This window comes from Colius striatus, chromosome 1 (assembly GCF_028858725.1).
Source record: "Colius striatus isolate bColStr4 chromosome 1, bColStr4.1.hap1, whole genome shotgun sequence".
Taxonomy (NCBI): domain Eukaryota; kingdom Metazoa; phylum Chordata; class Aves; order Coliiformes; family Coliidae; genus Colius; species Colius striatus.
In genome coordinates, this window is record NC_084759.1 from 144466819 (window position 1) to 144538907 (window position 72089).

The window sequence follows — 72089 nt, forward strand, 5'->3', positions numbered from 1 at the left end:
AGGGATTTCCAAAACTGGTAGTTATGACTTGATTTTAAAAAGCTGGCTTTAATAAATGTATCCTAAAGGGCAGAGAAGATTTATTAGGCAGGTTTCTTTGTGAACTTGATAGACATACAGCTCAGAAATGAAGAGCTCAAGGGTTAAAAATTCCCAAATGTAAATTCCAAGTTAAACAAAAACTCATACTTCTGTTTTGTTAGTTTCATCTATACTTAAGAAAAAAAAGTGTTGTCACATTTCAACGTTTTTAGGAGTATTTTTGGAATGCTGACAGTAATGCAGCTTTGCATAGACCATGCCTACCCAATCCACTATTGAAAAGACTCCACAAATAATTTGGGTTTGTGTAACATCACATGGTATTTAACTTGTTCATTCTCAAATTCTTACTTGATTCTTGAATCTCAATGAATGCTTCATAGAAGCTAACTTTACCAAAAGTCTTCTTCAGTCACTCCAAAGAAAAATCTGGATCTTCAAAGGCTCTGTATTTAAAAATCTGTTGGAGTTGGGACAGGCAACAAACTCTTGTCAATCTCACTTCTTTGGAGCAAATAAATTCTCTTCACCCTTTTCCTTGAGAAGCAGTATTAGAGAAAAGAGAAATTATTTTGAAAAGCTATGAAATAACTTAAAATGGGAAGCTGGTTGGTCATCTGAACTGGAAATGCACTACTCTGTGAGATATATAACACAGAAACAAGGAGAACTGATGCTTTTTTATAGAGGTGTGGTGTGAAAGATATATGTTGGAGAAGGTAAAAAAGCACCTGAGTGAGAGTGAGTGTTCTCACAAGTTCAGCAGAAAAGCTTAGGCTGTGATTCCTGCATTTTAAAATTCCAAAGGGGAGAGTAACTGAGCAGTTTAATCATGATGGGCATGTTAAGCAAAATTGGTGCATGTGCAAATCAGCGCACTTGCAATGCTCCCAACTACCACCTTTAGAACATGACAAGAGCTAAAGATTTATGTTTGTACTGCCACAGACTTAAAGCTTTTAATATAATCTGTTTTGTACAATTATAACCAGCATTGTGATCAACTGAACTGCATATAAGCAGCCCAGAAAATGGAGTTCATGCAGGATATTTTGTTCTAAGAATACATATGACTGTCATTTGAGTTAAACAATGGATTCTATTACCTACAAGTGTAGCAGCAGGAGGGCTTTTATTCAACTTTCAGAATGACATAGGAGGCAATACTGGGAGAAAATAATATTTCTCTTTCCTTATATGAACCAATGTGTTTTAGTAAGATAAAAGTGCACTTATTTAAAAATTCACTTTCTGCCTCCATACGCATAACAACTTTTCCATTGGGAGATTCTCATATATTCCATGGAAAGTATAGATTCTTCTAGAGGAATGGCAGTTTTGTTCTCTGGAAGACAGGAGATCTGGATTCAGTTCTGATTCCCAATTTTACCTGCATCACTTTTAATGTTCTGATAATAGGGTGTACTGGCTGAGATAACAGTGCTTTTCTCTGTGTATATGAACATATAATAATTTGTGAAATTGTGTCACATTTAGTTTTCATTGGGCAATGAACAGTGTGGCATTTTACTGGAGCCATTTTTCTCTTCTGAAGTCAATATGATTTAATTTTTTCAATGGAATTCTGAGGTGAACTGGAAAGGGAGGCAACAGCCACCAAAATTTTCTCCAACCCATAAGGTTGTCTGAAATACATGGGAGTCTGGAAACAACATATCATGAGGCATCATGAGCCCTTTCAGTTGCAGGACCAGGTGCAATAGAAGGATAGGGGTAAAGCCTGTCACTGTGCAGCACAATCTGAGCCCCGCACTGGGGCCTGGCTGGAGATGTGACACTGCAGAAGGAGGACAGACCTGTACTACCAGCCTGACAACTCTCCTCATGCAGCCTGCACTGGGGTGATGAGGAGAAGTGACCACATTGCCCTAGAGAATAACCATTTCTTGCTTCTTGATTGTGGCACAAGTAATACAAATAAATCTCTCAGAACGTTGTTTGTTCTCCTTTCTTCTCTTCTTCATAAAACTGCTCCAGGTGTGTACAATAGGTGTAAACTAAGTCACTGCATTGGAGAACAAAATCACATGTAATATCTTAGCAGAAATTTTGGGCTTGGATGAGTGGATAGTGAGGTGGATTGAGAGCTGACTGAATGATAGAGCCCAGAGAGTGGTGACCAATGGCACAGAATCGAGTTGGAGGCCTGTGGCCAGTGGAGTTTAGCAGGGGTCAATTTTGGGGCCAGTCTTGTTCAATATCCTCATCAATGACCTGGATGAGAGGACAGAGTGTACCCTCAGCAAGTTGGCTGATGACACCAAACTGGGAGGACTGGCTGATTCCCCAGAAGGCTGTGCTGCCATTCAGTGGGATCTCGACCAGCTTGAGAGTTGGGAAGAGAGGAACCTCATGAGATTCAACAAGGACAAGTGCAGAGTCCTGCATCTGGGAAGGAACAACTCCATGCACCAGTACAGGCTGGGGGTTGAACTGCTGAAGAGCAGCTCTGCAGACAAAGACCTGGGAGTTCTGACTGATAACAAGCTAAACATGAGCTAGCAATGTGCCCTCGTGGCCAAGAAGGCCAATGGCATCCTGGGATGCATCAAGTGTGTGGCCAGCAGGTCAAAGGAGGTTCTTTTCCCTCTTTACTCTGCTCTGGTGACGCCTCATTTGGAATCCTGTGTCCAGTTCTGGGCTCCTCATTTCAAGAGGGACAGAGAACTTCTGGAGAGAGTCCTTTGCAGGGCCACCAAGATGATCAGGGGACTGGAACATCTTCCTTATGAGGAAAGGCTGCGGGAACTGGGGCTGTTTAGTCTAGAAAAGAGGAGACTGAGGCGGGATCTCATTAATATTTACAAGTATCTAAATGGTGGGAGTCAGGAGGTTGGGACATCCCTTTTTTTTGATGTTATCTGGCAACGGGACAAGGGGTAATGGGATGAAGGTGGAACACAAAAATTTCCATTTAAACATAAGGAAAAACTATTTCACTGTGAGGGTGAGGGAGCAGTGGAACAGGCTTCCTGAGGAGATTGTGGAGTTTCCTTCCTTGGAGGTCTTCAAGACCTTCCTGGACACGTTCTTGTGTGACCTGATCTAGGTGGACCTGCAGGAGGATTGGACTAGATGATCTCTAAAGGCCCCTTCCAACCTCTTACAGTCCAGGAGGTTCCTTTAGGGCATCAATGACAACTTCTTGATGCAAATGGTGAATGTGTCAACTAGGAAAGGAGCTCTGCTGGATCTTGTAAGCTGGATTAATGTTCAGCCCAATACTGCTCATCTAATTTAACGTCAGGAGAATTCCAAAAGTCTGCCAAAGGACAATTGCTTCTATTTTGAACTTAGATACTATTTTTCTTCCGACAATATTCTGCAGTGCTTCAGAGGTGCTATGCTAGGGTTTTTTCACATTTTTTACTAGATGGAATTAGGCAGCTGGAACAATGAAAAAAGATCACATCCATCTTAAACTGATACTTGTAGCTTAGGTTTCCTCTTTAAACAGTATTGTCCTGCTAAGCACCAACAAAGTATATTAAATGCTTGAACCCTATTACCCTGGATCTTCATTGCTTCAGAATGTGTTGTCATTAGCACTAATTCAGCTTAACATAAATTAAGCCCAGTCCAGCTTTTTTTGCTTCTCATGGTAGTAAAGTTCTTGTCTGTTTGATCTAAATGATTAAGCAGCTAGGAACAAGGCAATTGGCAATTAGGCTTATGTCTCTTAAGTGAAATACTTCAATAATCTTAAATACTTTGTCTTACTTTAAATAATTAACCTATTATTTAAACTACAGTCTAATGTCTTTGAAGACAGAAGTAAACAGTATCATAGCAGGAAACGGAAGATAATGTGAAATGCTATACACAAAGTACTAGTTAATAATGGATCTGGTTGATTTGTTTTCATTCAAAGATATTCTGTCTTCAACCCAGCACTGCTGGGGATAAATATGTCCTCCCTTTTCATGGTGTAGAGTTTCAAACTAACAAATTCATGAGAAGAAAACATTTTGTAATGATACCTGTAGGCAGGGATGCTCAACCTGGAATCAAAAGTTTAAGAAGGCTGCTCTTCTCACCTATGGAAATTGAATCATGAACTGATTTTTCTGTTTTAGAGTTGATCTTAAAGGCCTCAAGACAATGCGAATAGGCTGTAGGTGCACAAGGAATTTTGGCATGGAGAATCACAGAATTGTAGAATGGTAGGGGTTGAAGGGACCTTTAGAGATCATCCAGTTGAACTCTTCTGCAGAAGCAAGTCCACCTAGATCAGCTCACACAGGAAAGCATCCAGGTGGGGTTTGGAGACCTCCAAGGAAGAAGACTCTACATTCTCCCTGGGCAACTTGTGCCGTGGCTCACCCACTGTCACAGGTAAAATAGTTTTTCCTTATGTTCAAATGGAACTTTTTGTGTTTCACCTTCATCCCATTACCCCTTGTTCTGGGCAGAGTAGAGGGGAAGCAGAACCTCCCTCGACCTGCTGGCCACACTCTTTTTGATGCATCCTAGGATGCCATTGGCCTTCTTGGCCACAAGGACATATTGCTGGCTCATGTTTAGTTTACTAACAACCAGGACTCCCAGGTCTTTCTCTGCAGAGCTACTCTTCAGCAGGTCAACCCCCAGGCTGTACCTATACAGCTTGGAATGCCCAGCTCCTCCCCATATGCAGGACTCTGCACTTGCATAGGAAAATCTGATCTCCAAATTTATAACCTACTGATCTCTATTTACTTTTGAACAGTTTGCTTTTGTAAGAAAGACAAAAAAGAGAACAATTTTAATCACTTTATTTCTTGTTCAAAATACATATGAAACAATTAGAATAAAATTATTTCAAATAACTTCTTTTCTTGTATTTTGAATATAAAATTATCACAAACTGTACACTTCATAACATCTTTTGAGGTTTCATTGTTACATATTTTTTTAGAACTGACAAATAGATTCACACTTTCTAGATAATACATAGTAAAAATACTGAAATGTGTTACAACTCTCAAAAGCTAGTGCAAAAAACCCCGTTTACTATCAGTAGTACAATTTTATGCTGTCAAGTTTCACAAATGGCCATTTAGCACGTACAAAAAGCCAGTAACATAAATTCAGAAAGTTTTGTTTTCTCGTCTCTATAACGCAGAAGCCAAGGATATTGACTTGAACATTGGCTAGGTATCAAATCACAGACTTCATTGAAAAAGTCACACCATGAACACTGAGTAAAATGTACTAAAACAGTCAGGTATTTAATATTAGATCTTGGTCAGCCAACACCACATAGCAAGAAGAGACAAAATCTTAGAACTCTGCAGTTCTTTGTAAGCTACATAGACTTGGCAACATTTCTGATCTAATCATAAAGACTTTACAGGTAGGGAGTTCGGTTAGAGCTTGGGCCAGTTAAGGCCTAATCCATAACCTCACATTGTCACAGCCAAGATGTTTATTCTTGCAGGCATTGTATTGGCTGTTTTCTTTTACTATTCCAAAATAATAACTGTTTAAATATTGAGTGAGGTGTTGTTTTCAGCTGTTCATGTTTCTTATGGCCAGGAACTCCAATTTAACTTCCTACCTTTTGAAGCATACACTCTGGAGAATGCCTTCTCCACAAACAAGTGTATACTAGAAAAACATAATGTTCTGTGCTGAACAAAAGATGTGGCTAATTTCTATATTCTGCTCCCCTTGCTTTATTTTTCATGAGGAGTGCACTGAAGGCAGTCAGCTTGAATGCATTGAAGACTACAAGCTCTCAAGAAGAAAGGCAAAGCTTTTAGAAACTTGCCTTGTAGTGGCCAGAGGAACATCTGGCTGGACCACAGAGGAGCAAGCACTGCAGTCATGCTACCTAAGCTCATAAGGATTCGGAAGAGCAGGACAATGAAGTAATGCCATTTGGCTTTGCCCACTCTCATCTTGGCTAGCAAAGCTATGCTAGCGTGGAGGGTGCTAAGATGTTCTTTTAGCATAGACTAGCTGCGAGACTCCCCACATCCCTCCATTCCTAGCCAGCAAAGTGTCCGAGCAGCTGCTCTGCTTGGAGTGCATGCCTGAGCTATCCTGACTTCAACACAACTCGATTACCAGGTCATATTTAAAAATATTTCACATTTTTCTGAACAAAGGCCCTCATTATCTCCACCAGAAAAAGAGAAAGCACAAGTTGGAAGCTCATCTCCAAATTAGGATGCCAACAGTGCCTGCTTATAGCGTAGAGAACTAGCCATATCCCAAACTTAGACATGTGCATTTAAGTCCAAAGTATCCTAATGAGACTACTCACCTAAACAGTAAATAATAGAAATAATTTAGATTTATACTTGGAAGAAAAAAAACCAGGAAATAACATGGAATATATATATACACTTTTTCCTTCTCTTCAGAAATAGTTTTCTATTTAACAAAAGTAAATGGAGTTCAATACTTTTCCTAAGAAATATAGAGTGAAAAGATTTGATGTGCAACAGGACTACTTAAATGTTTTATATTAAAGGTTCAGTTTATAGAGACATCCTCTAAACTTCACTGGAAAGATGGCATCATGTGAAAAAATGTAGGCCACTATTAAAAACGAAAAATCCAATAAAAAGCCATCTGACCTCCATGCACGACTATATAAAGACCAGACATTTTTATTTACCAAATTAGGCAGCTGAGGCTTACTGGTATTAATAAAACCAGCATTTGCAATAATAGTTCATACCCTAGAGAGTGCATCTCTTAATACAGTCCGAATTGTCAGCAAACCACAAACACCCATGGTAGACAGAACTATGGACTGGGGTCATTTAATAAGATGCTATGATACATCATCACATACAACCTGATGCAAAGCCAATTGAAATCAATAGCAGTACTTCTGCTTGATTTCAGAGGTGGAATGGTCAAGCACACAGTGTTGTGCTTTGAAATTGAATGACATATTAAAAAGACCCACAATGTAATTTTGCTGGATATATTTAATGGTCTATTGCCATGGTATTAATTCATTTAAATTCACACAAGAACAATTGTCATATAAAGTCACAAGTGATAGGACTAAAAGTAATTTCATTTTGAAAGCGTGTTATAATTCTTGTATTTCGGAAATAAGGTAATGAATAGATTTTAGTAAACTTTTGTAGTATTACAAACTATGTAACCATAGAATCCTAGAATGGTAGGGGCTGGAAGGGACCTTTAGAGATCATCTGTATTGTTAAAACTATACCTTAATGGGCTGAATGGTATAATTTTTTTTTTGGGTGTGCTATATTATTTCAATAAATATTGAAGCTATGTTAAATAAATTTACCATTTTGTGTTTTTCTTTTCATAGTCCAAAAAAGAGAGGTGAAGTATTCTATTAAAAAAAAAAAAAAAATCTCAGAAAAAAGCAAACTGTCTTCTCACCAGTATATTTGTATTTTGCTGTCACAGATATTTTTGCTAAGAGGCTTTTTATCTTTTTTTTTTTTTGCATCAATATTATTTTCAGTGCATGAAGTAGATTAGCACTTTAGTACCCTTTTTTTCCCTGCTAGATATCAAATGATAACATTTTGTCTTAAGAAAAAATTAATTTTTAACAGTAGTAGAATAAAAAAGGCAAAATATTCTAAAAGATGCCTTGGAATATTTGAATGAAATCTCATCACAGATTGCTCATTATCAAATCTCTTTAGGTACAATTGCTTTTTGACTTCATAGGCTGCCCTGTTTCTTGAGGCCACGCAGAATCATATCCAAGATTTTAGGGGTTAATCCTCAGAGCTTCTCTGAAATCTAGCTATGACCTACAATTGTTTTACTGCTACCTGCAAGTAGCTAAAGTGCAATGGTGCCAGGTTCCCTTTCAGAACACAGAAAAGGTCTAGCTGTGTAGTTTTGCTTTCTGGCTAGGATAAAACTATACTTTTTTGTTAGTGGTTTTGATTCTCTGGCCCAAAGGTACCTTGATAGACTAAGAATTGAAAAGATTTAAGTAAATTAATGAAGTTTTTGTGCTATAAGGATAATTAAGATCATTAAACACACTATATAAAGCTGGAAAGAAAGAAATGTTGTGTAAAGTGTTTTTTAGAGAGTTAATAAAATTTCCTTTTTAATTTTCTGCAGTAGCCAACTCTCCATTTACACAAAGAAGACAGTCACACCCATCTACACATATCCATTTGCCAAAAATAATTACAGCTGACATGTCTTCTTCAGCTATGCAGTCATTTCCGTCATAACTACCATTACGCTATTAAGCGTCAGAAACCTGCAGTGAGGAAAGCAATGGTCCTCTATTGATCACTGATTTTCAGTGAGAGGAAGCCACTCACAAGGTGAAACAATCACAGTACATCCAGTACTATGTCACAATTTAGGACAAAGGAATAAGAATTCAGTACTCAGCTGAACCTCCATGAATAGGAAGAACAAAAAGAGAGGTGATTTGTCTGGAAAATCATTTCCAGAACCCTATTCACAAAGACCTATGTGATATCAAGAGAGAAATACACCATAATTATGACTTATATTTTGTGAGTCATTGGAGAATTAGCACCTGCAATAGTCTAATGACTCTTTCACCATTGTGTGACATTATTTTAGGCTTGACTTGAAATCCAGTACCTTGTGTATCACAGCAGCATTTTCAGCAGTGTTTCCTATTGATAATTCTAGTACCAACTGCCAGAAACTTTGAAAATGTGAACAGGTGACATTATATAAAAATGATTTTTCACCTAGCGGAGATTTTCCAACCTATGCCAGATATGAATAAACTAGAGGCCATTACAACATATGGAGAGAAATGTGTCTGAGAACATACCAGCAGTGTGCCTTTTTTTGACTCAGTTATGCTGTGAGAGAAAAAACAGAGAGGTAAGATGTGCCATGAGCAATTACCAGTACACTTTACACTGTGGAGCCTCAGGGATCAGGATCTATAGGATAGAGGGCTGCCTTTATTTTAAAAACAGCCCCAAGTTCTGCAACATAGTTCCCACTACCTCTGTGAATTTGTAAATGGCTATATAAGATGTAGGGGAATTACATCAAAAATACCTTTTTTTTTCCAAGTGTTTGTTACACATAAATTTTTTACTATTGAAAATATTCTAAATTCATGTCCTTGTTATATTTTTCCACTTTTTAAAACTTTTTTTTTCTTAGAGAGCTCTTTATATGCTCAATAGGCTTTTCCCCTCCTTTTTTCTCTCATGTTCATGACTCAGATGTAACAAAAGATTTTAATTATTTTCTTTTTCAGTCATCTTCACTTCTGATGCAATTATCAGTCTTAAGTCATAGTACACTTTAAAAAACAGCTCCACCCTTTGCCCCTCTCCTTTTGCAAACTGTATTTATGGAAACGTATCTGCTTCACAAAACCAGCTAACAGCCCACAACCTCTTCTCCCTTGAAATTAACAAAGAAACCATCACAAAAAACGAGATTTCTTTCTGGTGGGGTTAATCTTAAGTACCTAAAATGCCTGTTTGTTATGTTGACAAGCACTTCTTAGAACATCTCTGATATTATGAATCACACAAGGAGCAGGCAATTAGGAATTCTGTACCTGCAGAAAACCATTTCCTTTTATCCCTAAGAAGTCTCAAGATAGCAGGTGTGTAATCCACACCATTATTCTATACAGGAAAGCAACTTTAGGCATGTTCTAAAGCTTTCTTGATTTTTACGGAAAGTTTTGATTTCCCCCCACCAGTTTTCCTAATGGGTAGATGCACAGATAAATTTCCTTCACTTTCAGGGTTTGAATTTCTAAGGTATGAAAAGATCTCAAACTATTTTAAAAAATCAATTTCTCCAAAACATCTCTATGCTTGTATTTTGAGGGAGAGGAAAACTGTATACAGAGTAGGTTGGTCTCATGAAAACATGTTGCTGGCACTCTTGTACATGTGCTGTATAATAAATGAGGGGTAAAGCTCTCTACATGCTCTGAAGTTGCATGCAATAGCTGTATTCTCACTGTTTCCTTGGTCTGTCTTCATTTCTCTTTTCCTATCAGGCTTCCTGACTTCACCTTTCCAGGGGACTGGCAGGATTTCACAATTCTGCTATAACTAAACTGGGCTCTGGAACACTGTCTGTGTCTGTAGTAATTATGTTAACCCAGACAGTCTGAATGGATTATGACTGGAATGTGGTCATGGATGGCTATGTCCTTTTTAGGAAAGACAGGGCAAGGTAGTGGAGTTGATCTTTATGTGAAAGAGCAGCTGGAATGTACTGAATTCTGTCCAGATGAGGATGAGGGGCAAGTTGAGAGTTTGTGGTTTAGAATTAAGGGGCAGGTTAGCATGTGTGACACTGTTGTGGGTGTTTGTTACAGGCCACCTGATCAGGATGGGGAAGTTGATGAGGCCTTCTACAGGCAGCTGGGAGCAGCCTCAAAATTGCAGGCCCTGGTTCTCATGGGAAATTTCAACTAGTCAGACACCTGCTGGATGACCTACACAGCTAGCCACTTACAGTCCAGGAGGTTCCTTCAGTTCATCGATGATAACTTCCTGATGCAAATAGTGGATGTGCCAACTAGAAGAGGAGCTCTACTGGATCTTGCACTCACAAACAAGGAGGGTCTGATGAAGCATTAAAGGTTGAGGGCAGCCTTAGCTGCACTGACCACAAGATGGTGGAGTTCAGGATCTTACGTAATAGGAACAGAATATCAGGATCGTAACCCTGGACTTTAGAAGGGCCAACCTCGGCGTTTTCAAGCAATTACTCATGGACATCTCATGGGCCGGGTGTTAGAGGATAAAGGGGCACAAGATAGTTGGTCTCTGTTCAAAGATCACTTTTTCCAGACTCAGCATCAGCATCCCAGCGGGTAGGAAATTAAGCAAGGGAGCGAGGAGACTCGCATGGTTAAACAGGGAACTGTTGGTCAAACTCAAGTGGAAGAAGAGAGTCTATAGATCATGGAAGGAAGGAATGGCCACTTGGGATGAATATAAGACTACTGTCAGAGGCTGTAGGGAGGTAATTAGGAAAGCTAAAGCCTCGTTGGAGTTGTGTCTTGCAAGGGAGGTCAAGGACAACAAGAAGGGCTTCTTCAAATACATTGCAGATTAATGCACAGGCAATGTGGACCCACTGTTGAATGAGGTGAGTACCCTGGTAACAGAGGCAGAGGAGAAGACAGTTACTGAATGCCACCTTTGCCTCTGTCTATACTGCTAGAAACTGTCCTTAAGAGCCCAGAGGAAGTCAGGATAAAGGAGGAGTTTTGTTTAGTTGATGACGACTGGGTTAAGGATCAATTGAGCAGTCTAGATGTACACAAATCCATGGACCCTGATGAGATGCATCTGCAGGTGCTGAGGGAGCTGGTGGAAATCATTCCCAAACTACTCTCCATCATCTTCAGTAAGCCATGGAGAACAGAAGTGTCTGAGGACTGGAAGAGAGTAAATGTCACTCCAGTCTTCAAAAAGGGTAAGAAGGAGGAGCCGGGTAACTACAGACTCGTCAGCATCATCTCCATCCCTGGAAAGGTGATGGAACAACTTATCCTGAGTGCTGTCTCCAGGCCTTTAGAGGACAAGAGGGTCATTAGGAGCAGTCAACATGGTTTTACCAAAGGGAAGTCACGTTTGATCAACCTGATAGCCTTTTATAAAGATGTATCAAGGTGTATAGATGGTGGTAATGCAGTGGATGTGGTTTATCTTGATTTCAGTAAAGCATCTGACACCAGCTCCCATAGCATCCTCACAGCAAAACTGAGAAAGTATGGGCTGGATGATCAGGTAGTGAAAGTGGATTGTTAACTGGTTGAAAGGGAGAAGGTAGAGAGTGGTGATCAATGGCGTAGGGTCTAGTTGGAGGCCTGTATCTAGTGGAGTCCCTCATGGGTTGGTGCAGGGACCAGTACTGTTCAATATATTTATTAATCACCTTGGTGAGGGAACAAAGGGCACTGTCAGCAAGTTTGTGGATGATACTAAACTGAGGGGAGAGACTGAGACACCAGAAGCCTGTGCTGTCATTGAACGAGACCTGGACAGGTTGGAGAGTTGAGCAGGGAGAAAATGTAATGAAATTCAACAAGGGCAAGTACAGAGTCTTGAATCTGGAAAAGAAAAACCCCATGTACCAGTACAGGTTGGGGAATGAACACTTAGACAGTAGCATAAGGGAAAGAGACCTGAGGGTGGACAGTAGGATGATCATGAGCCAAACACGTGCCCTTATGGCCAAGAAGATCAGTGGCATCCTGGGGTGTATTAGAAGGGATATGGACAGTAGGTAGAGAGAGGTTCTCCTCCCCCTCTACTCTGCCCTCAAGGGAGTGGAGCATCTGCTTTATGATGAAAGGCTGAGGGAGCTGGGACTCTTTCTCTTGGACAAGAGGAGACTGAGGGGTGACCTCATTAATGTTTACAAATATGTAAAGAATGGGTCTCAGGAGGATGGAGCCAGGCTGTTCTCAATGATGTCCAATGATAGGAAAAGGGCAATGATTACAAGCTGAATCACAAGAGGTTCCAAAGAAATAACAAAGAAAAATTTCTTCACTGTGAGGGTCACGGGGCACTGGAACATGCTGCCCAGATGGGTTGTGGAGTCTCCTTCTCTGGGGACATTCAAAACTCACCTGGACAAGTTCCTGTGTAACCTACTCTAGGTGGTCCTTCTCTAGCAGGGGAGTCGATGGGAGTAGATAATCTTTCCCTTACAAACCTTAAAGTGATATGATTCTGTGATTTGCAACTTTTCTTTCAGGGAGTCTGTGAATACTCCACTAAAAATGGAATGCTATTTAAATACTTAAGCTTAAGTATCTAAACTTAAATTTTTAAAGAAGTGGATTTCAAAGTAGCAGTTTATATGCCCATCTGTCCCGCTTCAAGCTTTCCCATCCTTTAATGAGAGTGTAACCCAGCCTAACTTCTTTGTAAACTATAGCAACAGCATGCATCCCAGCCTGCTATTTTTTCTATTCTGAAACAGATCTCTTGATCTTTCCTATGCCTTTTTCTTTTTCCCATGACAGTTGGGTTTTCACCATTTTAGATGAGATTTATTTTTCAGACTGGCTGCAGCATTGATAGAATCTCTTGGGCCACCAGGATGGACATTAACATTTTGTAAATCTCACTTCTAAGAGGCACTCCCTTGTCAAATATTTTCTGCCTGTTGTTCTTTTTTTCCCCTAAAGCCTACTTATTCAGCTCACCTAATTCAAGACCGACAGCCAACTCAACATATTGTATTCATAAATTATTACAGAGCAACTCCATTTTCATCACAGCAGCTACGTGACTTCCTGCAGATCCAACTTTCAGAGCACACTGTCTTGAATTATGTAACAGTGAGATGTTACGTCTTTCCCACGGGAGAGAGATTTGGTACTCTGATATAGCCTCTATAACCTGTATTTATATTTATTAGTTATATTTTGACAATGTTGATTCTGAGGGTTTTCCATAGTGCTAACATAGCCCACCAACACAGGGTTAGCAATAGAGTGCTGTATGAAACGTCCTCTTTTGGATTAGTAAGGCATCAATGCTTGAAGTGAACAGTTCTCAGGATGGTACATTTGATTTTTCCTGTTCTGCACATATAACATGCTTTGTCCCATGTAACATAGGAGTCATAGTCTATACTTTGCATGAAAAATTTTACATAGAAATACCAGAGTTATTCTCTTCTCTGAGCCAGTAAAGAAGAGGTTTCCCAGCAACAGCCATATTAGAGAGGTACTATCAGGTAAACCATAAAATCACAGCCCTGAGCACTTGCTGTCATTAAGCATCCCCTAGCACTCAGAACGAGATTGAAGGTGTTAGTTCCATTTTCCTGGCCAGATTCTCCTGTGACATTTAAATCCCACTTGCAGCTTCACTTTCTCTTAGAGTTCCAGCTCTTGGTTTCCTGCATGCTGTTAAAAACCTGCCAGTTTCCAGCTGGGGCTAAGGAAAAGGGGAATTGTGTTAGAGATATTTATTCATTTGGATGTGTTAAAAAAAATAAAAAAGAAGACACTTTTTAAAGTTAAGGTGTTATTTGCCTTGGAAATGGCAAACGACTGATCAGCACCTCAATTAACTCCTATGTCTAATCTCCTATGTCTAATGCTGAATCTTCTTCAGGAATGCCCCTCTTTCTTCCAGCTTTACAGTACAGAAAGAAAGGACAAGTGATATGAATACTGTAATGACTATCAGTTTTGAAAGGAGGCTTTTCATTTCAAAGTTTTTTCAGTTGCATTGAATAGCTCTGCATTTACTGCCACATTTTCCTTTGTCTTTCTTAGGTCTGCGGTCTGTTCTGTGGCATGATTTAGCTGTTTTCTGAAATCAGAGAGTTCAGTTTAGACTGGCAAGCCTCAGAAGCTAAGTGAAAGTGAATCTTAAGCAAATAGTTAAACTGAATCTCTGTTGTTGTGTGAATGAGAAAATTTTTCATCAAAATATGTAATGCTCCTGTTATATATACGATATTAACCCATATTTTGCATGGTCTAACAGATATTATGTGACCTTTGTCTAAATGCCACTTCACTGCCTAAAATAATGAGTCATATTTTAAAACCTATAGAATTTTCAAGCATATTCCTTTCTAGAAGTAAAGTCATACGAACTTTTCAGGTCAAGGAACTATCATTCAGTATGGATTTGTCCAGTATATAACAGGAATTGAAACATATTTCTGATTAGATGTAGGTGTTCTGTTGTAGTAGAAATGCATAATAATAATGATTAGAACATTTTGCAAGTGCAAATACTTCTATGTGCAAACCTAGGGGTTTTTTTCACATTCTAATAAGGTGTTTTTCAAATTTTGCAGGCACAGTTATGGATCTCTAAAACTGACATTTTCAGAAGAAAAACTATCACTGAGTTCTAAGAAACCTACTCTTCTTTTAAATGTTTATACACTTTAAAAATATAGTTTAATGATTTCAGATGTGTAAAGGTTTTTAAATTAATGGATGTAATAAAAAGTTATTCCATATAAAAGTTTATAAGGTACATGGAGTGAATTGATGAAAAAGATATGGCAAACTAATCTTGGAACCAGACTATTATATATTTAATGTGCATCATCATGTTTAAACCTTTCAAAAGGATTACATTAAAGTCAATTTAAAAAAATTAGAAATGGGAGAAATGGATGGATAAACCATATTTTTTTAAAATTAAAGTTTTCTTAATATTACTCCAAAATGCATCCATAGAAATATATTGGGAATTAATTGCTTTTTACCTTGGAAAAATATCAACCCAATTAAAACATCTCATGTTTGCTCAAAATTGTCTTAAAAATATTGAATGTGGTTGTTATGTTTTAAGAAGAATGTATTGTTTTTTTACTTAAACATATTAAAAATTCCATATTGAAGAACAAAATTTTGCAAGAGAACTTTTCTCCCGATTACTAAGTTTTGTTTTATATTTTTGGTTCTGCCCATCTTTTCTGTCCCTGAACAACATACATATTCCTGAGATATGCATATTGCTCTTTTACTGCTTGCTAGAAGCAATAAACCAGACTGCATTACTGATTTCTGAATGTCTAATGATTATAAAGGACTGCTGAGAAGGGAAGTTACTTCCTTGACAGCTCTTGGTGGAATGAAAATGAGCTATGTAGCCATCCTACTCCTTTTGGTCAAGACCCCACATGTTTCATATTATTAATTTTAAGGCCAAGAGTCAGCTTTCAGCACTGCAGACAGAAGTAGGGTCAGTTCTCTATTGCTTGAGTAGAAGCTCAATGTAGACAAATGTCAATGTAGACAAAAGGGGAAAGAGGCAGTTATCTGCTGGGAGAGGGAAGGAATGAGACGTATGGACTATAGTATACAATAGTGATCTAAAGTGGAGATCATGGAGTTACATCTTACTGAGCATATGCTAACCCGTGCTACTGTTTGTAGTGCCACTAGAATCCTAAATCTACCTGTGGTTTAGGGTCCTGCTTAATATTTTGCATAGAACTAATAATAATTACATGGTAGCTCAGAGCAAATCTAATGGTCCCTGAAAACTTATTTAGTGTGGAGAAGGGAAACAATTGCTTGAAAACAATATTTACTCGAAAGACTAGGGTTGCTTATAAGATACCTTTGTATATGGGTTTTTTTCACTTTACAGTGCATTATTAAAAATAAATACAAAAATTTAACAGCTCCCCTGGAACCACTTAATCCATCATGTACTTTCTCCGTACAGTTCCGCAGTGTCCTGTTGTGAAAGTACAAAAACACTCTGCAGTGCAAAATACAATTCTTATTAAGTACCGCTACTGTTTTCAGTAAATCATTTCAATAAAAAGAGCTCAAGCTTTTAGGAATGCAAGTTTTTCAAGCTGTTGTAAAATTACCACAATATATTTTTCACCAACCATTTGCCAGATTTGATTTTGCTCAAATTAGGCTAATGTTTGTGATATATCAGAAATGTAGATAAACAACATAAAACCCAAATAAGATGGGAGAAGGGATTTTACAACTTCTCCAAATTTACATTTTAAAAATTTCTTAACAAAGATATACATAAAGCAACATATTTATTGACTAAAATTGTCCTAACTTTTACAAGGTCCTTCTGTGAATGTGCTCAGAGAGTAATTTGTTAACCAGGCTCTAATGCTAATGGGCTGATTAAACAAAATATGCATCCTGTCTTGTGAGATAACTAAGAAGGCAATGAAAAAGGAAAAAAAAAATCATATTTTGCATTAATTCTATGAATCACTGATAAGGGACGACAAATAGTTAATTAGTGGATCATTTTTAAAATTAGATGTCCTGATAATTTTACAGCCTGATTTTTCCTAGATGCAGAGCACCCATAAATCAAGTTTAGACACAGAAGTAATTCACTACTATTATAAAAAATACCAAAAATAACACATCAAGAGGGCACAAACAGAGCTATTATTCCTTTGGTGTTCAACAGTAATTTAAATTTAAGAAAACAAATCTTGAAATACCACTTATCATGAAACTTACAAGATACCCATAGAGAACAATGAAATAGGTAAAAAGATGTTGCTCATTGCTGAACACTTATGCTACATTTGGTTGTGAAATTCTTAGCTTTTTGGATATTAGGTGCAAAAAAGTGCAAAGAATATTTAGTTAAATGTTACAGTACCACATTACAAAAAGTATTTTCTAGGCCACAAAGGCCACCGCTGATATAATTTATATTAAGATAAATTTATACACAAAATAGCTTCTCAATCTCCACATATATATATATATATATATATATATATATATATGTTTCTATATTAACCTTGTAAAAATAATGATGAAAATTATCTAGGCCACAGAATCTCATGATAAGAAGAATGATGGGAAGAAAAAACCTCACAGAGGAGAGCTTTTTCTCCTATTAAAAAAATTAATCTCCTAGAGCTAAAAAAGGAATGAAATTCTGCAAGGCTGCTCTGTATTTATGATGATGAAAATACAATCTTGATCAGGGAGAATCAGTGTTCAGTATTACCAACCCTCTCTGGGTAAAGCTCTTTCTATCTAGAAGACATGAAAAGAAACCTGAATAGACATTAAAAAACTTGGGCTGGAGCCTTTATTTACTTATTTTAAAAATGGTAAGGAATGTCTGAAAGATCTATTCATCTATTTATTTTCTTGCTTGCTGTGTTTGTTGGCACAGAAGGCAAGGTATAAAACCTGAATCCTTTTTTGCCTTAGAAACACACGTAATGCTAAGACCAGCATTCCTGACTTTCCTGGAACAGATAAGACACTTCAAGACATGTTTGACTACCTTAGAGATTGGTTAGTGGAATAGAGGAACTGGAACTTCAAAAACATATTCTGTGTCAACCAGGACAAACTAACCAAGCCAAAACAGTTCTTTAGAAATCTAAATTGCCTTTTCTCTTCATAACTAGATTAGTTCTCACAAATTCTTACATTATTGTAAACCAATCTTCCATGGGCATTTTTTGCATGTATGACACTTTCCTTCTATAAAACTGCTGTTTTGAAAATACTGTCTTCTTAGATTTCTTTACATATTACAAAGATACAAAAAGAGCTACCACTTCCACTTTTTTTCTAGTTAAAGTTCAGCTTTCAGCATCTCAGTCCAAATCACGCAGTCTTTGTCATGCTTTTCATAGAAAATAAATTTAAAAAAAAACCCAAAACAACCCAGAAAAAAAGAAAAAATCCAATTGAGGCAAACTGCAGTGTTAGAAAGAGGTAAATTCACAAAATAATATGTAGTTCTCTTCCAGATTTTAAAGTAGATAATTTCATTCAACACTTTTTTTTGCATCATTGCCACTGAGTACTCTAATAAATGAATTTACAAGTTTATAAAATTGTTACAATTCGTCTCTCTATATATTAACACAAAACATACCTCAAATTCATATTTATTATATAGTTTTAGAGGCATCCAGCCAGGGACCAAAAACTATTCCACGTGAGCCATACACTTAGTCAAAATAACTTCAAAGAAATCTGTCACCAGAAAAATGTTGTGTGTAACTGCAGTTTTTAGTGAATTTTTTCCAACAGCTGAAATACATTAAATCAATTCCTTTACTTCAGAGCATTTTCTCATTTACAGCTTGCCCTGTACAAAGACCAAGGATTGCCTGCTGCCAGCACCAAATGGGCTACTTCGAAGGGGCTGGATGCACCTCATCTGACATATGCATCACATACATCTCTACAGAGCTGCATCAACTTCCACACAACTCATTGCAGACACATGCACTGTTTGGTGCCATACACAGACATCCAATCTAGCTCTTCGCCAGCTGGTGAGTAGCTGAAGCAAAACAGCTGCTGAGTACAGCTACCTGCCTGGGTGCATGTGCCTGGTTGTTTTGCTGCTCAGGCTAACGAGCATCTTGATCGCTGGAAGATTGTAACTGCATAGATCTAGTTGTGAGACCCGTTCCATAAAAGGCTGAACTAAAACCCAGTGAAGTTGATAGTGTCCTTCTCATTGGCTTCAATAAGCTTTTGCTCAGCCCTTCCTCCTTGACCAAGGAATGAATCGATTTTCCAAACACTCAAAACATGACAACAGTTGTTTCTTTTTTTTTTTTCATGCAACATTCAGTTTGAAGTGTTATCTTAAGAAGTCGTACAGGATTTAGTGCAATATAGAAGACATTTATTACATGAACTATATATGATTACTTGCTTTCTCTCAAAAGAATTAGGCATTATAAGCTGCAATGGTTTGGAACTGCTTAAGGGATTTTTTTTTTTGATTTGTCTATGCAAAGATATATGCCATATCAAAACACTGCTTGGATATGACACGGGATACATGTCAATGAGAAAACAGGTGACTGAATTTGTATGAGGAAGGGTTATATTTGGCTCGAGTCAATTTCATTCATACTTTAAGGAATTATTATAAACTGTAATATAAGACTTAGAATACGAAAAATGTATTTTAATTAAAAAATATGGATACAGTTCATCTGCGGAAGCCAAACCTTCTGTTTATGTAGATGTAAGCTACAAGGGAGCTTTGGACACTGAGCACAATGATTCCACTCTTGTTTCCTAGGGTGTAAGCGGTGGTTTCGGTGATGAACAAGATCCCTGGCTATCAAAACTGGTTGCTCGGCCAGGTAACTGCAAGAAAAATGTTAGTTTTATAAATGTCATCATATCTGTCTGTGCATCACATCCATTTCAGGAGGTGGGAGACTCACTCAAAGAAGAAACCAAACCATAACTAGACCCTTTCTGGATCAAAGCCTGTGGCAGAACTAATAATGGAAAGAAAATTTCTCAGGTGACCTTATAAAAATTTTATGTCATCAATCAGGGGTGTTACCTCTGCCTCCACACTTATATAATCCAGGGAGAGCATGAACCTCTGAAAAAAACTAAGAGGCTTCTCTGATGCATTGACTCACTTTTCTTGCCCTCACACCCTTTAGGTGTTTTATTAAAACCTTGCTGCTGGGCTTTTTCTGCCTGTCACTGGACATGTTTTGTAGTTACATGCTACACAACGGGGAAACCAATGTAGGGCCCATGATGCCTCAGACAGCAACTTGTTTTTCTACAGTAATTGCTTTTGGGAAGGTCTAAACAGTGTGTTTTCTTTGTCTCAAAATAGGGCCTTCTTGAAGCTTCAGTATGAATCTTTACAAAGTCAAAGTTGTGATTATTTTGCATGCAAAAAACCACTATGATGTGGCTAGAGTAGATTGAAGAGGGAGTTCAAACCCAAGGACTTGTAGGCATAACCACCCATGCATTTGAATAAGCTTCCAATAAATGTATTTGAGTAACTCTGGATGTAGCTGCTGGTATGTTGCCTCAATTTAGCCTAATTAAAAGGCTAGTGTCAGATTAACGTTTTAACAACATATCTGTTCATGCTGAAGATTTTTTAATAGGAAATGATTGCTTTTGAAACAATTGCAAAGGATCTCTTCTAAGTGGAAGTAAGCTCCTTATCATAATCTCTGGAATTTTTAACTGTCTTAATTTAACCTAACAAGGCTGTCAGTGCATCATGGAAACTTTTGAAATGGCATATTTAAGTAATCAATGAATCCATGCAGCTAGATTTAGGTTGTGCTAATGATCTTATAGCTGCTCCATAGATGCTTTGCTGATTTTCATGATTCTCACAAGCACATAAGTGTGAGAGAGACAAAAATAGTCAATGTACTGAGAAGGAGAAATTTTTGCTACTTCTTACCTCTACTAGTGGATGCCAGTGAGTTATTGGTTTACGTGGGTAAGCCAACATTTCATTCCAGTGATCTCTTCCAAGACCTTCAGCATCAATTCCTGTCCGACATACCCCAATGACTTCATTGTGCCCTACTCTGAGAATTGCAAAGAGGCAGAATTTCTTTTAATAAAACCAGCTTTAATAATATTTGATGTATTATTCTGTTTACCAGTTTAGTGCAGCACAGGATACACAACAAAAGTTTTCATATTGCTTATTACAGATATTAGTTTTAGTGTTAGTATAGTAATATTAAGTTCTGTAATAGTAGCATCCAAAACCTCCAGCCACTACCAGAGTGCTCCTAGCAGCTATAAAAATAACAATGAAGACTTAACCCTTGCCATTATAAGGTTACAAACCAAAAGACACAAGGGTAGAAAAAGACTGCAATATACAAAATTACTTAGAAGGAAAGCATGCTTAAATTTTGTGAGAGATAAAGGTGGAGGAAAAAGTGAATACATTTCCTGCTGCAAATCCTTCAGACATCATTTCACATTGTATTTCTCAGTTCTAATTGTTGAGGTCAAGAAGCATAGATGTAATGGTCTGTACCTTAATACTTCATGATCCTGGCAATGCCATAGACTTGTTGAGAGACTCTAGAAAGTTATTTTCTGTACCATGGCTATGTATACCTTAGAAAAATGTTTTCTAATCTCCTTTTAGCAAAAGATTTGAAAGGAGCAGATGAAGAGGAATGAAAATGTGCAATTTGCTGTTGTCTTCTCACCCTAAAGGCACCACAGTTTGCCTTTCACATCTGACTGAGAAAGTCTTCCTGACAGAAGTTGGAAGGCAACCAGAAATCCCATGTCAAGGAAAAACAATCTGAAGGTTCGTGTTACCAAATTGGATTTTCACTGTTTATTTGAATTGGAATCTCCACAGCTCATTACTAATAGGACTTGAATAAAATTACTTGGATTCGGCATGATTCTGTCACTTATTGTCTAGTTTAACCTGCAGTCCTTGAGCCACTCTAAGCAGAAGTTGCTTCCTGACAGTTCTCAGTGGGGACACAGATAACTGAGGCGCAGATTTGTTATCAGGGCAGTCTGAACCTAAAAGCTACAAAGCTTCTTTACCGAGTCAATCAAAGAATTAATTATGACTTAATTCAATGAGATAATTACAATCCAATGATTTTTTAGTCATCCAAATTTTCTTTGACTTCAACTACCTGCCATTTAAACATAAATCAGATGTCTTTTATAAACTGAGACATGCCTGATTTATAAAGCTTTCAGATAGTCCATCCACCAAATGAGGACAGAAATGTGTGCCAAGACTAGTGGCCCATAAGAAGACTGAGCTATGTATCGTCTCATCACAGTTATTTATGATCTAGATAAAATGGCCTGAGCTCTAAAAAGGGTAGAAGCTTTAAACCTCTTCAGGAAAACAGCCCAAATGCTTCATCTTTTGTGACACTGAACCTACTTGAATGTTCAAGGAGATAGAAAGCTGTCACTTGCAATTATCAGCTCATGGAAGACTAATGGTAAGAAGGCAAACTCTGCTTACCGGTCATAATCCATCACTGCAATGGAGAGGCTGACCTGGTCCACATTCTCTGGAGGAATATCAAAGATGATAGCCTCATTATAAGTGGGATTGAGCGTGTTCTTCTTTGTGGTCGTTTTCCGCTTTTTCAGTCTTCGGCCCTCACACATCAGTGACACTTTGACATATGGATCTGAGCAACAGATAATCAGTTGTGTGCATTTGACTCACTCAAATGTGTAGCATAAGAATATTTTTTTTTTTTTAAATATGAATGGTATATTGATAAGACAACAAATTACAAATATTTTAGTGACCGTAGCAAACACTAATTTCAATATGGTCTCAGTGAAAAGGAAAGGTATAGGCATTGTTAACAGACATACTGACAGTCAGACCAAAGATATCCAGTAGATTTGAACGATGTCTCTACCTGTTCTCCTGCTACTTCCATTTCACAGCCATGTGAAACACACAAAATACAAGGAGTTCCCATTTGCCTCCTTTCTGAATAGATTCTGCGTTATCTAAAACCAAAAGTAGATTCACCTGATGCGCCAGTTATATCCATTGCTTTGAGATTCCTACATTTGATGACTGTTAATGTCATTCTCCCAGCAGTAGGCAAATAACAAAGAGAAAACATGATCTCACCCAAATCTATGCTTTCCTGAAAAAGAAAAGCAGTAATTAGAAATCCAACCATATTGACAATGATTCAATTCAAATCATGCAAAAATTTATAATTTCTTTTATAATATGGAGAGACCTCTGTTGCTGCCTTAGATGCTTTTGAAGAGGTCACTAATAATTTCCAGAAAATTATTTATATAAAACACAGAGTACCAGCAGAGTAACAATCATAGGCAGGATCTAGAATTACTAAACTGATAAATTAAAACAAAAGCAGAGCCAAACTTTCTAGATTCCTGATATGTTTGTGTTGAATTCACACAAAAAACAAAGTGCTGAGTGTAGAATGTCAAGTTCTGCTCATGAAGACTGAGACTCCATCATCTCAAATAGAAAGAAATCTATTGGTATTTTCAGATCACATACATTTACATGCCTTTTAGCCATTGAAATTAATATATGATATTTAATTCTGCACACGTATACGTGCACAAAAAGTTATCTTAAGTTCTTTCAAAAGCTGAATGTGCTTGTTGCTAGCTTTATTGCTTTTACTGTGTTATGAGGGTTTGTTCTGTTCTAGAAAATGAAATAAGTAGCACCTAGAGTTTTCCTGGATCAACAGCAACTTTTTGGAGGATAGTACATTAGGAAAGGTGGCTAAGGTTCAGATGGATCTTAATAATCCTCAAAAAGAGGTAGTTTCTACATTGAGACTGTGCTGTGAAATCATGCAATACAATGTTGCTACACAGTTCAGATGCTATAACACTTCAGAAATGTAATCTAAGGAATTGAGATTCCATCGGTTCTTACTTTTTCTTTTCACACAGTTATATAATCATCCTAACACCAAAAGCGTTTAATTGTTGGGATGTTAGTTATACTCAGATTGTTCCTGTTCTTCTAAGATTTTAAATACACTCCAAAAAAAGCCCAAAGATAAGTGCATATTAAGAATAACCGATGATTTAAAAATATGAGCTTGCAAGAAGCATGTAAGGAAGTCAGTTCTGCAAGGCAGCCACTCTCAAACAAGTTCATGTGATCTCAGAAGACTTTCTCAACTACTACTATGAAACTTATCTCAGCTTCAATATTTTCTCTGTCAAACCTACAGCTACCCTGAGTGTACAAATTTGAGAACTACTGGATTTATGGTACAGCTGCTCTAGCATCAAAAGGCAAACATGATGTATTTTTAAATGATATATACTAAAATAATGATTGCTCTGTGGATGACAAATACATTGGTTATAGTTGTAACACAGACCAAGGCTTCTTGTTCACATTTTTCAGCTGCTTATATGAACGATTTTATTGACTTCCTTTGGGTTAATACACTGTCTAAATTGAAACAGGTACTTCATATCTTTCTCGAGTAAAGATGGACTTAATCACACGCTTTAGGGATTTTGTGTTTTTTATGTTTTCTCTGCATTGTAGACTTCATATTGAAGAATTCAGTTTTAGAATACCTTTAAAATCCCTCTTGTACTGTTAATAAAATATTGATTTTTGTGTAGGTTGGTCAATTCACATGTTCAGTCATTTTGCTGGGATTCTGTTCTGAGAATTAATAGATTGGTAAGTATGTGAACATGGACTGTGGGCAAATTTTGTGCTTGTCAGGATTTCAGATTTCTCAGGATTTCAAAATTATTTAGCTCATTCAGTCCATACAGGATGAATACAAATATTTGACATGTCCTTAGCCCATCCCCTTACTTTGCCACACAGTATACAGAATTTTGTGCCACAAAGTACATTAACAAACTCACTTTTCTACTTCATGAAATATAAATAAAACTTGAACAAATGAAGTGTAGTTCTTTTCACTCATTTGCTGAAGTGGCAAGTGGTCTCTGTTATATTTTACAGCTTTTTGTCATATCTGAAATCTCTTTGAAGCACAGCTTCTTTACTAGCATTACTTTTTGAACTCAGACTGATTGTTCCTTATATCCATACATCAGAGATCTCATTCTTTTTTTAAAAAGAAAATATAGTTCCTCCACAGTCAGTGCTTCAAAGTTTAAAAGCCTCTGTTGAGAAAGGTGATGGCCAGGTTGGATCATAAAACACAGTGATCAACTCATTAAAAAGACTAATTTGTCCCTTAGAAAGACGACTTTTGTAGATGAATGGAGATAGGAATACAAAGTTGAGTATTCATTCAAAGTTTTGGGTGAGCTCAAATGATAAACTAGGATACAGATATGACTATTTACCATTACTTAAATACTTTAAAAGAAGCATTGCCCAAAATACTTGCAAAACTCCATATGGTGGCTACTCTACCATACTTTTTTGAAGGCAGAGAAAAATATCAGTGCCTAACAAAACAGCAAACATTTGAGGCTTATGCTTAGTCCCTTTTCTTTCCTTTCTGTACACTGTGTACTGACGTTACACCAAAAAAGAGCTTGAATAATTCCCTGTAATCAGACCTGGTGTTTTTGACCACGCAATGAATAAACAAGATGCCTTAATGCAAAAGGGAATGGGTAATCTTTTTGCTACATACAGTAGATTATCCAAAGGGCAGATGCATTGAAGTTACTAGAACTCTGTAACTCAAGTACTGATTACTCAGTTTGAAGTGGAAGGGATGATATTAGGATAATGAAAAGATTACTATTCCATTGTTTATGTAGGCCTTTTCTGACACCTATGACCTACACCCAGAAAAAATTGTGTCTTGTGGTGCCCAGAAATGTCTGATTTTCTTCTGGTGGAACAATACTCATGTTGCTCTATGCACTATTTCAATAGAAAATTCCACAGTAGATGAGGACAGATAGTATTTCGAATAAGCATTCTTGTCACTCGTTTCGAATAAGCATTATGAGTCACTCGTTGTAAGATAAAACACTAGAAATAAAACTAGTAGGTACCCTGCACTAGTCCATAGACACCATTTAACTGTTCTTCTGGCTGCCATGGATTGCCACCACAAACTAATTCTCATGATCCTCGAATGGAGTTAAAATACAAATTCTTTCAAAATTCTTTAAACAATTCTGATGATTTTATCTTTTAGATGTTTTTTTTTACTAGTTGTGGCACCTGATGTTTGCTGATGGTTTTGCAGACAGCGTCATTTTGGTTAGAAAGGAGTAGAAAGTCCTAGTACTTAGTTTCTGCTCTGAGTATCTGCAGAGATTGGTAGTCTTTCTTCATAGTTGAATGAAATGACTGTGTTTTGTTAGAGCCTCTCCAAGTCACAAGGTAACTGGGGATTAAGATATTAAAATGTATAATTAAAATAAATATTCTTTGGAAAATCATCACACAGAGTGAAGCCCAAAACTTACAAATCTCTAAATGTTCTTTTGAAGGATTAACATTAAAGTTACACAAATAAATACATACTATAGTATCAGAGACTGGATCATGAGTAAAATGTCTGGGATATGACCATTCACACCCTCTACTCTTCCTAATTTGTTAACTTGAGCCCTAGAGGTTCATGAATTTGGAGCTGAAAACACAAGCTTGGACCTAGATAATGAACAAAGTAAAGCTCAGCTTTTAAAATTCTCCTGGCAGTCTCTGCCTACTACATTGATTGTCATGAGTGGCATTTCTAAATGCCCTGGATCCTTAGGTTCTATTGATTTTAACTGAGATTTAAAAGTAGGATATAATTCATTTCAGAATTCCAGTGGCCTAGAAAATTCTGATTTTTATCACTAGATGACTAAATTCCCACAAGTCATCTGACAGGAACGCTTCTATACGAGTAAATCTAAGGAAGCCTGGGTATAGACTGTACTGAACAATTATGGCTTTACAGTCTACCTTAAACTAAACAGAACTCAGCAGACACAGATCTTGACCCAGTGGTTGCCACTCATGTAAATTTTTAACTACACAAATTATCTTATAGGCATCAGAGTCACCCAGAATTGCAGATTACTTATATAACTGCCATGAAGTTTTATCTCTTTCCGAGGCCTATTTTGAGTTTTCCTTTTTTTCCTTAAACTAAACTTAGATTTCAATTAACAGTTAGCATTACAGATGCTCATAATGATTCCCCCCAACCGACTTCCAAAAGCTAGCATTGAGCACAGCTGCACTAATGCAAATGGATGCATTTGTTGGTACTGCATATCTCTTCTTCATTTATTTCCCTTTTGTGTACACAAGTGATCATACAGAACTAAGAAACTAGAACGGTGGTAAGTGCTATACCAGCTTCAGTTATTTTTATGGCTCCCTGTTTACCTCTCTATTCAATCCATTTCCTGCTACGGCGATGCTATGCAAAATAAACCAAAGAGAACACTGATCTCCAATATGTATGTCAGCTAGTCAGGTTTTTTCTAGCTACAGAATACAGATTCTTCAAATACCATAATTCTTATCCCACACTAACAACCATCCCTGAATATATCTGTTAATATTTTTTTCCATTTGGTTACCAAGGATCTGTGCATATTCCCTGCTTTATGGGCTCTTGGGAAATCAGTCTAGCGGTTGGCAAAGTAAGATTAAAAAAAGTCTTTTATTCTATCAGATCCAATGGACATCAGTGTTCTCAGTTTAACATGCCTGTAAAAATAGCAGCATTTCTATAGAGGCTATGCTCCCTACTCACAGTATAGATAAACAGGGTAAAGATGTGAGGAGAAGTTTAAAGTCTGTGCAGGGAATCATCAATGAACCTGATCAAATTTTTAGAACAGTTGTTGTTGGAAAAGTCTTTGCTGTGTTTAATTTTTTCCAGCTGTCTCCATTAAATTCACTAGAAGAGACAATTTTTAGCTAGGTACCTCCACAAATTCAGTGAGAAAGTTACATAGAGATTCTTCTATGTTCAGGATAGTATCTTCTAACATATCACCATCCATAATCTTGAACTGAATGAGAAAAATTATTTATTGACTATACTGAAAAGTGTAAGTATAAGAAATTCCATAATTTCCTTGTGTAAGAACTTAGAATCATGGAATCATAGAATGGTACGGTTGGAATGGACCCTTAGAGATCATCTAGTCCAATCCCCCTGCAGAAGCAGGTCCATCTACATAGGTCACATAGGAATGTGGCCAGGTGGGTCTTGAATACCTCCAAGGAAAGAGGCTCCACATCCTCCTTGGGCAGCCTGTGCCAGTGCTCTGTCATTCTCACAGTAAAATACATCTGAGCACTGAGAACTTTTTGTGTTCCACCTTCATCCCATTACCCCTTGTCCTGTTGCTAGGTACCATAAAAAAAAAAGGGATGCTCCCAACCTCCTGAAACCCACCATTTAGATATTTGTAAATATTAATGAGATCCCCCCTCTGTCTCCTCTTCTCCAGACTAAACAGCCCCAGTTCCTGCAGCCTTTCCTCATAAGGAAGATGCTCCAGTCCCCTGATCATCTTGGTGGCCCTGCACTGGACTCTCTCCAGAATTTCCCTGTCCCTCTTGAGCTGAGGAGTCCAGAACTGGACACAGGACTCCAGATGAGGCCTCACCAGGGCAGAGTAGAAGGGGAGGAGAACCCCCCTTGACCTGCTGGCCACACTCTTCTTGATGCATCCCAAGATGCCATCGGCCTTCTTGGCCACGAGGGCACATTTCTGGCTCATGGTTAGTTTGTTATCAACCAGGACTCCCAGGTCTCTTTCCACAGAGCTGCTGTCCAGCAGTTTGACTCCCAGCCTGTACTGGTGCATGTGATTGTTCCTTCCCAGATGCAGGACTCTGCACTTGTCCTTGTTGAGCCTCATGAGGTTCCTCTCTTCCCAATTCTCAAGCCAGTCGAGATCCCGCTGAATGGCAGCATAGGCTTCCATAGTCTCCCTGCCATATTCCAAGATTGTAACTGGTTTCCTATATTAGCAAGAGTGAAAAGTTTGTATGGACCTGATAGGTGAAATACGGTGACATTTTTGCACCATTTTTTTGATCACAAATTAACAATGGGCCAATTTTTGGCTGACATTTGTGTCTTCTTTTTCCCTAATTTTACATGTTTTGCAATTCAAACAGTCTAAAAGAGCAACTTACTATGGATTCTTACGGCAAGCTATGCAAGTGTAACTGGAACTAAAAGTTTTACATGCTTGTAGTTTTACTAGTGTGTCATTAATTTCCATGGCTAAAATAATAAGTATTTGTGTAATTAATACGGTATTAAAAATGAAATTCCCTCAAAAACTTCCTTTTTGTTGCTTTCATTGTAATTTATATTATCAGAATCCACAGAAAGTAATAATTTTTGTTCTTAATCTCAATTTTAATAATCAAACCCACTTTGCTATTAACTGTAATTTAAATGATGTTTTAAGGATTTCATGTGAGAGTAGAATAGCTAAAATACTAAGAGTGGCATGAATTTATTTAGTACTTGATTCCTATACAAGGGATTTGCATGGGTTTTTCCTCTTCCTTTTCCTGTTTTGTTTCAAGTATGCATCTGTACTAACTAATAATAATTTTCTAGATATCAAAGAAGTTATTTGGACATTGACATTCTTAGATTTTAGCTGCTTCCTTCAGTCACACTGAAAATTGCTTTTATGTATAGTATGCAGATTTAAATAAAAAAACATTGCCAGAACTAGACCTCTGAATTACTTGAGTATTGCATGAAGAAAATTCCCCCAAAGGATAGATTTCTCTCTCTCCTTTTCTGTTTAGAAACATAGTATATATATATATATATATATATATGTATATGCACTATGTGTTATATATACATACATATATATCTATATACACACTATGTGTTTTTTTAATATATATATATATATATATATATATTCATTCTTCCCAATAAAAAATACTGTCCTCAAGCTTCAAGAATCAGGGGATAAAATAACGCGCAATGACAAATGTTGAGAGTTGGATGGAAAGAAAAGAAGGGGAAAATACATCCTCTCAGACAGCTAACTAAGAATGTATTAAGATAGTTATGATTTTGATGTTTAGATTAGAAGTTAAAAGAAAGATAGGAAATGGCAGTACAAAAATCTAACATTCTGCTGCCTCATCTATGCCTTTAGAGTATGCTATCACAGAAATTGTCAAAAGTTACACAAAGCTCGAACTGAAGAGTTAATTCTATGACTTCTCAAGGGGATTTTACTTTGGAAACTTTGTCCCCACAGCTAATATCTATTTTCCTCTCCTGCTACTCTTTGCATATCAAATCCATCTTTTTCTTCCTCCCAGCACCACTTATTGATTGAACTGTTGCTCTGAGAAATGAATCAATGAGGTTTCTGTTTGTTCTTGCCTCTGTGGAAGACAGTATGGAAGCAGTGGGGCTTGTTGCTCTATAATGACTACATCTTCTGCTTGTGGAGGCCTAATGTTTGTTTTTGCCTGACATCTTGATTGCTCTGGGTAAGCGCAGCTGTTAATTGCGGTCCTGATTGTATAGAGAAGACTCTCTGAGACAGTACGTTGGATCCAGCAGGCTGGATGCTCTCAATAGCACCCCAGGAAGTCTCCTGGGTGCTTCTTTTGTCACTCCCTCTGCACATAAACATCTGTCTTGTGCACCAGGGTGGTAGTTTCATCTTGCTGGGCAGCAAGGAAGCCTATTCCTGCTTCAGAACAGTTGACAGGAGAGGTACTTACTTCTGTGAGTTAACTGTGGCATCTATCAGTACACAAATGAACAAAAATGTATGTGGATTCCAAAATTAAGATGCTCTTCCGAAGCAGCAATGTGGACTGCAACAAGACTACTTGGAGTGAGAAAATCACGTAACACTTACGGCACAGCAGTTCAATCAAGCTGTGCACCTTAGCATAGCTATCACAGTACTGCCTGGATGTAGAGATAATAACTTTCCTCGAGGAAACCATATTCTTTGTTCATCTAATGTTTCTTAAAGTAGACTGAAAGTAGCAGTTTGACTCTGGTAAGGCAGAATAGTCACATAATTTGTTGTTTCAAATTGAGAGAAATAGTCAATAACAGAAACTTCCACTGCTTCCAGTTACTAGACAGAAATCCACCCTTTCTCCATCATCTTTTCTAGTTATCATTCAGACAAAATCGAAATGAAAAAAAACCTCAACAAGCTTCCTGTACAGACTGACTTAGAATGTCCTTTCATCTACTCAGTAGCAGGTGATCACATGAATCATTTATGTTACTGTCTGAGTAGAAATTACAAGTGCTAGCTTGTACTTTTAGTACTTGTACTAAAACAGGCCTTTACCCCTTGACATCTGTTTAACATTGTGTGAAAGCGTTTATGTACATTTCAAAAACACTAATAGTCCCATTCTGATGAGGATGGCCAACTGGAGGGCATAGTCAACTGCTGGTGATAAAACAATTCCTGATAATGCTGCTCTGTGAACACTAAGAAACAGGACAATCCTTATAATGTAGCCTCAAAGTCCCACTACCACAAGACACATCTTTGTGAGCTCTGTACCACTACTGCCTTACTACAAATAAGGTCTAGCATGCCATTTTTTGTCCACTTAGACAATTAGTGAACTATGGAGGAAACTAAACAAAGATAATGACTGCAATTGGTCTGGGAGAATTGCTGATGTGGGGTTCATTCTTGTGTGATCAAGAAGTCAGAAGAATCTCTTTCCACAACAGAGTCCAACAGCTAGTAGGACTACCTGTGTGACATCCTAGCCTGTGAGGTGTTTGAGATAAACAAATTGAGACAAATGTTATCATATGGTTTATTAAAAAAAAAGTATTTAAGCACTTTTGTCTTCTCCAGCAACACTATTCACTTATGTTCCAAGTACTTTAGAAACAGCAGTCGGGTAGCACGGGTATCACATGAAGCCTGTCTCCTTACAAAACCTTCTTTTATATCTCACTTTCCAAAAGAGAAAACTGCAGCACTGAAATGCCTGGTGTTGGAAAACTAAATAATAATCAAGTTCCATCTAAGTGAGATAACTCAAGAGGCTACAAATATATGACAGCTCCATGACTAACATTCCCAGGAGACTACTACTGTGCTGGAAATGGCTCTAATCTGAATTCTGAGCCCTGTTTGTTTGGGGTTTTTTTCCCCAGTTGCGTAGTTTCCTATAATTGGTTACACTAACAGAATTCATGGAATACTTTTAGGAAAAAATATTTCTGACAGTCACTTGCCAGCTTTGTAGGCAATAATGTTAAAGGCAGAGATTTCCAAAGCAATCAGTCATTTTAAAAAGTATAACAGGAAGTTAATAAACTTTTACATCCAGAAAGTGTTAGATGACAGCAGGTGGTCTTTTTTGCCTAAATAGTTTTACAACACTGAATATCTGTACTTAAGTGCTTGTTAGCAATTTCAATAAATGACTTTTTTTTTAAAGTACGTGGCATATTTTGATAGTAACAAAACCTCATAAATGTATTCAAAACTCACAAAACTCACTTCGCAAAACCAGAAGTTAGATATGCTGACTAAACAATTAATTTGACATTATTTGTTTGCCTATGATGTTATGAATTAATTTCCTAAAGTGTATTAAGAATTGCAGTATTACAATATCCTGAACAACCTTCACAGGTAGTTCAAAGCTGACTCTTGAGTATTTCTCTTTTTTAATTAATCAAACGAACAGGAGTAAGTGATGGATTATTTATTAAAAATTCAATTACTCGTGTATAAGGAAAATTTGGGGATATTAATAGCATCAGATACCTAGGACAGTTCCACAACTGTTTTAACAGGAAATTTACTTTGATAATTTAACATTAAGATATGAAAATGCTTTAGCACTTACAACAAGCACATGCTACATTTTATACAGTAGCTGTAGGTTTTCAATATAACATACAACAGAGAAAAAAATGATATGATGAAAATTAAAGGAACAAAATACAAACTACAAAAGATGAATAAATATCAACAGTTGAAAGCCATATGAATAAAATGAGCGTGCGTGGGAGGCCAATCCTGCACTTCGATAAAATAGATTCAAGTTGCTATTCTAAGCAAAAAAAAAAGAAACAAACAAACATTCAAACTACATTCTCACAGAGTCATTTGTTTTATGGCCAAAAGCACTCCGTGCAACTATCCAGTCTGATTTTCCCCTAGCTATGTATTTCCTGTACCATATAAAAACTCCTTATGGATGTGCAAAAAATCTTTTAAATAATTATGTTAATTACTGACAGACAATCTTTGCAAAGCAGAGAATCTCCTGATCTCCTGTGGTAAAATGTTGCAGTTCATTTCCTTGGTAAATCTGTCTAGGTGTTCAAGACTGCAGAGCCTTGTGCCATAATAATAGCTTCTTTTCAAGTAGGTAATAGGAATGATTCTTACCCTCTGCCTTCTGAATAACAAAGTTCTTGACTACAGAAGAGATACAAAAGACTCAAAACTGAGGAGAGGCTACTTCTGCTGTCTATCACTTCTACGATTTTCTAGCATCTATCATTTAGGAACAGCATGAGCAAACCACTGGATTTAGGAAGCATGTCTGAGCAAAAGGCTGAGAAACTTCACAGAACCAGAACATACAACAAAACAAAGCAGTGGTGAAGGAGGAAAAAGCATAAGAGGAATGTATTTGTATATGGCTGGTTCCTATGCTCTAATATATAAATAAGGACTTTCCCATTGAAACATCCAGGGTTTTTTTTTTAAGGATTGTTAATGAATCAAAGCATACTTGCCTGGAGCACCGTTATTTTTCACTAATTGTGGTATCAGATGGATCTTTTTTATTGAGGCTTAATTCAAGTCCAATTAACAAGCATTTTTTTATTATTTAATTGCTAGCTAGTGACAATGGTAAACTTTAGGTGGGGTGCTTATTACTATAATTCCTCATTGATTAACATCTTATGCACTGTTTATTCCTGTGCAGGATTGGCTCCCTCATCTTACAGGTTCTGAAATGGCAGAACAAGAAACCTTTATTACTAACCAATTTTAATCTACATGAAACAGTTGAATTGAAACACAAGACAGAACATTGTACATATAGTAACAGGACATCTTATAGGTTTCATTTTGCCAGGAAAAATCAATTTAATCGGTTTTGTATACAATTTTATGAGACTAATGTAAGGCTTGTGTCACCCAATACTAGAAGATATCTCAATTTTCTGTGTTTACTGTTAATGATTTAAGTGCAGACAACTTACACACACAAGTACTGTAAACTACACTGACTGAAAGGCTGAAATCCAAAAACTTCATACTCTCTCTTAAACTTCATACATATATTTCACAGTAAAACACCACGAGAGAGAATTAAGCAATATAACTGCATTAATCCTTAGTGAAGAAGAAACTTGACTGAGAATTCAGCACCAAGATTAGCAATCATTTTTATACAGATGTATATTAGTTTCTTCCCCAACTGCATAATTCGGTATGGCATTTCAATCTATGATGAACAGTCTAGGGATTTTAATTTACTGAAACCATTTGAGTTATCAGCTAAAAATCTCAAAATCACACCTGTTGCAAAGGACTGGTGAACCTTTAAATCCTTACTAAAGTATTAAAGATAATATTAAAGCCAGAAGAAAATTTGAAAATTGTTACTGGGCTATTACTCCAAGTCCTAAACACAGATTTAATTTTAAGCTTGAGAGCACAGTTCTTAAATTTACCTGAAATCTGACCTTGATCAAACCAAGCATACATAGATGCAGTTTTTTCTGGAGATATGCTGAAGGCTGTTCTGTGGTAGACCCAGAAGCTAAAATAAATTATTTAATGAATTCATATTTGAAAACTATCTCCACTATGCTCTGCTCCCTAATATTTCTCCTTTCTTAGAAAACACAGGCTCATGCTCAGACTGGTGAGGAAATGACCAATCCTCTTTGACCTTTTAGTCATGCAGACCTAGACTACCCTGTCTAGTAGCTATGAACAGCACAAAAACATTTGAGAAAAGAGGTATGGGAAGTCTACAGCTCTGTTGAAAGTATGGTATGATGCTTCTATCACTGAAGTACTGTCTAATACTGCTCTATCCTCTGTCCATTCCCTACTACAGAAGTCCAGTCCATGCTTAAACACAGGCACAACTCAGATTATTCTGTGAAAATTTCTATATAAATAGCATAGTAGTTAAAAAACAACAAAAAAAACCCACCCCAAAACAAACCAAAATAAAAGCCATGTACCAGTTAATTCCCCACCCCTCGAAATTCCAGCCAAAGAAGATGAGTTTGAATTTCAGGGTTAATAAAGACAATGTTTGGAGACTTATGGTTTTCCTGCAGGTAGCCTGACATTCATCCTCTCAGACAGGCACAAGCCTCCTTTTCTTGCTTGCAATAACAAACAAATAATTTTTGCTTTCTCACTCTATTTCCTTGTCCCTCTTGAGTTTTGCTAGTAACCCGCAGCAACATAGATACATCTCTGGGGACCACAAGCACAGGGTAGCCAGAAAAAAACATGTTAGTCTTAAGCATTTTTAGCCTCTCTCTCTCCTTTCACAAAATTTCCATCCTATGAAAATCTGCTAATAAGAGAAGGATGGGCTCTGTTCCTTAATAGATGGTCATTTTGAAGAACAAGCTATTTTGTTAGCAGGTATTTTGCTGTTGCGCTTGTTAATCAGTGACTTTCATGATGTACTATTTAATTAATAAACCTAATTATAATTTATATTTGCACAGTGAGCCATAAGAGTGATGGCAAGTTCCCAGAAGATTTTTTAGTAATTAAATTTTGTGCCTTCCTAAGCACCTTATTCTCTATGCTGAAAGGAAAATATTGACAGCTTTTATTTTTTTTTACTTCCAGACTCTGATAGTAAACAGGATGCTCTGCCACAAACTACAAAAGAGAAATGAAAATTTCATGTTAATGTTTTTTGGAACACATTACTTACTGTGGTGGCACAGTGGATGTCTTTCCATACATTGGCTTCCCTGGAGAGATCTGAGACTTCAAAAAGGTTATCAAGAATAACTTCCCCAATCATGTCATGTCTAGAAAATCTGTCAAAATCATAAACACTGAAATGCAATTTCCTGTTGCTGAGTTGATCATAGGCTACAGGAAACTGAAAGGTTTCATCAAAGACAGGGTTTAGTGTCTTTCTGTGAACTCGTGTCTGAAACTTCTTTTTCCTATCTGGAAGCAGATAAATCTTAACGTAGGGATCGGATGTTCCTGTGAAGTCTTTAGCAGGCAGATCTAAGGCCTTGACAATTGTGACAGCCAGAAGTTCATTTTCATAATCATACCGGAGAGTGAAGTTAAGTTTTCCGCATGTTTTCACATCTTCTTGTTGCTCATCAGAATCCACAGACTTCTGTTTGTAGAGTTCAGGTTTTATTCTCCCAATGCTGGTTGTCGTCTCTCCCCTTTGCAAAATCGGATCTGTGCCCATGTTAAAATCAACACTGGACACTTGCATCTGCCTTGGCAAGTGCCTCCTGAAAGAATTATGCCTGTGCACATACACACACACACACAAAACGAGTCATGGTTATCTCTGGGAAAAGACCTGGCTATTACTAAGTAGAAAATACAAGAAGACCAAATTAGTAAGAGTTTCTCTCTTTAAAATAATTTTAAAATAATCCCCCCCTCCCAAATGTTTTGCAAATGTTAAAGCATTCTTGAAGAGGAAATAATCATTCAGAATGAACCTCCTGGCCTAAGAGACAAGCAGAGTCCTGGAAATACATATATTTATAGCTTTGTCTTCAGGCTATGCACAGAACAAGTTGACAGTTCCAACATTGCTTGCTCCCCCTGCACTAGGGCCTGAGTAAAGTCAGGTACTTCTTGGGTTTTGGAGGCACTCCATGGTGGTTTTCCAATTAACTATTTACCACAATTCACATTGATCACTGTAAAAGGCACTTGAATAGGTCATGCAGAGCTACATGTGAAGGTTTTCAGCACAGTGCTGTGCTATTGTACATTTTATATATATGCCTGGTATTTGCTACACTGAGGTACAGGCTGACTTCTCCACACTGGAGACATTTTGTTCTGGCTGCAATACATTTCAAAGCTTTGGTCAACATTTTTCTGCAATAGTATTTTTTTCCTTCTATTCTTCTGCTGCTGCGTAGTGTATTAGAAAGCTAATTCCTTTACTCCTAGCAAGAAACAATATGTTTAAATCCTTGTAATTCCAAATAAACTGTTGCATACGCATGTGTATTTATGGTCTTATCTTGACTCATGAACATCAATGAAAATTTGTGCCTTTCTTACCAAAAGTGAAATCAGATCCCTGGTATGCCATACAGACTTACAGTAGTATGAAAAATACAACAGTCAAAAAGCTTCATAGAATAAGTAATCAGCAAATGCCATTATGACTACATTGTCCAGTTTATTTGTTGGACATTTTCACATGTCTTTGGTACTTCACTATCCCAACATTCTGTACCTCACTACCTCCTCCTGTGAGCATATTTAGTTGCCATTAAAATACAATTTAATTGTCAGAATTTCCTCTGCTTTTTGCACTCAATTCCTTATTAATGCCAAATGCAGACATGCCTTATTGCTTGGTTTCCCTGTGGAGCTGTGTTCTGAAAACAAGAGGTGTCACAGCTGTGTGTTTCTTTAAATCAGAAATGCAAATTGTCCATTTGAAAGTAAGCAGGACCCATCTCATAGATATTATTTGTGCTGTAAGTGAAGTGGCTGCAGAAGGCATAGAGAACAAAACTACCATGGCTCAGCTGAGCAGAGATACTAGAGGATAATCTGCAGCCATTAAATAACAGACAAGAATGTTTTCCCCTGTTGGCTGTTTCAGTACTGCTAGATGCAGGGAGCAAGTTGAAAGATTTTCTTTTCTCCTAAATGTTAAAAATCCCTGAATTCATAGTATATAATGTTCACATTGGAATGGAGTGAGGAGAGCCTTAAGTAGTCAGAAAAGTACAACATTGTCCTCAAGGATTTTCAGGGCTGTCCTTATGCATTTGTTCTCCCAGAAGTCCAGACTTGTAGGTGTGCTAAAGACAGGAAAGGAACTGAACTTCACTCCAAACATAATGGCAATAAATGTCTGCCCATGCAGTAATTTAGACACTTCCCATCTAGTATCTTTGACTCATAATGAAGTCCATTCATTATGAGTCTTCTACTTCTACCTGTGCAGGTAAGGCCTTTCCAAGTGCTCTTCACAACTGCTTCTGTAGTATTGAGATGCCCAAATAAGCATGTTCAAACCCTACCATAGACAAACTGTGGAGAAAACTGCCTGTGCATGGGAAACTGAAGCTGACTATATAGCATTTCCAGTGTGAGTGAAAACAGACACACAACAAATTCTCTTTTCCTCAACTTCCCTTGCATTTATGAAGATCTGGGTTAATACCTGGAAAAGTAATGTATAAAATTCTAAATCTGTGATTTCTAAGGCATTAACCTTTTTCAAGTTTTTAAACTTTATGCATACAAGATTCTCTAGTGAACACAGTCATTACTGCAAGATGTCACTAAGTAAAACTGCAGCTATATGGCGGTTCTCCATGGGAACCAGCAGTGCTTTTGCTCTAGTAAGTCAAACTCCTAATTACATAGCACCTAGTTCTGAGTCATAGAATTTCACCAAGACAGATAATTGGTCTGTTAATTATTAAGATGCTTCACTGTTGTCATAGCAACTTATTTATCTTCTTTTGTTCAGCAATAACAAAGGAAGTAATGACTGTGATAATGAAGTACAAGGATGTCAGGCAACCAGGTTGTGAAAATGCTGCAAACCTACTAATGTGTGCAAATCCAGGTACATCAATCTCTACTGGTTCTTACACATAGTACTCCTGTAATAGACATGCCTTCCATAATTTAGAACAAATAGATTTTGAGTGACAATAAATCTATATGTAGATCTCTAATATAAAACTGTACTTGCATAGGAATAATGATATGATGAAGCTGTTTTTTAACTCAGTAAGACTGTCACATGTATGACAAAAGAGAAGGATAGGATGCTGACTTACATGACTTGAGATTTATGAGGGGTAGGTCTGGTCTAGCTTTTCCAGATAACATTAGACCAATCTTTTGGACCAAACCCAGGAATGGACACCAGCACTTCTTGTATTTAGACAGAGCAGAGGCTGCCATCTCTCCCTTGCAATCGCTGAAGTGAACAGACCTGCTTGTTTGTCTTTAACCTTAACATTCCCAAGCACCTCACTTTAACCTTTGTGCCTCTTGGGAACAAATGTACTCTTGGTAGAGCTGAATGACTAGCCTCTCTCCCAGCTAATGCTACAGTGCAAAAAACATGTCCTTTGAAAATACAAGTGAATATTTGAAGAAAGGAATATCATAGAAGCAATAAATTGTACTACAGGATACTTTCACAAAGTAATGGGAAGAGTGGTTCTCAATAACCAAGACTGGCCAGGAAAGTGGTCAGGAAAGTAAAAGAAAGCAAGAAAGATTTTTTCAGGTATATCAGCAGCAGAAGGATGACGAGGGGGAATGTGGGCCCGCTACTAAACACAGAGGGTGCCCTGGTGACCAAGGATGCAGAGAAGGCTGAACTACTGAATATCTTCTCTGTTTTGGTCTTTACAGCCATGGCCAGCTCTCAGGAAGCCCAGCCCAGAAAGGATAATAGGATGGCCAGGACAGCAGACGACTTGCCCTTAGTGGATGAGAAAGAGGTTAAAGACTTATTGGTGAACCTTAACGCTCATAAGTCAATGGGACCTGATGGGATCTGGGCAGCTTGTTCCAGTGCTCTGGCACCCTCACAGTGAAGAAATTCTTCTTTGTATTTCTTTGGAATCTCTTATGTTCCAGCTTGTACTCATTGCCCCTTGTTCTATCATTGGACATCACAGAACAGCCTGGCTCCATCCTCCTGAGACCCACCGTTTACATATTTGTAAACATTAATCAGGTCACCCCTCAGTCTCCTCTTGTCCAAGAGAAAGAGTCTCAGCTCCCTCAGCCTTTCATCATAAGGCAGATGCTCCACTCAGTCATCTTTGTGGCCCTGTACTAAACTCTGCAGCAGCTCCCTGTCCTTCTTGAACTGAGGGGCACAGAACTGGACACAATATTCCAGATGTGGTCTCACAAGGGCAGAGTACATGGTGGGGGAGAATCTCTCTTAACCTACTGCCCATATCCCTTCTAATACACCGCAGGATGCCACTGGCCTTATTGGCCATAATGGCACATGGCTGGCTCATCCTGCTGTCCATCAAGACCCTCTGGTCTCTTTCCCCTACACTTCTCTTTCACAATTCATTCCCCAACCTGTACTGGTACGTGGGGTTATTCTTTCCCAGATGCAACACTTTACACTTGCCCTTGTTGAATTTCATTAGCTTTCTCTCTGCCTAACTCTCCAGCCTGTCCAAGTCTCGTTGAATGGCAGCACAGCCTTCTGGTGTCTTAGTCACTCCTTCCAGTTTAGTGTCATCAGCAAACTTGTTGACAGTGCCCTCTGTTCCCTCATCAAGGTCATTAATGAATATATTGGACTAGACCCTGCCTCATTGATCATCACTCTCTGCCTTCTTCCCTTCAACCAGTTAACAATCCACTTCACTACTTCCAGCCCACATATTCTCAGTTTTGCCACAAGGCTGCTGTGGGAGACAGTGTCAAATGCTTTTCTGAAACCGAGATAAACCACATCCACTGCATTACCGCCATCTATACATCTGGTTACATTTTCATAAAAGGCTATCAGATTGGTCAAATATGACTTTCCCTTGGTAAAGCTGTGTTGACCACTCGTAATGACCCTCTTGTCCTTTAATGGCCTGGAGACAGCCCCCAGGATAAGTTGTTCCATCACCTTTCCAGGGATGGAGGTGATGCTGACCAGTCTGTAGTTACCTCGCTCCTCCTTCTTACCCTTTTTTGAAGACTGGAGTGACACTTGCTCTCCTCCAGTCCTCAGACACCTCTCCTATTCTCCATGACTTACTGAAGATGATGGAGAGTGGCTTAGCAATGGCATCTGCCAGCTCCCTCAGCACCCGTGGGTGCATCCCATCAGGGCCCATGGGATTTATGTACATCCAGATGGCTCAACTGATCCTTAACCCAGTCGTCATCAACTAAACAAAACTCCTCCTTTAACCTGACTTCCTCTGGGCTCTTGAGGACAGTTTCCAGCTTTATAGACAGAGGCAAAGGTGGCATTCAGTAAATGTCTTCTCCTCTGCCTCTGTCACCAGGGCACTCACCTCATTCAACAGTGGGTCCACATTGCCTGTGCATTAGTTTTATCTGCAATGTATTTGAAGAAGCCCTTCTTGTTGTCCTTGACCTCCCTTGCAAGGCACAACTCCAACAAGGCTTTAGCTTTCCTAGTTGCCTCCCTACAGCCTCTGATGATTATCTTATATTCGTCCCAAGTGGCCGTCCCTTCTTTTCATGATCTGTAAACTCTCTTTTTCCACTTGAGTTTCTCCTGTTTAATCATGTGGGTCTCCTGGCTCCCTTGCTTGATTTCCTACCCACTGAGATGCTGATGCTGAGCCTGGAAAAAGTGATCTTTGAACAGAAACCAACTATCTTGGGCTCCCTGGCCCAACAGATGTCCTCTAGCAATTACTTGAAAAGGCCAAAGTCGATCCTGCTAAAGTCCAAGGTTGTGTTCCTATCATACAAAATTCTGAACTCCACCATCTTGTAGACGCTGCAGCCAAGGCTACACTCAACCTTTAGTGCTTCAGCCACACCCTGCATGAATACATGATCTAGTAGAGCTCCTCTTCTAGTTGGCACATCCACCATTTGCATCAAGAAGTTATCACCCATACATTGAAATAACCTCCTGAACTGCAAGTGGCTAGCTGTGTAGGTCTTCCAGCAGATGTCTGACTAGTTGAAATCCCCCATGAGAACCCAGGTCTGTGATTTTGAAGCTGCTCCCAGCTGCCTGTAGAAAGCCTTATCAACTTCCCCATCCTGATCAAGTGGCCTGTAATAAACACCCGCAACAGTGTCACACCTGCTAACCTGCCTCTTAATTCTAAACCACAAACTCTCAACTTGCCCTTCATCCTCACCTGGACAGAATTCAGTATACTCCAGCTGCTCTTTCACATAAAGAGCAACTCCACCACTTCGCCCTGCTGGCCTATCTTTCCTAAAATGAAATAGTCATCCATGATCACCTTCCAGTCATGTGAGCTGTTCCATCATGTCTCTGTAATCGCCACCAGATCATAATCCCTTGCCTGTACACAGACTTCCAGCTCGTCTTGTTTATTCCCCATGCTGCATGCATTGGTTTACAGGCATCTCAAGAAGGAAGCCGATTGTGTAAGATTCATTCCTGCAACTGACTTGCCACCCCTAGGCTCAACTCTAATGGGGCTGATTTTATCCCCTTCCCCCTTCAAAAGTAGTTGGAAGCCCTTTCTATGAGCCCTACAAACTCATTTCCTTACTCATTTCTAGTAATCTAGAAAGCTGGTCTAAACATCCAGCCTTTATCTCACACATGATATTCTTGGCAACACTAATTAATAGGGACTGTCAGAAGGTTAATACTCTCCTAAGGCAGACAGCAGTATAGAAAAAATGCATTTGCAAACACAGAAAAGAGTGTTTCTGGGTAATATTTAAGACATATCTCATTGTAAATATGTTTTGCAGCAAGAATGTAGTTTTTCAGAAAACTGTAAAGGAAAGTAATGTCTGAAAACACTCAGGTATTAATTGGCTAAGGTGGGACAATCAGCGTTACTCAAAGCTAAGGAACTGTTGCTCTTAGGAGAGATTTAACCCTGATAATCTAGAGAGGAGAAAAAGAAAAATCTCCCTTAAAAAGTTACCACTGTATGCAGAAAGAGTAGGACTAATGGCAGGTTTTAGTTTTGTAAAACTATCCTTGGCTTCACACATATTTTACATGCATTTAGATCCCAGTTTAAATCACTCTAGACATCTGTGGGACCATTTTCACAGCCTGAAGTAGCTCTGGATCACATCCCTAGATCTTTTTTCTTCCTCTATAGTACCACAGGGACTATTTGAGTCCATTTGCCAACCAGCTATTTCTTCTGTCTGTTCAGGAAGTCAGACAGTCTGGTTACCTAGAGATTTATCTGTTAGTACATAATGGACAACACTTTTCCAGTTAGTATCCTATTAGGAAACGGAATTTTGTGATACACTTGTCATGTTCAGCTGTGTAATTTTTGTCCCTCTGTGTTCAGTGTAACAGTTACAATTTCAGTTGTCCTCCCTGTACTTTGGCAACTTTCATCAGAGTGGCTTGGATACTGTGCTCCTTCTCTTAGCAGATGGATACAGTAGCTGGAAACAGGCACAGGCAGGGAAATGTGGCTTAAGGCCAACTGTGCAGTCTCATAACTCAGGAGATGGTTCAGCATCTACAGTCAGATCTCCCCTGGCTGGAGTGCTCTCATTTTTGGGAGCCTCCTGTGGTTGCCTGTTGGCTGTTCCACGCTATTGGAACAGCTGGAGAAAAAGCACTTCAGCACTTACCCCTGCACTAAGCATGCTGAGCTGGCAAAATGTTGTCTTAAGAACTCACAGAAGGACAGCAAAATATGTCCCACTGAATGTAAAGAATGTGACTTCTCCACTCTTGTGCCCGCAAAGATTATTGTGAATGTGAGCCTTTTTTTTTTTTCCTTTGGTATCATGTGCTCATCTAGCAAATGGTTTATTGAGGGGAAAGCTATTTCCTATACAATATTTGTATTTGAAACATCGCACTTCAAGTGCATCCTTTAGCCTCATTTTCCTACTCTTTGCTTATAAAACTATTTTTTTTTCCATGTAGAAAGTAATCTTTGCAGTTCACTGCTTTCCATGCATTCAATTTGCTGACAGTATTTGAAGAAAATCTCATTTGAAACTATAGGTCACTACATGTGTCCTCACTACTCGTCAATATGAAGCAGTACCTAAGACAAAATAGAAGTTTGTGTAGAACAGAATAGGTTGTGAAGAACAGAAGAAATCACTTCAGAAATACTATGTCATTTATTTAAAGATTTATCTAGGATCTGTATTGCTTTAAGATCAGTCTATAAGAATCTACATTCTCAGACTGGGATTTCAATTCCTTTTTAAATGGCAAACCATGTCTTAGAGAAATGTGCTATCAACAACAAATCTGTCATTTATTCATTGGAAAGGGAAACTTCAGCTTGCAAAAGCAATTGCTGTTTCTAAAAAGAAATCTCTGTGAAAAGCTAGACCTGCAGTACTGTGATAGTACTGAAAATACTGAGATAGATTTTCTCGTGCAGAAAATCTAAAACAGTAATTCTTAAAGTAGTAATATGTTTATTTAAAAAGTGGTAGAAGATGCAGATTTGATCTTCATATGTTAAAATAATTATGTAAATGAAGGTACACTGTAAGTTTCTGAATATTCTGACACTGAGGCTTTGCCTTCACGTGACTACTGTTTCACCCATAACTGCCAAGAAGCTAGTGAATAATCCAGGATCCTGGAAATTTTCAGCAGAGTATTCTGGATCTGCCTGCTCCCAGGAAACATTCCACAAACATGAGTGCCCCTGACTTACCTTGACGAGGATGTGGGCTCAGTGATTTGCCTCTGCATGCGTGCATGTCTGATCAGATGCTCCTTCAGTGCGTTCTGGACCTCTGCTGGTATATCAGGTGAAGTGTGGCTAATTTTCAATGCAGCTTCAAGTACCTTTGTTGTAGGTTTCTCATTTTCTTTAATTTCCTTTTTCTCACTTGTGTCAAAAACTTCTGTAGGAGCACTGGAGTTGCTCTGAGGGACATTACTGGCATTGGAAGTGAGAGGTTTGCTTCTCCAGCAGGGCCAACACAACTTCCAAAAGACAAAAAGCGAGACTACCAGCAGGGCAAGCCCACAGAAGCTGACGACTACTGCTAACAAACTGACTGAGATGTCTGCAAGGAATTAGAAACAAACATCATCATGACAGACAAACAGAGAGAGAAGAAAAAAAAATGACAAAGGTAAGGAGATAGAAGATCATTATCTTGCATAAAGCTTTAAAGTCCTATTCATTTTTTTCCCTTTTGATAACTAAGTCAGTACCTTTAAAATGTTACCATTCTCTAATAACTATTTCACAAATGCTCCATTATTTATTGTTCAAGCCAGGGGCCAGTATCTGTACTACTAGACATGTGGTCAGCCAGACCTCTCAGCAAGTAAGGACTCAAATGGTCCCAAATAATCCTAGCCATAGTTGTCAAAGTGTGTCTGCTCAGGAACACATCTTGCTGAAAAAGTTAAACCAACAGTCAACATTTTCTATAAGTGCACACAAAGACAGAGGAGTTCTACACCACCAGGCTGATACATGTTTCTTCAGGACTTGCCAAACTTTTGACTGTGTGTGCTAGCTGCATTGGAAACATGTTAAAACCTAATGTTTAAGGGGCATAAATAGCAATGGGATATAGTCTGTTGCAAATAAGAAACTTCTAGGGTTAAATCTTAAGCTCTGGAACAAGACTGTTAGACCAAGACAGCACATACACACTGATATGTAAAATTCTGCTCTGAAAACACATTTGGCTTCAGAGGACACTATACAATTACCTGACTTGTACAGAGACCATACTCTATACTTAGCTATCCCTACTGCTCTGTATTTGACTTTTTCTGTCACAATTAGTCAGCATATCCAATGGCATGGAAAAAGATAGGAGAAAAGATTTAATATCAACAAAATTCTGAGAAGATACTTGTATTTTAGGAGATGGTGGATCACCAGAAATGCCAGTTGAGCCCTAATTAGGAGCGTTATTGTGTGACATGTTTCAGTTTGATTCTTCCAATATTGTGTAACATAAAATACAACTAGAAAAATCCCTTTCCATTTGAAAAGATTTTTTTTGTATGCTTTAAAAGTATTCAATAAGCGCTGTTTAAATGTCCCTCAAATAATGGCTGCTACTGCTTGTTATAACAAGTTTTGGCAGTTTAACAGCTAGTATTTTGTATCCATAGGTCCAGGCTACAGAACACTAAACTGAATCCGTGGAAAAGTACAAGAGTTTGAGTAGCATTTTTGTAGAGGATCACAGGAAGGAAAATAGTCCTCTATGCAAGTATTAGCTCCAAGGAACAGTATGTACCTCAAAGGTCCATTCAGAGATGAATATTCCAGTACAAAATTTGGGGTAATGTTCTTTATTAACATACAATATCCAGATAAATATCTCAGAAACAAACATTGAAATTAATGCTCATTCAACATGGAAATACATGAGAATATTAAAAGAAAGTAGAAAATGTTTGTAGACGGGAGATTTGAAAGATACAATTCTGCTGAACCTTACTTCATATACGTTCTGGACAGTGTCACGGGGGAACTGGCAGACGATGTGATTCTTGATTTAAAGGGTTTGGCACAAGCTGCTGTACTGCCTTGAACAGAAGTCTGCCTTCTTGACCATTTCCTGACGGTCCTGAGGAAGATATCTTCCTTCTCTGCCTGTACTTAAATGTCAAAATGTAGGCCTTGGAATATGCATGTCAGCTTAATGAGAAATTCATACGGCAAATTCTGATTTAAGATACTTTCATACAATGAATGGATGGATAATTATATCTAACAATAATGTAAGCTCAAGAAGCAAATTATAGTTTAATATATTATTTTTCTACATAATTTATCCCCAGTAGGGATTATTAAGCTATTTGGTTTCATCTACTGTTTACCCTCATACCATTCCCAAGCCCAGTAATTTTTATTTGGCTTGTGTATGTTCTGCAGCAAACTGTCCTATGTTGACAGCAAAAGACATTAAGAAAGCCTGAGTTTACAGCCTGTCTCAATGTTTAATCACTTTGTTGCAAATTTGTATTTCTGACTTGTGTTTTTGTAGTTCTGATTTAGTCATTGCTTCTTTCATCTCTTTGTATGAGAGATGAAAAGATATTATATGCTTCATAAGACATGCCTATACAAAATACAAATAAACTGTGCCAGGAAGGAAATCCAGGAGTTGAAACTCCATTGCCTATACCAGTCCCTGGAACAGACAAATACCCCCAGACAATTTCTGAACATGGATCAGAAATCTGAATATGCCAATGATCATTCTTAATAAGCTGTTTGAATGTGGTCCTTGAATGTGTGCTGACTTCTAACAGCATGAGGATAGGCTCTTACATGCAAGCTGTTCTCAGTGCCTGAGAATGGTCTGTGGTGGTTTGACCCTGGCTGGATGCCAGGTGCCCACCAAAGCTACTCTATCACTGGACAGTGGGGAGAAAATATACCAAATAGCAGATGGATCAAGATAAGGACAGGGAGATCACTCAGCAATTATCACAACAGGCAGAACAAATTTGACTTGGAGAAAAATATATTTCTTACTAATCAAATCAGATTCAGATAATAAAAAATAGGACTAAATGCTAAAACACCTTCTCCCCATCCCTTCCTTCCTCCTAGGCTTAACTTTGCTTCCAATTTCTCTACCTTCTCCCAACCAGGAGCACGAAGGGACAGGGAAATGGGCGTTGTAGTGAGTTCATCACATGTCACTCATTCTTCCTCAGGGGGAGGACTCTTCATGCTCTTCCCCTGTTCCAGTGTGGGGTCCCTCCCACGGGAGACAGTCCTTCACAAACTGCTCCTATATGAGTCCTTCCCATGGGCTGCTGTTCTTCATGAGCTGCTCCAGTGTGAGTCTCTTTCATGGCGTGCAGCCCTTCAGGAACAGACTGCTCCAGTGTGGGTCTCCCATAGGGTAACAAGTCCTACCAGTAAGCTTGCTTCAGCATAGGCAATTCTCTCCGTGAAGTCACAGGTCCTGCAAAGAATCTGCTCCAGTACGGGTTCTCCACAGACTGCTTTGGGCATCCACCCACTCCGGTGTGGGGTCTCCCCTGGGCTGCAGGTGGATTGCTGCTCTGGTAACTGTAGTACCTCCTCCTCCTTGTTCACTGACTCTGCTGTCTGCAGAGTTGTTGCTCCTGCTTATTGTCACTCCTCTCTTCCAGCTGTCGCTCTGCAGCAATTTTTCTCCCCTTTTAAAATTTGTTATCCCAGAGGGGCTACCACCACTGCTAATCAGCTCAACCTTGGCCACCAGTAGGTCCATCTTGGAGTGAGCTGATGTTGGCTCTATTAGACATACAAGAAGTTTCCAGTAGCTTCTCACAGAAGCCACTCCTATAGTCTCCTGCTACCAAAACCTTGCCACACAAATCCAGTATATGTAAATCAAATACATTGATAAAGAGATATGCACCATCGAGGGAACTTTTTTATTAAATTGAACCAGATGAATTTTTAACCAAGCTGGACAAAATATTTTTCAATTCTCAAAGCCTGACAAAAACTGGAACTCTTGAAAATGTTGATGAGCTATCAGAATTTAAAAAAAAAAAAAACAAGAAACAAACAAAAAGCAATTAAATATGGGATCATTTGCAATATTTCCAGCTTGGTTTAGAGAAGGTTGGCATAATTAGGTTACATTTTGAGAGGAAAGCTTTTAGAACTGAAAATTAGATATTTTTTTCATTTTAAAAATATTGAAACAGGATGTTTTAACAACTTTGAAATGGTTGGAAATATTTCAAAACCAGAAATACAAAAATTGATCCCTTCCAGCAGAGTTTTAATTTGATGAATAGATACTATCAGCTGAAAAACATTCCATGAAAGCATTTCTAGTCAGTTCTATTTAAAGTCTTTCACTGCAAGACATTTTTCAAGCCTTCAAATAACTTGGTGTCTCTTTTCAACACCTACTCCCATATCGCAATTTTTTATAAGCCTTTTTTCTATATTTCCATTTAACTATTTCAAATTCTAAGTCACTCTCAAAATCTTTACAGAAAATATCTCTTTTATAGCCCTAAAATAATCATATGAAACATCTGAAGTTTCAAGAGCAAAAGAGCTAATTATACAAGAGTTGTACAAATTACTGTCTCTATTTTTGCTTACACAACTTCACATGTTGTACTTCATAATACAACAAATACTTAAACAGAAACATTAAATATTTTAATTGCCAGGAATCTGACCAAAAAATAGTTCATTACAACAAAAAAAGTAATTACATTTACTGCCATACTTGCTAAAAAGCAATCAGCATGCCATATAAATTGACATAAAAAGCATATTCCTTCATTTCCTCACGTTGGACAGTCACTCAATTGTGTAACTATGAGACGTTTGCTGTTACATGAAGACTTCAAATAATCTGTAGAAGGGTAGTCAAAGGGAGCTTCCCCAGCCTTTTGCATGTTAGACCAGATATGTCTCTTATACTACTTTTTTTATAGGAAGTTTGGTTCAAGGATATAAAACATCAAGAGACAGTTCTGCAGACTTGGAGGTTTTTCACATTCCTATCAAGGAAACCTGGTTAGGAGGGAAAATGGGTATTGAAGGATGGATGTGTCATCAGACCAGGGTTACACTTCACATATGTAAGCATTATTTAAACATGTAGAACTGGTTCAAAGACTGTCTAAGGTTTTAGAGGCAGAGGAGATATATTAACTCTGCTGGGATAATGTTAATTGACAACATTGTAAACAATGTTCTCCCTAGTCTCTGTTATGAAGAAAGAGAAAAATCTCCAACTACAAGCAGTTGTTTGACAACCCCCTGAACTGCTAACTGCAGCTTGTTTTCAATACTACACATTTGAACAGATCAGGACATCTTTCTGAATATTCACCTGGAAAGGCAGCATTCATGTTGGTTAAACTCAGGAATGTGAAGAAAATCCTCTTTCTCAATCATCCTCTTCTGATTAGTAGGAAATCTTCCAGCAACTTTGATGGAGTTACCATTTCACTCCTGGTAATCTTTTGTTACCGACCTCTGTCCTTACTGTCATTTTCATAGTCTTGATAAAATTTCATACTTGAAATAAAGTATCCTGTTTTGTCATGGTTTTCTATTTAAAACTTACATTTCCAAACCAACTTAAGTTCACTTACATTTTAGTCAGTACCCTAACAATATATGTACCTTGATGTTTAACACTGGAAAAACATATTCCACAAACCCATGATCTTGAATGGAAAGAGAAACTAGATAGTGCTGTGATGTAGCTGCCTGTATGTATAAAGGGCAGGCATGTCTTTTGTGGACCATGCTCAAGAGAACATACACTCGTCAGCAGAGGACCAGAGGGAAAGGAACATATGGGAAAAAAAGGGGTTATATTCTCTTTTGACCCATCTCTTGGTCTGATCTTAGTTCTCTTAAATATTTAAAGTACAACGTCTGTAACTTTTTTCAAACACAGTTTTAGTTTAACTCTTAAATTTTTCTCTTATTCATCAACCTTAAGGAACTTTCATCTTTTCCACAGTGATCACTTCAGCGAGAACTTTTGTGTCTCAAATATCAGGAGTTAGCTCAGATAAATTAATATGTTTATGGTTTTCTAGGATTTGGAGGGAAGCAGGAGATTTATCAATTATGAAAGATCTGAGTCCAATGAATCTCCCTTATCCCCATGCATATGAACTAGCCAGTCTAATCCATCAGTTCTGCCATTCAGTTTTTCTTTGAGGAAATTTGAAGAGTATAAAAAGTTGATGGTGTACATTTTCACTTGGCATTAGCAGATATTCCACAATCACCTGTCTCATCAGTTCCCTGCAGATGGGGACAGAACGTTTTAGCTTGCCTCAGAAAGTGGCAGGTGCAGAGTCTTGTATCTTCTCTCATAACTTGAACCTGTCAAAACATCTGACTTAAATTTCAAATGGCAAAAATAGCCTTTGATTTAAAATTCTACATGTGATCTCCTCTCCTGTTCTCATGGAGAAACATTCTTTGAAGATCTTGCTCAAATTTTTTGACTCTAACCCTACTGCGACTATGATCCCTCCTAGGCTGTTAATTTAGTCTGATGTTTGAATTTGTTCCAGTCATCATCATCTGTTTGCAGGTTTATCACTTCTTAATGCTAACAGAGCTCTATAGTAGCATGTTTCTTAACAGTAGAAGAATCAAATGAAGTAACGTATCACTGTGATTTACATTGCATAAAGTTATTACTCTCTTGTCAAAACAATTCTATTTAAGTTGCATTATTTATAAGAATCTGATAATCTATATCAGCTCAACCACAAATGAGAGGCTCTCTTTTACCACTTCAAACCCTACGTATGAGACTTTAGATTACAAGATGCACAGCTATTTCTCAACAGTTTATTAGCCTTCTCCTAGCCCACATTACCCGGCTTTTCAGAAATCAAACAGAACTTGCCACAAAAGCTGTGAATTCATGAACTTCAGTACACAGTTTGTGTACTGTATATAACTGTAAAAGATGGCTCTCACTTTTCCTGACTGGGTCATCATGTTTTTCCTGCAGTGTAGGAAGCAGAAGATACTGTACTGAACATTTGCCTCTCCTCTCTAACACACCAGATGCAAATTATTTGTCTCTACTTTCCAAGACTTTTTTTGGCCTACGTACTTTTCTACTTGTTAACTCCCACTTAATCTCAATAGGAGGTAGCCCCCATTTCTGTTCAACTCACCTCGCTTCCATTAAACAAAAGAAACAGCTTTGGGTTTGGTCCCATGCCATTGTCACCCTTGTGAGAATGTCTCTGCGAGATTCTGCAAGAAACCTTCATCAACCTCTTTTAGACAAGAAAAATGAAAACACATCATAAGCCCACTGGACTGCCATTAATCATAAGCACACCATATCTGTAACAAGTTTGATGGAGCTCAAGTGTTATTTTTTAATTGTCATGACTACATCTATTCTTACCTAGCGTTATATAACTAACATCTCATATATGAGAAGACAAAGAATGACACTGTGTCTCACTGATTACTGATTTGTCCTGCAGCTGTTATAAACATTTCTGTGGGTTTTACCTATATTTCTTTGCAAAACTCAAAGGAAAAGAGAGCAAGATTCTTCTGTGAAACTCTTGTTTTCACCATGTATCACTGCAGTCTGCATGTTGAGCACTTCTACGTTGTGGTGACTGCCTCCACATTTACTGTAAATAAATCTGGTCTCTGTGGTATGTTTATCCCTCTGTTCTGCCTTTACACTGCTGAATTAGATGCATTTCTGGTTTTCAGAGTATGCTAACACTGAGTTAGTAAAGTATATTTTTTAGTAACCCTGCACTTTTCCCCTCCAAATCATATTTCTCTTTGGTAATAACTTTATTCTGACCAGGTGATGAGCTGTGTTGTAAATAATTTGATTTGTCTGTTAACTGTTCAAATATTTATTATTTAGTTTTATCACATTTCCCTGTAACAGAATGTTCAATTGTTTCACAAAACAGTTACTCTCTCATGAAGAAAAATGTTCTCTTGTTTTAAGACACTCCTACACTAATTGCAGAAGTCCACATTCATTCGAGCCATTTCTAGTCTCCTTCTTGCTTGTTTTGGTACAGTTGAGAAAAACTTGCAAGCATTACTGGTTAAGTCTGTTCTTTCTCCCTATCAAATGTATCCAGGCAGTGTAAGTATACCTACAGCTTATACTCTGTGTGTGTGTGTACAATGTGTGCATGCATGTGTGGTTAAAGAAACCAGGACAAAAAGTGAACCATCAGCTGTCATCAGCAAGTCCAGAGCTGTTGGGGAAGTAGCTGACAGCCAATGGGAGACTCATGCCAGCTACAGCAGGAGGATCTAAGACGTTGCAGGAAACTGTCAATAAAGCGCACAGCTAGAAACTTGGTAGGTTGAAGTTTTATATTAATTAACTAGTTGTGAGTAGACTATTTAGATGAATAATAACCAACCACGTAGAAACTAACACTCTTTGCATGGTCAACTTAAAAAAAAAAATTGTCTGAGAAGCAAAAGAGCAAGAGTTAATGTCACTCTCTACCCATTCTAAGAGAGCTAAAATATGATGTCCTGGCAGGGAAGCAACTGGGTTCCCAGCTCTGTTATAAACCTCAGCTCCCCATGAGAACTGATAATGAGATAGTGATGGCCTAAAAAAAAAAAAAAAAAAAAAAAAGCCAAGACAGCAGAAAATACCCACCGTTTGCAGAGAGAATTTCAAACTTGTGTCCCTAGAGCACGATGCCAAAGCTCTCATTACACTTAACCTTCAGAAATGCTCCCAACTGGGACCTTGATGTGCTTGGTTCCTTGGAAAATGAGGAGAGATGATTAACTGGCAAAAATTAGAATACCTTCTTAATCACATACCCTGAATCAAAATACAGGTATAATCAAGCTGCATATATGAATTTTGGACACTTCTAGAAAACAATTTACTTGGAATAGAGATAATTTCTTTTAGGTGCAATCCCACATATCCATCTCCCAGTTATTTTCCACCTGAACTCTCCCTATTATCTGGCAAACAATAATTTTGCCCAAATTTATGCAAGATAAATACAAACCAGTTGCATATCTAATTCAGCATTTTGCTAAAAATGTTACACCACTCAGAAGAAAGCTCACAGCCATCTAACTACATAAAGGCATCATAAATGTAAACAGCTTTCTAATCTTTTCACTTGAGCATTCCCCTGAGACGAGAGAAGTAATAGTCCTTGTAATTACCCAGGCAGAAAATGTAACAGCAGATGTCTGTCTTCACTAATTGTCTAAAGCTCTCAGAAATTTACAAAATTATTTATTTCACTAAGATTTGTTTGCTCCAAGTTCCATAGATCAATCATCCATTACACTAAATATGATTACCCTTTCTTGACCCAAGCAGTGAACAGTAATTGAGGGTTCTAAGGTGGTGGTGGTGTCTCTGAGAGGGGAAAAAAACTATTGAATAATCATCCATTTCTTTGATGTAATCCTGTTTGTCCACAAAAAACATCCCAACTCTTATGTCTCCGAGAAAAAAGAGGGTTATTGGAGGGTTGGTTTTTATTTTTTGGTTAGCAGCAAACCTGAATAGCTCTCCTTTCTGCTTTGTTGTTTAATTTTGTGATGCTCTGCCTTCTCAAAGACATACTCTCTAATTTTTGGTCTGACCGTGTCTCTGGCTTTCTCTTCTTTGTGTTCAATTCTGTTATCCTTGTTATGCTTCTTTCTCATGCCTAGACACTACCAAAACAACTAGTACATGGCCTGTCTACTTCACAATGAAACTTCTTTGGCCAATTTTTTTCTCATATTTTGCTTTGGGCCTGTAACTGAGTGGTATCTCTTTTGTCTCAAATATCTGATTCCTCTAAGAAACTTGGCTGCTTTAATGGTCTAGCTGAACAGAAAGCAATCACCACACTCATCAACATAACCATATCACAGGAGTTCTAGATGCCTTTTTTCAATGTTTTCAACATCCAGAGCACATTTTTATTCTTATGTTACACGGAAATGGTCTGCTTTCTTTTTTACCATCTACACCTTTGCTTTCTGAAATGTTTATTGCACTATATTTTCCTTTCCAAATACAGGTCTCCTCATCTTCTAGACTTCTTTCCTCCAATAAAATCTCATTAGTGATTTTACTTATGCTACCTTTGTGACACTTTTAGATATCTTCTTTTCAAGAAGCGTCAAACTGAATCAACCCACCATTTAAAGGGAGAATGTGCTATCCCTACAAAGTCAACTATTGTTACTTTTTGCTTTTCTCTCTACATTGTCTCAAAGAATACCTGATTTTTGGATTTGCATTGAAAGTTTTGCTGTTATTTCATAATATAACAACATTAAATAACAAACCAGTATTGTATAATAACCCTCTCGCAGTCATTTATTTTCTTCACATCTTTCAGCAGTCGTCCTTACAACTCAAGTATCTTCTTACTACTACAGTAGTTTCTTCTCCATATGCCTCAATGCTTGTTGCAGGAGCAAATTCCCAACACAGCACTATAGCTGGAGCCCCAAGGAGCAAACAGCTGAATTGGTTCCATGATGCTTATCACCTAGCATGGGCATACATTGGGATAGTGCTTCTCACATCATCATTTGGGATACAGAGAAAACTGATAGGGCTAAATTAGCTATTCCTCCTCTCTGCCACACTACTAAATGACATAAAAACTGTGCAGAATTTACTCAGTCATGGAAGGATATAGCTACATGATATGAACTCTCATGCCAAGTGCTACCACCCTATGTACAAGACACAGATATTTCAGAAAAAACTAAACACTTATGGCTTCATTCTCAGAATGCCAAGGGAGAACACTTAACTGTTCTATCATTACTGAACAGGAATTATGGATGTTCAAGGTGATAAGGAACTTTACATGCAATTAAAGAGCAGACGATGTATGTTGTGTTTCACCTTTCAATGGCCACATTTCCCTCAGCCTAAACCATATTAACAATCTTTCAGTTTATAAAATTAAGGCAAGAGGTACTTAGAATGTGTGTTTCCAAGTGTTTACATATTAAAATATCAACAGTGACCATTTGTCTATTCCTCCTTGGGAGACAGAAAGTATTAATATATGACCTTTAGCAGTGTTATTAATGAGACAATGTTTAATGTAATGTGCATACTAATAAAGTTGACATCTGTCATCTAATAGTGTGGTCCTTTTAAGGAGGAAAAAGTGAGACTTAGAAACTCAGCTGAGATGTGAGATCAAGTGGTTCAAGTCCGTTAATTATTGTCTGTTAATTATTTTATGTGGGTTTTTTTCTATTCCAGCAATTGTAAAGTAGTTTGGGTTTACAAGCAAAAATCAAATATGCTTATTGACTTTGAAGAAGCAGCTCCTGTTACTGTACACAATGCAGCATCAAGGCATTGTGGAAGATTTACATCTTCTAAACAGCAAGCCTTTACCTCATGGAACATTTTTATATCCTTTATATCCCACCTCTTTATACATCAACTTCGTTTTTATAAGACACCTAACACTCACACTCTGTGCCTTACTTTCTAAAAATCAGATAAGCTAACATTTTTAGAGCAATTTTTTCCAGGCTCAGTAGGGGAATTTTATTTTCACGCAACCTTCTATGATTCGGAGTAAGACAACACCGCACGCAATCGAAACACACCCGGCAGTTGCCACTTGGAAGCATAACAAATCCACGACTCGTGCTAGTGGAAGCGTGTTACGACCCCCACATCTCCCGCGATCTGTGGCTCCGGTGGCGGCGCCAGCGAGCGAATGGGCATCCGCGGTGGACCGAGCCCCGCTGGACCGGGTTGGGTCGCCCACTGCTCCCTCCCCGGCTTCGGGCCCCTGCCCGCCTTCCCCGGCTGGAAACTCGGAGATCGCCTCCAGCCAAAGTGATGAGAGAACCGTGCGGGTAGTAGGGTCTGAAAGAAGAATTACTCCTCTTTCAAACACAGTTATTTCGGGTTGTTAGGGGCGGGGTGTTTTTTGTTTGTTCTGAGATACCACAAACAGCCCGGAATTTGCAGTAAAATCTGTGGGCACTGAGAGAAAAGTAACGGCTGCGGCAGTAGTTACAGCGCAGCTGGGGCACACGCTGAGGACCTGCTGCTTTTCATGACTTGGTGTTAATTTATTTAATTTGCACTGTACGCTTGGTATTTGTTGGCCACAACACAAGCTGTCCATTTGCATTTATAGACAGACAGAATAGGTTATCAAGCCCTTCTGGCAGATACTAAGCACAGAACTTGGACTGATTTTCAAGCCCCGTCCTAAAAACAAGTACCATGGGAAGCAAGGGGTCCAGCGAGTACTGCACAGAGCAACACAAAAACCTGGACCTGGTTCCGAAAGACACTGACAATCCAGAAATCAGTGGCCAAAGATACTAACTATTATTAGGAGTAAAAAATCTTGGTTTCGACCCCGACAACTTGCGCGGCTCCAGAATATTTAATCCCAATTCTTCACCCCCCCCCCCACCCGCCTCCCGCACCAGATTTTCCTGAATGAGTCCTGAACCGGAGTGGACCGGAGGACCACACTGACCCACCAAGTTCTCCCCGGCTGTCAGCGACCGCTCTTGTCGCCCTCAGACATTAAGGGAGTGGGATGTAAAATATCTCAAACCCTGCTCAGAAGGCGCCAGGAGCTCTGATAAATTTCGTCGCAGGGAAAAACTGCCCTCTTTCCCCGCTCGCATCTCCGTGCAACCTGTTGCCGCGGCGCCGGCAGCCACGATCTCGGGGCCGCAAGCACACGCCGAACGCAGAAGGACGGCTGCGGAGCGGAGAGGCAGTGAACGGGCGCACACCACGCCAGGCGCACCCATCGCACGGAAATGTTGGCCACGCGTGACAAGAATAGCACATACCACCCGCTTCCCCGCATGCACGGCACCAGAAACACATGCAACAGCCCGCGTCCCAGCTTTACATACAGAGAAACTCCCACCGCGGGCAAAACCTTGCTGAAGCTGAGCCGCGGGGTGCAAAGAAGCGAGTTGCGGGGAAAGGGGCCGTCCCTGACGGTGCGGCTCCAGACGACGGCTAGCCTCGCACGTCGACAGCGATTTCTCTCCCCTCGGTGCCCTTCAGTGTTCCCCATCTCCACGCTTGCACCCCTGCCCGCCGCCCCACGTTTCCCGCTTCGCCCCCGGGGCGCTGGGACCCACCCGAGACGGCGACCAGGCGGTCGCGGAGCTTGCCTCGCCGTTTCCTGGGACCCTCCACGGGTTTTGCGAGAGGGAGACGATTTTAAAGCGGGCTATGTGACTGCTCTCCCACCCCCGCCCCCTCGCCACGCAGGGAAGGCAAAGGAAAAAGTTGCGCTCTCCGGCCGCCCACGCCGGCGCTGCCCGCCCCGCGGCGGCGGCAGGACGAGCCCGGCGGCAGGAGCCGGTGGCGGCGGGGATGGCAGCGGTACCTGTGCCGCCGATGCCCTGACGGGCGGTCTCCAGGGGGAAGATGCCGGCGCACTTCTCCCGCTCCACCTGCCCGCCCAGGCACAGCTCCGAGATGATCTGCAGAGCCTTGTGGCAGAGGCTGCCCACGCCGTCCTCCGCGTGGAAGCTCATCTTCTGCCCCGGCCGCCCGTTAAGCCATGGCCGGCGCGGGACGGCTTCGCGCCCGACCCGCGCAGCCTCCCGCGGGGAGCAGAGCGGGGCGGAGCGGTGGCGGGAGCCGAGCGGCGGGCGCGGCTCGAGTGAACCGTAGAAGTAGTGAAGGGAGGGGGGGGGAGACATAAAAAAAAGAGTGGGGGGGGGGGGGGGGAGGGAAAGAAAAAAGGGGGGGGAAGCATCCACTTAGCAACGCCTTTTGTGCCTAACAGGCTTCGGTAGAAAGCTCGGCCAATGGCAGCCCAGCTTGGCGGGGGGGGGGGGGGGGCAGGTGGTGGGGGTCTCTTCTTGTTCTCCGGGGAAACTTTTCCTTTCTCTGACCAACAGCCGCGCCGGGACGACGCGCGGGATGCGGGGCCCATCCGGAGCGCGGTGCGGCGGGACAGGGGCGGCAGGCTCCGGCGGGGGCTGCGCCGGGACGGGCGGGGCGGGGGTCGCGCTAGTGCCGGCGGTTGGGGCACGGGTCGCCTCCTCCCCAGGGAAGGAGCGCCGAGCACCGATGGTAGCTGCGCGGTTCGTGCGGAGCCCGCGAGTTTGTCATCGAGTCGAAGGACAAAGTAGAGTTTCATCCACACCTCTCTGGTCGTTTTCCCCAGAACGATATTTCTTAGGTGACCTGGGCAGTGTAATCTTATGCAGTCTACCGAGAAACGTCGCATGACTTCATTAGCACTGTTACAGAGTAGTCGACTTTTGCTATTTTTTTGTAACTTGTAAAAGTGTTATCGAGTAACTTTAAGATTATCTGTTCTATTTACTCAACAAGTTCTGTAAAGTTGTGAAGATTTTTTTATCGATAAAAAAGTTCCAGGTGCTGCGTGTGCTTGAACATACTTCTGAAAATCACTGTAGTGTATACTGTGTGTGGTTGTTTCAGTTATTGTCTACATAGCTGAGCAAGACTTAAGGTGTTAATTAGTTCATATGCTTACTGAAATTCTGATACACTCAGTGTTTGAGAAGCAAAATGCTTTTCCCATGACATGTTATGTCTTTCAGTACTTCTGATTGAATACTTCTGATTAGGCACGGTTGAAATCTTCTAGCACTCTGCTTAACAGCATTGCCTGTAGTCTGCTGCTTGGATGTCTTGGTTTCATAACCATGAGAGGTTAACTTGTCTACTGCTGTGCTTTTTTTTCCCTCCAGGTTTCAAATGTATTATCTGTTACCTGAAAATTAATAATTCTCTTGAGCAAACCGCAAAGTTTGAACATGGTTTCATGTTCATATTTACAACCTTTGATCAATAACTGTAAATTATGAAATAGTCCAGATTTAATTCTGAAAGTATGTACCTTACATAATAGAGATACTTGTAAAAAAAACATGATGATACTTATAATAACCAGCTACTTGGTACTTTGAAGGCTCATGTGTTTAAGCATCCAAATTCATACAACTGTATTTTTTTTTAAATCTTAGGAAAGTAATAGACTCTGTTGTATACAGACTGTAACATCAATAGAAATTCTGTTCCATAAAGCTTTTTTACAGATACAGCAAGTATTTTAGGAATTTCACATGCTACTAAAGAAATCGTTCTCCCTTCAGTGCATTTCCCAAGATTAGCATTGTCAAAACTCTGTGTTATTTCTGCAAAATATTCTGACAAATCTTAGAATGTTTAGACTATATCTCAGGGGACAGAACTGTGTAGTACTATTTGAAGACTCATTTAATTCTCATAGGGACCTGAATCTATGTAATCATCTCATGAAAATAGGCTTGCTGACAGTGAAAAGGCATGTACATGTTTCCATTACCTTGAAGGCAGCTGATGCCTTCTTCCAAACTTCAAAATATTAACATATTTACTGTTCATGGGATATGTACAGTCCTGTTCCCAAAATTCTGTCATGTACCACCAACTAATAATTGAGCAGTCTGTTTATCTTTGAGACATATTCAGAACTCTAACAGAAGCAAACAGGAGACACGTATACAGTCTGATGAAGGAAGGATCTTAAACAGAAACTGGTTTTAATGGGAGTAGGGGCTGCATTTAACGGCTAAGACATAAGCTGTTCTATTTCAGAACCATTCTACAGACTCTTTTTTTGCCCATGGATGTATCATGCAGTCCATGAATGAACTTTCTTGTCTCTGAAGTTACTGGCAGTTTTGTCCTTGATTATAAGAGAGTCAAAGTTTCACACACAGATCAGTTTGCTACCCTGATTGTTTACTTATGTAATGAGTAGTGAGACTTTGGCACATTCTCATATTGTTCACCTTTGCACATCAGAACTTCATATCAGTGAAGATATACCATCTTATTACTGTTGATAGTATTGATATGTACATAGTTACAGAAAAGTACAAACAGGTATATTCTACATTAGTAATAAAAAATAAATTGACAACAGATCTTTAAGATAGGTGTCTGGAGCCAGGTACCCAACTGCTACCTCTCTTAGCTGTCCTAAGTAGTTTAAAAAATGCTTTTAGGTAGACAGAAAATATCATCCACAGTAAGTCATTTCACTGTATCTTTGTCAAATGCATCACCATCAAGAGCTTCAGTAAGTAGTGTATATGTGGCATAGACTACATACATAGTGCATATTCAAGTTTCTATCCATAAACTTGAATTCATCAACAGAGTAGTTTTTCTCAGCCTAAGTGTCATGAATTTAACTAGGAGATGAATGATTCTGCTGATGAGGTATGTTGACAATCTTGTCCTAAACCAGATCCAGACATATCCTTTATTACTGGAGTCAAGTTATTGATGAAGAAAATTATTCACTTTTCAGTTGAGGAGTTTAGTCTGAAATATGAATTGAGGTTAGGAATCATGGCATTTTTCTCCAATATGTTCTTTCAGTGGAAAACTACTTTTTCTGCATATAAAATGATATAAAAGCTTGTTTTCTAGCTTTAGCTCCCACTGCTTGGATTTTTCAATAGCCTGGCCGTTTTCAAATGAATATGCAGTTCCGTAGTGAGCCCTTGTATCCACAAAGACCAGTTATTTTATCTCCCCTTTGGAAATGCTCTCAGGCTGTCTCATTGTGTGTCATTTATTAGGACACAGTGGACTCATGCCTTATGGGTTCCAGCTGCTGAGATCACACCAGAGCTTGTCCAGTCTTGCTATGCTGACAGCTGGTTACCAAGTTCGTCCTGGCTTGACTGCTTTCTGTTAATTGACGTTAACTAAGAGAGAATATTTAATTTTTTCATATTAATTGCATGTATTCACATCCTCATATTGTCCATGCAATATCCAACCAGTTGTTAGGGTTCTGTGCTTTGGAAAAAAAACAGGATAAATACCCAGTTTTGTAAGATCTTACCTTTAATGAACACTATGTTAGTATTTTTGAAGTTTAGTCAATATAGGTATCCCAAAGGCAGATACGCTTCAGATGTCTGATTTCAGAGTTAAGCTGCACTACTGAGCATAAGGCCACAAATTATCTGGTGTAAACAAGTGGAGATCCAATAATTTGCAAAGAAAGAATGGGCTGGTCTAGTAAGTACTAAGTCAAAAGTACCCTCTGCTGCCAGTGATGATAAGCAGATGTAAGAATAGCCATACTCCACAGTTCATTGCTTTTTACCACTTTTTGAAGTGAATTTCTGTCTGAAATTCAACTCGAGTGGCAACCTACAATGCCAAAGACACCTGCAAGGGAAAGTAGTCTCTGACTGCACTTGTAGCCGTGCTTGCAAGCAGAGGCTGGCCCTGAGGGTTCTGCTGGACATGGCCAAATAGAGTCTTTGTAGATGTACCCAGGGAGAAAACCATTATTTGTTCTTGACTTGTGCAGTCTTCAACAACTCCCCCCAGTGCTTCTTGTACATGATGCCTGTTCACCTTTTTTACATAAGGACTCAATATATTTTTAGCAAGATGTCACTCAGGTCTTAGTTGGAAACTTCAAGTATTTCTGTATCTTTTTACCTCAGCTGGAAGTTTGGCCTTGGTCTCTTAATTCAGAATTAAATAAGGATACCACAAAAGTAATAAAAGTTGGAGGTAAGGAAACATTTAATCATTCAGCTTTTGGGAAGATATGAGTAGAAAAAAGTGAAACTACAGGTTACAAATACAGTTTTTCTTTGTAACGGTTAAAAATACCTTTTTTTTTTTTCTCTTGATTTGTCTCCTTAACTTTTTAATCAGCAAAGTAAACCCTGAAATGTCAAAGATTGCTTTAATCTGGCTGAATATTTTTAAGTCTCTAATTTTGAGTAAGAAGTGCTGTTCGCTCCTAATGTAAAAAAAAAAAACCAAACCAACAAAAAAACCCAAACCAAACTATCTGACAGGACAGGCATTATTACAGTTATACAGCAATCCAGGAGACAGTCAAAGCTGAACATTCCTAACCTGCAAGTTGGAGGGGAAGGGTGCCATGAGCTCTGTAAAGGTGCCCGTAATAAAAGGATGAAATGTTTGTCAGCTGGATATGGGAGTGTTGCAGTTCTTTGCGTCCTGATTGAATGAAGATGAGATCATTTTGGTCAGAATTGGAACTCAGTTCATGAGGCAAAGGCTAGCACTGAAATCCAATACATGAAATCATGCTCTTTCTTTTTGTCACATGAAAAAGTAACAGCTTGGCATTGTTTTGTCATCAGAGCAAATATTATATAGGTTGGGTAAGAGCTTCAAGGTTTTTGAATATACAGAACTGCCTCCTTGAATGGGATTGAGGCCTTTTGGCTACAGCAGTGAAGGGCCATAGTGTGCATTCCTATTTTCCATTGTTTCTTCAGGCTGGACTGGTGACTTTCAGAGATCTTTAATTTCTCTGACTTACAAGCTGTAACATGAGGACAGTAACTCTTTCCAATGTCTTTTATTATTCTTGCCTACATAATGTCTGAACACTTACGAACACAAACTGTATCTTAGCTTTAGAACTAATACAAAAAAGTTTGTATTTCCTTTTCTTTCCCCTTCTCAATTTGCTCTTCTCACTTCCATGCTTTCATAGTACCTGGTACAATGGAACTCTCATCTGGATTGCTTTTTCCAACTTCTAATTCACTATAAATAAAAACCATGATCATAGTTACACCTCATCCTCCATTTGGTACAAATAGATGCTTCCTCAATTTTCAGAAATGCTGAGCAACCATTACTTTTTTTTTCACTTAATTTGGTATAGTTGTTACTTAAGATTACAAGTCTGGGCAAAGAGAGTCCTACAGGACCTGCACAGACAGATAAAGCAACTTCTGAGAGTCCTTAATAATGTTAGCAGCAAATAATGTTAGTAGAAGTGCTTTAACTAAAGATGTATGACATGGAATAATTTAGAGAGATTTAATATGTTGTAATTCTTCAAGAATAATTTGTTAGGGACAGAGGGCAAAGTGATTACTGTTCTATTTTATTTCAAATTGTGCTACACAAGTGATACACAGGCTGGGGAAGATTTTGGTGTCTCAGAGTTCTGAATGCACTGTGAATTGTTTGCTTTTCAGCTCTAGCTTTTTTTTTCTGCTTTTTTTTCCCTCACTGAAAAGTCAGAAGCATGTGATATGGTCTTTTCTATATCTGTCTGAGCAGAAGAAATAGTAAAGCAATCAATCTGGGAGCCATCAGATCCTGGCCATCTGGGGTAATGGCTGCATGATCTGGCACACTGTTGGTCCTCTATGAAGATTTTAAGCGCCCCCTGACCAGTTATGTGCAAAGGAGCTGTAAATGTTCATTGATTAATGACCACAAAACCAACAAGTATGTTGGTGCCAGGTTGCGGGGAGGGCAGTCATCTTACTGAGGACCACAGAGTTGGCAGTGATGGTGACTTCCCATGTAGGCCTGTCCTACCCCCAGCCAGAAGCAGGACAGCCAGGGGACACTGGGGGCAAACCCAGCCCTGGGCATATGGCACCTCCCTGAGGACAGGGGTAGGCTGAGTCTGGGCCAGAATGTGGGACAAATTTATGGGGCCTATGTCCAGGCAGGGCGGGGCTGTGGGATGCTTTAGAACAGCCCTGCTGCAGTATCTCTGGGGCAGTAGCTGATGGTCCCTGGGGCAGAAATGAAGTCCTGGGTTGTGGGTAGGGTGAAGGGAGTTTCAGAGCATGGACAGAAATGGTCTGGCCTGCCAGTGCACTTGGAGCCCTGATAGTACATGTAAGTTTATCATTATTATTAGGTGGAAGTAAAGGGTACTTGGTAAAACTCATCTGGCCTATCTTCAGTTCTAGATAGAGGGAGACAGTGGGTGAAGACGTGCTCTGTGAGAAAGTGGCTCCAAACTGATGACAGACAGTGGAACAAGGTAGCAGTGACTCCTGTTACATGTTGGAAGAGATGAGAAGAGTGGTCTGGAGATGGTTTGCTTCTCAGGTTTTTTTTATTTTTTGGCCAGATAGAGTATTTTTGAGGATAATAAGCCTTTTGTATCTGCCATTTCTCAGTTGAAGGGCTTCCTTGTCTCCACTCTGTGACAGCTGGCTGTATCACTTGTGTCACACAGCCTCTCATTTTTATAATTTTTCACTTTTTGGAACAGAAGAAAGGCAAGGTCACAGAGCGGCAACATACTTGAGCATGTCTGTGTGATGTGGTACCTTAAAAGGGCATATTCTATTGAATGGTAGGATGTTAACAATTTCTGTTGCATTTTTTTTCCTCTTATTACCCCCCATTCTTTCTCTTAGTTTCGCTTACTGAGGAATGAGATAACTGGCATTAAAGAGGTTTCTTCATCTATCGATAAGAAGTGATGCTAAAATAATCTTGTGATTTGTGAATTAAATGGGTTTGAAGAACACAGAATAATAGAATAATGATTTTTTTGTCTTTATCAGAATAGTTTTTGAAGTTTTTCTTCAAAGCCAGCTTCCTCAAAATACTCTGGTAATACAAGAAAACTGTAAGCCTTGGTGAAATATGGTATATTTTGTTTCTAGAATGGTTCCATGCAGCCAGATTTATTGATGAATTTGCTCTGATCATCTGCATCTAATGAATTTTTGTCTCTGTGTTCTTTCTAGTGAGATGGTTATGAGCATGCTCCTTATTGGTTTCCAAAAGCTGTTATCAACCTGAACCCAGACTCAAGTAGTTTGTTTGGTAATTATAGTTTTTATTCTGGATTTGTTCCTCTGTACTTGATCATTTGTGGTAGAGTACCTCCTATAACAGCTCCAAATTTTGCTTCCAAAATATTTCATTAAAAAGCTTAATAAAGTAAGGATTTTGTGGTGCATTATGTTGTGTCCTCTTTTCACAGAAGCATTATTTGGTGAATGTATGATCAGGTCCTAATGGAGCAGTTCAAGACTCACTGACATAATTTGTGGTAGGGCAAATACAGCAAAACTCATTTTTTTTGAAGGACTACACTTTTTTGCTACAACATGTTAAGACATCTTCTGTTTAATTAGGATAAAATAGGTCAACTGTTTATGAAATGAATACCCATTCATCTATGCTATCAATAGCCTCTGAACAAAATTATTACATCTATATCAATCATTCCCACATAATAGAAACAAATAATTACTAGTCAGCATTGCCAAAAGAGTAAAGCTTCATGCTTTTAAAAGACATCAACTTCGCTTCAACATTCATTCATGATAAATGAGACTCATTTCAGCATTTGTTGAGTGGCAGGAGACCTTTATACTGTGACATTGTTCTATTCGACTGTCATTATTTCTTAATTGTCTCTGTCATCACTAGTTTGGAGCTTGGTATATGTTACTGCCCAAATTCAGCTGTGACTTAAGTGGGTACAATGTCATTTACTCACAACAGAAATTACTTCCATTTTTGTCAGGACTGAGCTTAATTCTCAGCTCTTAACCAGTGGCTCATGATTCACTTGTTCACAGCAGATGCTGGAAAATAAACTGAGAAAACTAATTTTTACAATGTGAAGATGCTATTCAATACATATCTGTATCAGTCTTGCCCTGCTATCTTTCTCCTCTCCTTGCCCCCTGCTCTTATTCTACTGGGGAAGAAAAGAAAATCCGTCCTAACAGGGTGTCTGACATCCTACAAGACAAGTTCACAATTTGCAAGGTGAGATATGTTGTTTGAAGGTCTGATGGTGGCAGCAAGAATGTAGTACTCCTTGGCCATCCTCAATGAAAGCAGTCCCTTTAGGTAATTGAAAATTAATCATATTCTCCTTGCTGAGTTGAAGTCTTTTGCATTTTACCAGCTGCTGCATAATACCTTGGCTAGACCATAGAACCAGAACAATTATAAAATGATATATCATGTGCTCATTCTGATTGAGCTTGTTGCTCACCTAGGTCATGGTAAAGAAATTCTGTTAGGCTTAGAAGGATGTTTTCTATTCTCTAATAATTTATGGTTTTGTTTCTTTTTTTTTTTTTTTTTCAGTGAGAGAATAGTACTAATCTCTGGAATTCTAATTGACACAACTTCAGTTTTGTATAATCAGTCAGTTCAGGGATTTCTTCCTAGCACTTAATCCCTTCTTTCCCTTTAGGTTATAGTCGGAGACATAAGCCAGAAACAATACTCAAAGACAATGTACTAGCACCATGCAGAGACCTGTTCATGGTGTCTTTTTTTAGCAAGCAATGTGCAGTTGCTGCTGACTGAAGATTTGGTACGACTGAGGGCTGTCAGCAAGCATGAATTCCCAGAATGGATAGGAAGTGAGCCCATAGGGCCATAGCATCATTGCCCATTTTTCCTGACTGACAAAATGGGCAAGTCTGGAAGAAGTGTGAGGCACTTTGAAAGGTTGTCTTTTTCCTCTCACTTGGCCTGAGGGAAGTCAGTTTTCCCAGTGAACTCCTCCTTATACAATAGTTGTGGTTTTGCAAATGGTGTAAGTAAATGCCAGCAATGCTGATTCCCTCCACTCCATTCCACACTCTGGTTATCCATCTCGAATTAGTTACCATATCACACAGTACCATATTTACAAATTTCTTGATTCTTGAGGACTGATAGTAGAAGAACGTACCTTGAGGTCCCAACTATTAATAATTGTGAAGGCTATATCAGGGTGATTTTTTTTTAAGTGTACTATCTATTTTTTTTAATATCTATGATAAAAAAACAGATTTTCTCCTTTTTTTTTTTTTTTTAATTGAATATGCTGTCACATTGGCCCACCATACCAATAGGAGTTCTGTGATATATTCATAGATGTTAGGATGTTTTAAGATATAGGACAGTATACCCATAGTAACAACTCAAGCATATAAACCAACATGTTTCAAATGTGAATATTCTTATCAAGATTTCATATCAGGGTTTCTACCTTGTCATTCAATCATTGTGTCTATATATGAACAGTCTTTAAATAAATAGATCCCAGCCAGGTGTAAAGTTGAAGGAGTGGGAGCAGAGACAAAAGTTCTTGCTAGTCCATCCTAGTCTCTAAAATATGTGGTTCACTAGCTTTCACAGGCAGCTTTACTTGATATACATTCCTTATGTCCTTACAAGAAGGTGTCATACTATATATTTTAACCACAAAGTGCCTGTATGAGAGGGCATTCTGTAGGGAGGTTGGACTAGATGATCTCTAAAGGTCCCTTCCAACTCTACCATTCTATGATTTCAAAGTCCCTTAAGAAAATCTACACCTGCAAAATGGCACTCCTATTTTTTTTTTTTTTCAGATTAGTTGTTACAGGTGGTACTTCTTTTAAAAATGTGAACTTTTCCCAAATGGTTTACAGTGCACACACTCAAAGGTAGTAAATTAATGATAAAATAATGTAATGATTATTTGAATTGGTCATATATTAATTCACTGAGAACAAACCTGTGGAATACTCGAATTACAGCAGCCTCTCATTCACTGCAAAATTCATAAATCAAGCCACAGTTTTAGAATGGAATCACTGCCAAATAATTGTGAACAGTGAGCATTTAGTGTTCTTTTCTTAACAGTGAATGGCGCACTTAGGGAGAAAACTTTGAGGAGATGAACTTTGAAAATGAAATTTTAAAGCAAAAGGAGAAAAAAAATTGAAAGCAAGCTTTTTCATAAACTTAAAAGCTTTTACACAAACTCCGAGCCTGACATCGTAGACAGTAATTTCTCCTTCCAGTAAAGATAAAAATACATCCAAACTCTTCTCCATATGTAGTCATAATTTTATTTAATAGTAAGAAGACTGCAAAGAATCTACTTGTAGGTTTAGTTGTGAGACTGATTCTATACTCGTATTTTGATGAAGTTTTACTCTACTTTAGAGCAGCCTAAAAGCTTTTAAAAATTACATTGATGGATAGTGACTCCATTGTGCCAGTCCATCAGCTAAAATCATCTAGAAATCCCAGCTCATGAGTGCTTAAGACCTAGGTCTGTAAAAGACTGTAGAAGAATTTATGTGTAGTCTTACCTACATGTACAGTGTAGATGCATCTCAACTCTCATCTGTTTATAGCTTATGGACAGAAGTAAGTACTCTACTGTGAGCCTTCTAACTTGTTTACTTTAAGATGAGATAAATTTGCCACTTAGCATATGTCCTTCCATTGACTGTGAAGGGATGGCCAGCTCAGACATGGGCATGAATCTCAGTGTAGCACAGTAAGTCTGATGCTGTCATTTAGAATTTCAGTCTACTAAGATAGACACTTGAAGAAAGCATCAAGATGTTGCAGTATACCATGAAACTAAGATGGAAACATTCTGGGGACAGCAATTCCCCTTTCAGTAGCTTCCTAGTGCCTCACACAGTCTGATCTCATGAGAATGCTTGTATTTGTTTCCTAATGAACATCATCTATGATGGAAGTCATAGACCAATATAGTTCTGAAATCCTCTTGCACAGCCTTCTCCAATTACTTATCTCATGGGAAGACAAAACCCTTCCACTGACCTGCTGCACAGGAATAGCTGCTTGGTGGTAGGTCTGGAAATGGGATAGAATGGGACTTATTTGTGAGGAAGGACTAAAACGATTTATATTTTTTCTGCTTAGCTTTGGAGTAACCATGCCTCAGTTCTGGACAATGTAACTGGGACTCGTAAGAATACACAGAGGCTTTGTTGTGGGTCATAAGATTGTTATAGCAACTAGATTATTAAGTACTGATCTGGTATTTGCGTACTGCCCATCTTCACCAGGAAACAGACACTCACCTTGCAGAGTTGCTTGGGTGATCTAATGTAAGAGAAAGTGTGCTCTGATAGAGCTATCGTATAGGAGCAGGGTTTGGTCTGTTATGAAACATGATTGAGAACATATACTTGCTAAAGTTCCCTGGCAATGGCTATCTATCCTTGTGATGAACAGTTGATTCATGCAGGTCTCATGAGCCTAACAGTCAAAAAGTGATAGTTGTCCTGCATATGAGTAGACCCAGGAGGGCAGCGCATATTACAATTGTCAGTACTGAGTTGCATAGAGAGCCCAGTGTTTATACAATGGCTTGACATTTATGGCCTTTGCTCGCTAAGGGGAACTACCTTCTTTGGAAGTCTGTTCTTTTCTCTGAACCCACATATGTGAACCCACATATTCTGGGTTTTGCATGTCAGTGAGTTAGAGAAGAACCAGAAATTCCTCAGTCTGCTAAGGTGTCTGAATGATGGCAGAGTTTAGACTGGAGATGAGAATCAGACTCACAGATGCATGTCTATACATCCAGTTGGTATTGCTGTACATTTATGGGGAATTACTTATAACAGGTCGGAACTCTAAGAAATAGTAAATCTATTCAAAGAACAAAATGAAACAGGCTGGACTGAAACAGCCTTAATAAAAGAATAATACAAATGTGTGTGTCTGTGCACTTGCAAATGCACTTGTATTTACATTATGCATGTTGTATATGATAAACAAAGCTAAATATTAATTATCTTTGTAGCAATTTTTCCACATTATAAATATAATAACATTATATAATATCTAAATAGTAAGATAATCTGAGCCCTTTAGAGAGGACAGTAAGACTGAGAGCTAGTGAACTAATCATTTTATGTTGGTTGTTTTTTGTGATTTTTTTAGATGGTGAAACTCCATGAATGAAAGCAGTTTTCATGGAAGAGTCAAAATGCAGGCATAATCAAGACTGACACCTAAAGGATCTTATAAAACAATTAGAAGGATTTGTGGTACACAATATTTATGTGATATTTAGAGGACAAACTTTACGACAATAAAGTGTAAAACTGAAAACCGGTATGACTGTGAGTTGTATTCATTCAGCTATTTGAGTGGTGAGAATTACCAACCAGAGGAGGTTCTTCAGGGGAACTAAGGGAAAACATTTGAAATGATAGAATCAAAGAAAATGTAGGTCAACTGGGGAAATAAAAGATAAATGCATGAATAAAGCTATGCCTAACTCAAAAGCAAACAAAGCAAACTTTACTTCAAAGGTATTTATGAGAAAAGACCTAAAGTAGAAAAGCAGGCTAGAATAGGAGGCTGAGCTTGACACCAATGTCTTACTGAACAGTATATTGTGTGAGAAAATTAGTGTAGTTGGCTGATAAAGTTCAGAGGCACTTAGTTTTGAATCAAGAGCTAGTGAAACATCATATTTATTACAATATGAGAGAGTTTGGGGTTAATATCTATTGACAAGGGATCTCTAGCTCGTTCATTTTGTTTGGCAGTACCAGCTAGCTTTCATTCATACCCATAGCTAATAAATAGTATGCTGAGGAAGCATCTTAATTTGCTAGTTTTATCAATCATCACAACCAAAAATCTGTATGTCTTTTAGCTGAAGGCAATGTTAGACCATATCAGAGATGACTTGTTTTGTTTAAAACACACACTATCTCAACAAAGCAGTATTTATGCCTACAGTTTTTGAGTATTTTTAAAAAATACTGATGAAAATACAGTATGAGTTTTGTTTAATGGCAGTTGAATAGACCCACGATGGCTCATAGTTGATAGGAATCTTGTTGAACAGTTAGAATCCAATTAGCTTGCAAGATGAATCTCTCATTTTGACTGTTGTAGAGAGAAATATATGCATATTTTAATATGTATGCACATATATACATGCATACATCCATATATGCATCTAAAAGTGGTTTCTTAGTGTCCAATTTTAAACTGCCTACTGCTTTTGCTTTCTCTAATTTATTATTGTCCTATAATAGCAGAACAATCCTGAAGTTGTTTGAGTTAACTGATTAATATTATACAATACCTACTTAGGACCAATCCAAAGCCACTTGAACTAATGAGAAGATTTTTAGTGACTTCCCGGGGTTTTGGAACAAGCTCTCAAGAGATGTCTGTTACTCAACAAATGCACTGGATTTCTCCTGTTATATAATCCAAGAGAGCTGAAAAAAAGTCTTTTCAGAAAATCAGAAGTAGAGGAACAAACACAGCATTTTAACATATATATGTACACATATGCATAATGCATTTACCTTTGAAATAGTAAATTTGCTCCAAAGCCTTTCATATATCAGTAAATATATCTTTAAAAAATGTACAACTGTCTAATGTGTTTTGTCAGCATGATATCTGTGGTTACTAAATAATTAATCACTTCATCTTAGTTTTCAGTAGAGGGCACTCAGAACAAATCATAGATCAAAATAATTTATAAAAGACACTAAAAAAATGCAAGATATTCATTAGAAACACTCCTGTATCTCAAACAAGGCTACTCTATATTTACATCTGTTTCTCATGATAAAGAATTGTAAGAAAAGATAAAACTTTTCAAAACTTGAGCTGTCTCTTGTGCACATTCTTACGTATTTCACAGCGTGATGTAAGCAGGCTATTAAACTTTGAGAAAAAGTGGTTTATTCATTTTTATGGATTAACTAGCCAGGTTCTAATAAAAAATTTAACAACTTTTTAATGAACTAAACCTGTCCTCTCTTTCCAGACATAATGAATGGTGTATACAGGTCTTGGTGATAGCCATTATTCCCTTTTTTGGTACAGATAATTTAAAATATGCAAAGTAGAAAACATTCAGGCTTTGTTTCTGGCAAAAACTGATCCGTTAATAAAGAGGGTCCTGATTCCTTGCTGTTTTAATCTAGCTTTCATACCAGTATAACTCTAATGAATGCAGCTATTGCATCATTATAAAAAGAGTAATGCACTGTGGATCTGGATAAGCAGTTTGATTATATTGCATTTCATGAAGAAATACAGCAGATTCAAATGAGCTTTTATAAAAATGCTAATGTTTTAAATAACATTCAAGGAAAGAAACAACCTTTGCCACTTAGAAGACATTTCCAAGGGGATGTGAAGTGTAAAAAATTTAAGGAGTGAAAACTTTTGATTCCTTTCATGCAGTTGTTATATAAGAGCTCCATTTTGTTCTAGAAATAGAAAAGAAAAGTAAAGTTATGTTTCTTTGGCGATTTTTATTTTATCATACAAATATCTGAAAGTAGAATATATATCTGTAGTTGATAAAATTAATTCTTTGTGAATTAATATCTGCTAACCTGAGCCCGCAACCTTTGTATATACAAAAGTGTTCAATGAA

General features: G+C 38.5%; 1 protein-coding gene across 1 annotated transcript; it reads right to left on the minus strand.

The window, feature by feature from the left end:
* Window positions 1–19549: 19549 nt before the first annotated feature.
* Window positions 19550–57633, minus strand: SYT10 (synaptotagmin 10). Its single transcript, XM_061988891.1, has 7 exons — window positions 57483–57633; window positions 44317–44674; window positions 35679–36243; window positions 22800–22920; window positions 22272–22443; window positions 20706–20835; window positions 19550–19621 (listed from the first exon to the last, which is right to left on the minus strand). The coding sequence occupies exons 1-7, from the start codon at window positions 57631–57633 to the stop codon at window positions 19550–19552; spliced, it is 1569 nt and encodes a 522-aa protein (XP_061844875.1).
* Between the last annotated feature and the right edge of the window lie 14456 nt (window positions 57634–72089).

Coding starts and splice junctions, on each gene's coding strand:
- SYT10 (XM_061988891.1), bottom strand. CDS start 57,633: ATGAGCTTCCACGCGGAGGACGGCGTGGGCAGCCTCTGCCACAAGGCT. Junction 22,921..35,678: donor ACATCCACTGTGCCACCACA/GTAAGTAATGTG, acceptor TTTCTTTTTCAG/GAAAGCATAGATTTGGGTGA. Junction 20,836..22,271: donor GCAGTGATGGATTATGACCG/GTAAGCAGAGTT, acceptor TGCAATTCTCAG/AGTAGGGCACAATGAAGTCA.